Source organism: Falco peregrinus, chromosome Z (assembly GCF_023634155.1).
Source record: "Falco peregrinus isolate bFalPer1 chromosome Z, bFalPer1.pri, whole genome shotgun sequence".
Taxonomy (NCBI): Eukaryota; Metazoa; Chordata; class Aves; order Falconiformes; family Falconidae; genus Falco; species Falco peregrinus.
In genome coordinates, this window is record NC_073739.1 from 12,313,071 (window position 1) to 12,385,159 (window position 72,089).

A 72,089-nucleotide genomic window follows, 5' to 3' on the forward strand; every position below is an offset into this window, starting at 1 on the left:
AAATGCCAGTTTACACCTACCATACAAACAATCATTGAAAATTTCTCTTTTTACTTCCAGAGACAAACAAAGGCAAGGCAACTCTTTTCTATCCCAGCCCTGCTAATGAGAAAACACTCGGACAGCCACTGGTGACTGCCAATGGGAACACTAAATACATCTCTCATCCTCGTTCAGGAAAGGTGTTTGGTGACTTTGTTCACAAGTAGGTATTTGGACACCAGTCTGCTAGATATTTTGATACTGGACCATCTTAGCAGCAATATTTCTCCCAGTTCACTTGGTTTTTAATGTAGAACATCTGTGTCTTCTTTCCTGAAATAGTTTGTCTTTTTTTTTCCCTTAAATTGATTAATGAAATGTCTGCTTTGTTCTTGAGTTTGCTTTGCTGCTGTCCAAAAGCTTTGCAGACACCTTAGCACACATACAGCAAATAATCCCAGATTCTCACACACATAAACACACACGCAGGCCCATGCACACGCACACAATATCATTACAATTTATTTCATCTGAACAGAGTGTCTCATCTTGGACTTCGGTTTCAACCAAATGACCCGATGAACTGTAGATTACCTGAGTCAGACAGCTTGTCTAACCGACTGCAAATAATTTTCCTGTTACTGAGAATGCCCTTGGGCCTCTGCATCTCTCATAGAATAAAACTGTTTCCATCTGCATGAAAATGTTGATTTTTGACAGATTTCTCCTACGGACATTGTTTAAAGAAGACTGGTGAATATTTAGAGCATCCTACATTCCTCATCTAGCAGTAGTACACTTCCAAAAGATTCAAGCTGAAGAGTTTTTGGTAAAAATCTTTAACTACAAAAAAAAAAAAAAAAAAGCATCTTGTATAGTTTCCTCTGCTAAACTGAACCCTGAGGCCGACAGCAAAGTTCAATGGAAAATAGTCCTCTGCTAATTTGTTAAGGCTTTGGGGCATGCTTTGAGATGTTCTCTTTGCTGGTATTACAGGGGATATGAGATTGCCCGTGAAAACAGCAGGGAAAATCAGAGGCAGCTCAGTTGTATGCTGCTTTTATTATTCTGGCTGACCCATTTAAACTGGGAAACCCTTCTGGTATACTCAAGAAATGCGGAGTTAAAAACCAAATGAACTAGTGTTTTCTGCTCAACTAAAAGAACAATGCTTCTTGCTTCTTCTCAACCCTACCCAATCCTTCAGAATGAAGTCCTGATCATTCAGTCAAGGCTTTTTATTCTCTTGGTTAGTCTTCTTTTTTTTGCCTTAGCAGGTAAATGTTACAAGTAAAATCACTCCACAGAATGAAATATCACACATCCTAGAAACACAAATAACTTTCATATTTGTAGGCCCTGGTAAGTACTGTAAATGAAATTTTAACAAGATAACCAGTGTTTTGCTTTCCATTAATCCTTGAAGCACCTCCCTCTGGGACAGCTTTGGAATTGAAAATGCAGTACTGCACATCTCATTAATACCACGTGCTTTCCCTCAGTAAAAAGAGCTTCTGTCCTACAAACCTTTTGGCACAGGGATCCAAGCTGGGCGGCTGTAGGAAAAGCAGCCCACGGTTTCCTTCTGTCTGCCTCAATAGCAACCCTGAGAGCACTGAGAGAGGGATATTGCAGTATCGGGTTGGACACATCAGGAGATACTTTTATGTCATGGGTTCACACATAACCAGATATTGTTCATCTGAGAAGATAATTGCAAATAATTAGAATTGATTTAATAGTAGAACCACTTGCTACAAGAGGCAGTTCAGAAATACATAGATTTTGAAGGCTGAACAGAATTACATGATCGTCTTTATTGCCTTTCAACATAGCATCAGCCAGAGAGCTTGATGAACACTAACAGTAGATTAATGACTTGGGTTTTGGTAACATCATATTTTCCAGGATTAAACCCATCTTGATGACATACTAAGGGTATCGCACCAGTCTTCATTATTCTTGCCTTCATTACACCCTGCCAACCAAGTGCTTTATTTCTAGTTTTATTACATTGTAGCTTGCCATACTAGCTAGTCCCCATCTATCATTCACCAGTGCCTATGCAGACTCTGAAAACAGCAGAGGAAATGCAATAGGTTCCATAGGCACTGAAATTAGCAGGGGCATTCAAACTGCTGCACAGAGGAGACACATGGCCCATTTCATAACTTCCTGCACTAGTTTGGAATGGGTCCTGCAGGCACACAGCTGGGCTGTATTTCAATAATTAAAGGAGCGGGGCATGATTAACCTTTACTGGCTCAGAAACTGATTCCCAGAGGCATCAGTTGCTTGTCTCTGAAAGCAATAGCTTTGCACACCAGAGCACCATGAGCATGAGGGTATGTTTGTGTCGACTTGTTTTTTGTCCTGGAGGCCAGATGTTCAGCAGGTTTCTGTTAGAAAAGTTCTCCTGAAGTCAATGCTACATTTGTCCCTGCATTGTCACATCAATTTTAAAACAAAAAGAAGATCCGGGGCACAACAACCAACCTTTTTTTCTAAGCTATCTGGAGTTTTCCACGCTGGCTTATTGCTATTTGACTAATTTACTTACAGGGAGCATCATATACTGCACAACAAAATGCTTGCTCCAACATTATGTCAGGTTTTGAGCAACAATCTCCCTGACTGGCAAGTATTTCCTGGCAGAGTCAAATAACCAGAAAGGTGGGCATTTGTAAAGCACAACTTAGGTAAGGCATCCCATAGTCAGAGTACATTTACAACATACAAGCTGGACAATGGTCTAGTTCCTGCCAGACGTGTTTATTGAATATACTGCCTGCTGAATTCAGCAGAGTTTTCTAAGGCCTTACATCAAGTTCAAGCACTCTGAAGAGCAGGAAAGCATCCTTCAGAATTTGCACTCTCAAGTGTTCTTGTCAGATGTTCCTATTTCTGACATTGCTTATGCAGTTTGTACACCACAAGAAATAAACACTCAAGGAAGCATCAATGATTTGGCTAGAAGTGGCAAAGCTTAGCCCACACATTTGTAAGTATTTTTCAAATTTTTCGTATTTTTCAACAGAGAAAAGTGTAAAATTTGTATATCCAAACTTATATAGAGGTAGGCAATTTAGTAGTATAACGCTACCAACTTAATGAAGAAAAGCTATTAAATAAAACTACACTAAGTTAGAGATTTATACTTGGAAAGCAGAGCAGGTTTCTTGCAACTTGATGTACATCCACTCTTTCCATTTGTTCTCAGCAGAGACTGACTGAGCGTGGAAGTTGGTTATAAATCAAACCTGCAGCTGCTGCACATGATGCCTGCACTAACTGGAACAAAGTGGTACTAATCATGTTTCTGCTTTTGTGAAGAGCATCAACAGAGATAATTTTGTCATCTAAAACATCTTGGTTTCTATAACAAAGAGTTGAAAAATCTGGATTTGGGGTTTGAGCGTTCAAGAGCAGGTTTCAAGAGAATAATGTCAGGCTCAGTTCAATGGGTTAGAAAGGTTGTGAAGGAAATATATCTATCTCAGACTCCTAGAAACAAACAAACCAACCTACAACACCTTTTTTCAGAGAATTCACATTTGCATAAATATAGCCTGTAGATGTTTCTATGGCTGAAAAAAGTATTCACATATAAGACCTGAAGTGACAAATACATGTATATATGGCTTATTGTAAATTTATCAAGACTTGACCACTGTTGATGAAAGGTTTGCTTATGCATGCAAATATCAAAAAACCAAAACAAAACAGAAAAAAACCTACCACTTTGCCACAGCAAAAATGTGTTAAGATGGTAATTGCTGTCCCGTGTTGTGCAGATCTCTTGTAACGTTACTGATGATGTGTGTATCTAAATACCTTGCAAGGGTCACACTTCTTTGATTTGTTTTTCTGACAGCAGAGTCCAATAAAACACTCACATGGAAGATGAATAAGAAAATGATGTTTTTGGAAAGTCATACCTGCAAATTTGAAAAGAAATATGCCTGTCAATACAGAAGAAAAATTTCCAAAGCAGGATCTTATTCACTGTTTTGTATAGTATAATTCTTATCATTGCTTAGGATGTTAGTTAGATAACTTTGAGTAGATGTATAAAATTCAGCTATTGGAAGCTTTGGTTTTTTTTTTACTTTTCTCACCGATAATTTGCAAACTTTAAAGTAAACTACATAGCTATGCATGCCTTGCACCAGAAAATACAAAAAAACCCAAACAGATGGAAACCCCTAGCCTGATGTATGGTCCACAGTTAATTTGTAAAGATCAAGAGCTACAAAAGTTTGTTCCCTTACTGAGCAGAAGGGCCTCTCTGAGAGTGGGCAACGCCTGATGTGGCTTAGACAGGGGAAGTGTGTGCATGCCAAGGACCCTGAAGTCACTGCTTACTTCAAAGCCGTAATTTGAGCTTCCCCAGTGACTTTGCAATAAATTAAATAAACCAGGCTGAGGGAGCACAGGAGGCAGGGCGGGCAAGTGAAAGAGATGGGGAAAAAGAAAGTGCAGTGACAATGAAATGTCCAGCGGACAAAGCGGACTGCTATGGGTGTGCAGTCAACAAATGCAAAATTATAGCTGTTGGCTTGAACAGTGTTTATTTTTGTCATTCAAAGAACTGAACCATAGCATCTCCAAATACAGGTAACATTCACAGAGCTCAGGAGTAATGTGAGCTATGCTGTGTAAACTTCCACATGCATGATTCCATCCCAGTCACACAGTCCTGAGAGCTGGGTTTTTTTCAGTCATGCAGGCAGGTGTCACACAGAGGCTAGCAAGTAACTGTTTTTCAGTGGCATTCATCTCAGTCCAGGTCTGCAGAAGTCCAGCAACAGAAATGCACAGTGGAGGAGGACACACGAAAGGCTGACTGAGCTATGTGAGTTTTGAAGACCATGGACTTTTAAAAACAGATCTTGGAGCCTTGCTCACCTAAAAGTGGAGCATTGGACTCGGATTTACAGGTGACTGTTGCAAGGTAAGACAGTGTACAAACTTACATTGTGTCTGTAGCTTCATGTTAGCCATCTATGAGGATGCTGTAACCCTTCAAATAAGCATGAGAAGGAAAGTATCCTACTTTTGACTGAGGAAAGTCTAAGCTTACGTAAACTGCAGAATAAGAGCACTTGCTCAATGACAACTATGGCCAATACATCTATTCAACATAGTTTGAGGGTTTTTTGTTCAAACTTGCTTGGAGGTAATCAAATGCTCCAGGAAGATTCCTTATTTTGTGGTACTGAGTAGAGTTTGTTCAATCATCTAAGATAGATACTTACATGGCATATAGAAGCACATATAAATTGTTTAAAGTATTTTTCCTCCCAAACTTCCTGTGAGGTTGACAACTGGGATTATCACTATTTTATTCATCAAGGATGACACTGATGTAGAAGACACAGAAGAATCCTGGATCCACTGAAATTAAAATACATTTTTCACCCAAGGAGAAGTTAGCAAGTTCCTTGAAGCAACACAGGAAGCTAGGGGGGGAACAGTGACTACAATAGCTTTGCTCACAAAGCAAAGCTGTTGCCTTAATCACTGAATACCTTTTAGTCTTTACAATTGTATTCAAAAATACATTTGCAAAATCCATCTCACGATACCATGCAGCCATTTTTCATTTTTCTTTACATATACAGAAATATTGTGATTTCTGCTTATTGGAGTGTCCAGGACTGACACCAGTGAGCAAACAAGTTAGCATTGTTGGCTATTTCTTATTCCCATATATATGAAGTTTGACCATCAGTCAGGAAATGGACTCGGCTCCCTCTCATTTCGGTAGGCAATAGTGCACATAAAGATGCTTTGCAGTAGTTCATACCATGTCTGATAAGATTTGCAAAATGTGACATTCAGTGAAGTCATGTGATGGACAATTCTTGATAATGAATGGATTTAAAATAGTAGGTTTCCTGTATATTTTTGGTAAACAAAGGGTGATGAGTCTGCTCAGCAATTATTAAATGTCAGCTGCACAACACACAAGAAAATGTGGCTTTACCAGAATTTTGATACCATTTTCCTTTTCATAGTTTCTGTAGGAGCACTGGCAAAATACATTTTCCTGAAACAAAATACTTTAGTGAAACAAAAATATTTGGGGCTCAATTCAGCTGAAATGAACTTCTGCCATCTCTTCAGGGTTCACAGTCAGTGTCTCCTTGCTCAGAAGACAGCCTAAATGCTCTAAAGCATTCATGACAAGAGGACTGATGCATCATGAATTCATCTTTCCCCTAGTGAATTGTAGTCTGTATCTCCACACTACTGTGACACCCCAAACATAAGGCTAAGACTGACAAAGATGACCTGTGTAAATTGACTTTGTTTCCACAAAACTGAACCTTGCAGATCATGCAAGGGAATAACTATTTCAAGGGGAGGTAGTTTTGCAAAGAGACCAGCCCTACAGGCTTGGCTGTTCTTTCCAAATGGAAGACGTGATGAGAAAGATTTAGTAACTTTAACTTATGTAAAAATTAATAAGGATGTTGGGGGAAGGAGAGTCTGGAGATCATAAATACTTCACTACTGAGTGTAAGGAAAAAGAAAAAGAGTAATGAGTGGGTAGGCAGTAAATTATTAAGCTATCGTTCAGCAAATCTAGACAGGGGAATTAAGAAGGGAAGGAGTAAAATTCTTAAAGATTTATTTTATTGACTAGATTCCAACTTAGAAGAAGGTTAGAGGTTTCCCCTTGATTTTGGGGCAAAGGTTATAGCTGGTTCTCTTCTTTTTATAGCTCATTCTCTTCTTTATAAGGGATTGTTGATGTCTGTTATTAATCATCTTCTTCTTCAATGCTGTTATAAGCCTTCACAGACCTGCATAGCACAGTGGTGGTTGAAAAAGACCAGTAGAACCTGGTGACTGGCCAAAAACTCAGCATTACCTGCAGCTGTGCAAGGTGATTACTGCTGTTCTAGACATGAACAGTGCAGGCATCAAGAGATGCAGGATCCAGAGCACCCCCAGGCACCATCCTGTGTGAAAGAAGGGAAGCAATACCGTCAAGAGAGAGTGAGCCCTGCCACCCCATGTGCTCATAATCTCAGCCGCTGGCTGAAATGCCTGCCCAAGAGAAATGGGGATGACTGGCTGCAGCCCGTGAGATGCTGACCTACGCCATCTGAGAAGTCCTTTGTGCTTACAGCAGATGTGTTTCCTTTTAAAGATCAAAAGGAGTTTTTTTGGTATGGGAAGAGACCTTTTTCACTTCCTGTTAGCAAATGATAGTGGAAATTCCCTCCCTGGACATGCACAGCACGATGTGGAAGCTGTCTGGAGGGTTGTAATGAATGGCCTTTAGGCCTTCCCAGCTTCCTTGACTCCAAGGTGGATGAAACATTATTCAGCGACAAGGAGGCCTGGAGATTCAGTTTTCATAACAGTGACCCTTCTACATTTCTGCTGATATACGTTCATTGCCAGAAGACAGTGCCATGTTCGCAAGTGCTTTTGTATGCATCTCCATGAACCCTAACACTGATCTTCCTGGAGCTGCACCATTGCTGATCTTTTTTAAATTCGGCAACCAGGGTACAGTTCTGGGAAGGTACTTGTCCAACTGATGGCTCAAATCCTACAACAAGATTAATGAATCCTGCCAGACAGAAAAAGAAAAGAAAAGAAAAGAAAAGAAAAGAAAAGAAAAGAAAAGAAAAGAAAAGAAAAGAAAAGAAAAGAAAAGAAAAGAAAAAAGAAAAGAAAAGAAAAGGAAAGAAAAGGAAAGAAAAGGAAAGAAAAGGAAAGAAAAGGAAAGAAAAGGAAAGAAAAGGAAAGAAAAGGAAAGAAAAGAAAAGAAAAAAGGAAAGAAAAGGAAAGAAAAGGAAAGAAAAGGAAAGAAAAGGAAAGAAAAGGAAAGAAAAGAAAAGAAAAGAAAAGAAAAGAAAAGAAAAGAAAAGAAAAGAAAAGAAAAGAAAAGAAAAGAAAAGAAAAGAAAAGAAAAGAAAAGAAAAGAAAAGAAAAGAAAAGAAAAGAAAAGAAAAGAAAAGAAAAGAAAAGAAAAGAAAAGAAAAGAAAAAAGAAAAGAAAAAAAAGTGCTGAGACCCCTACACCTTTAGCAAAATACTGCTGAGAATGTCACAACATGGCTTGAGACAAACCCTGGCACACCATGGCAAACCATGCTTGAGTTTTTAAGAGGTGACTGCTTCAGTCAATGTCCCTTGCCTCTTCAGTACAGCTCACAGTCCTCTCGCCTCCTTCGCCACCCCACCATGTTAGCAGAAGGAAATTCAAGTCACACCCTGACCCTCTTTAGAAAAAAAAAATTATCATAGTAGTGGAAATCCATTTCTATGAGCTTTTTAAAATAAGACACCAGATTTTGTGTTGAATTGGCTGAGACATGCATTCTTTTTTGCTGAGTGGATGCTAAACGTAGCAACTCCCAGTGGAGGAAGGGAGATGACAGTTCAGGGCAGTAACTTTTCAAACTTATGCCCCAGTAATCCTCTGATCTTATTTTTAGTGCCTTTAGTTCTCACACTTGCCTGTCCTCCCTCCGCCAGCCTTTTTTCTTAGGTGGGTGGCATATTGCTTTCTTTTTACATGTTCAAATATTTAAAAATGCCAAAATGATTGAGAAGCTCTTGGAAATGTTTCTCTGAGTGTGCATGGAATATTAGCTGCTAAACAGCCATGCTCATTTTCAAATTCGTTCTAAAGTTTTTACATAAGTGGTACCCATTTGGAGATGATTCCATAAAATCATATATGAAAGTAAAATAATCTGCAGCTTCTTAATGGATTTGTGAAGAAAGAAATAATAAGCAGCACATGTAATAACAAGGTAGGAACTAATGTTGAAATCAGCAGAAAGGAAAGAATATTTGGTCCAATTCCACCATTCATTTCAGGAAATGATTTTGAAATCTAGGTCAATTTTTTGATAACAATAGTAACAGGGAAGCCTGAAATCAGTTGTTCTTAGATGCCTGGTATTTTGATGGGAGCTTTTACATGGTACAGTTAATTCCATGATTCACAGTACTGAAATAAATCACAGAGAAAAAGATTAATTTACTAGTGATTCTCCAGTTCTAAGTATTTTTTCATAGTATTGTGTCACTGACTCAAGTGTTATCTTATTCTGCTGAAAGCAGCATTTTCTTTGACAGATCTACTTGCTGCTCATGGATCAATGTTAAGCTGAAGTCTACTACTAGATAATCATCATTGTAATAATAATAACAGCAACAACAACCACTGTCTCATGCTGTAGATAGAGTATACAAATATTCTCAAAAACATCTTTTCCTGAAAGAAAAGGTAAAGTTTGAGATTCTTTCTGACATACAGAAGAAGGTAAATCGTTGAAAAAAACCCCTTTCTGAATCTTCCTTTTTATTTTAAAGCCAGTTCTTAGTCAGCTGAGTTTTATATATTACAATTGAATCCATGATCTGTAAAAGCACAGTGGGAACTCAGGAACCTGTAGAGGACTGAAGGCAGTGGGCTGATTAGCATTGATAACATGCAGCTGTGGCCTTGCCTCAGCGGCAGTGGGTTGATTGACATGGATGAAGTGCAGCTGTAGCTAGTTCTTGCTAAGTGGTAAAATAGCCCTGAGGATTATGGGAAAGGGAGTCAGATGGAGGAGGAGCAGTGTGGTCTGACCTCTGGAGGAAGGAGATACAACACAGACAGTAGAACCTGACCAATAGTAAAGCCTTGTTGCAGTCTACTAGTTCGATTGTGCTGCAACGGGAACCTAAGCCCTATTTTCAAAAACCGCTGTAAATCTCCACCCAAGTGATTCTCAGCCTAACTTAGGTACCTGTAAAGATTTCGCATGGAGCCCCACACACTTAAATTTCACTGGTTCTTACTGTGGTGGAAGCTTCCAATTTCTGAAAAAACAAGACTCTAAAAGGTGAAGTGGCTCAAAGACCTTTAATGACTTCCATCTTCAGGGTCTGCCTACTGTGCAAGGATGGCTAGAATAGCTCCCATCACTCTCTCAAAGACATCCAACCACCCCAGAGAAAACACAGCTGCTTATGGAGCAGTCAATGCCCTGCTATGGTTTATAGGCCAGTATGTGAAGCTAAAAGAGCACTGGTTTCCACCCTAAAGCTTTGTTCTGCCATGGGTAGTGCAGCTGCTTGCACAGGCAGCTGAGCTGCCTCAGCAGCAGGGTGGTGTATGTGGATGGACAGCTGGGGCAGGAACTGCTGCAGCCATCTCAGTGCAAATCAATGCTGTTTGCAGATTTGAGGTTTCAGGCACATAGAAAAATTCTCTCCACCTTTTTTGGTTTGTATTATATAAAAAAATAAAACATTTCTACTTAACTGCTGTATTTGTACCCAATTCTGAATATCTACAGGTCAGGCTTTGTCATAAGAAGCTCTTGGTGTTTAGGGTGGCAACAGACTTAATATCAAGCATTCAGAAAGATGGACAACAGCTACTAGTTTAGTTCTGTTTTTCTGCCCACTTTGTTGACTTATTGCAAAAACGAATCAAAGCACCATGGTTACCAAAATGAAAAATGCCCTGGTCAAAACCATTTCTATGGAGAAGCAGGCCTCCTCAAAAGTTTTTCAATGGGCAGTATACACACACTAGTTCTTATGCTGGTCAATGGCTTTGCTTTTAATCTTTGATCCTATTATTCTCAGTTAATAAGAAGCAAAATTCTGTTTGAAAAGAGTGGCAAAGGTTTATGTCATTGTCTTGTCTTGCAAAACCCCATAAAGTTTGAAATACTTAACAGGCTAGAGAGTGGTGACACGTATTCAAGCAAGTTCTGTGCTGCTTTCTGTTTTAGTGACTGAGGTTTCCCTTTCCATTCTTGTGTACAGCTTGCTTTCAAAAGAAGAGATCTAGAGAGTTTTCTTTACACACACACACAAAATACTTTTAAGTAAATATGCATGCACACAAGTGGACACATACCAGTAGACACAGTCATCACCATCATATTTGGATCGATATGTGAAACTGGCCAAGAACTCCCATGGGTGATTAGTGTTCTCAAGAAGGTCCTAGGACCCTGAAGCACTGCCCTGAAGTGAATTGCTGCCCCTCTTTCCCCTGTTCTGCCCTAGGCATGCAAGTCTTCCTCCGCTTCACAGAACTTGTAAGCACTGCTTGAGTTTCCTGACCCAGTACTGAGAAACAGCCACTGAATCCTACCTGAGCTGGGATTGAATCCTTCTGAAATAATGACCTTGACAAAGAAGGGTCTTGCATGTTGGATGTTCTCCTTGCCCAAGTGATGCACAATTGTCCTTGTATGAGATTCGGGGGGGGCGAAAAGAAAAGAAAAAAGAAAAGAAAAGAAAAGAAAAGAAAAGAAAAGAAAAGAAAAGAAAAGAAAAGAAAAGAAAAGAAAAGAAAAGAAAAGAAAAGAAAAGAAAAGAAAAGAAAAGAAAAGAAAAGAAAAGAAAAGAAAAGAAAAGAAAAGAAAAAAGAAAAGAAAGAAAAAAAGAAAAGAAAAGAAAAGAAAAGAAAAGAAAAGAAAAGAAAAGAAAAGAAAAGAAAAGAAAAGAAAAGAAAAGAAAAGAAAAGAGAAGAAAAGAAAAGAAAAGAAAGAGAGAAAGAAAGGAAGAGAGAAAGAGAGAGAAAGAGAGAAAGAGAGAGAGAAAGAGAAAGAGAGAAAGAGAGAGAAAGAAAGAAAGAGAGAGAGAAAGAGAGAAAGAAAGAGAGAAAGAAAGAAAGAGAGAAAGAAAGAAAGAAAGAAAAGAAAGAAAGAAAGAGAGAAAGAAAGAGAAAGAGAGAGAGAAAGAAAGAGAGAAAGAGAGAAAGAAAGAAAAGAAAAGAAAGAAAGAAAGAAAGAAAAAGAAAGAGAGAAAGAAAGAAAAAGAAAAAAGTGGCTCCTTGATATTCTGTTTTCCCTGGAATTCTTTGATTTGTAAAATGCAGACTGAAAAGGCTGCTTGCAGACAGTTTTGGCCTGAGTTTTGACCACTCAGTTACACATAAAAAACCCCAGAGTCCACCAGATTTAAGCAAATAATTATTTCTGGTGTTGTTGAGCAAAGAGGAAGTTTGATATCTGGAGACAAATCTAAACACAAAACACGGCACAAAACACCTGTGCCAGCTTTGTTTGGAGGCTAATAGAAAAGCTTTGATGTCTAAAAAGGAGGATGAAGCAACACAGATCAGAAAAATCTTGACAAGAAGCACTAAACTTGGCACAGGACTGCTTGTTACTATACTGTCCTGACAAAGTAAGGACTCTGATGCCATAAAAGGGAATTCATGCCATCAAGAGAATTTAAGAAAACCTAATCTTTCATATCATGAATCAAGTTACTTGTCTCATAACCCTAAGAAAGAGTACAGTTAACTCACTGTTAGTTTTCAGTAGGCTGTAAGCGTTTAGATGCTCATGGCCATCTAAATATCATCACTACAGAAAAGTTAGGAGTCCCAGCGGGCTGCACCAGCTGGTGGTGATGGAGAAGAGCTTCACCACAATGACCTGCCTGAGTTCTGTGGTCAGTTACAAAAGGCCTAAATAGGTGATTTTTCTCTTCTGTATCTTTTCATTCTTTTCTCACACTGTTAACTTGCTCCATGCTACTCAGCTTTCTCTTTTCTATTGCGGTGCTTGTCTTTCCACTTATTTCTTTACCTTTTTCTCCAGCAGTGACAAGATTTCCACACTTTTAATACCAAGGTGCTCTCCCTCTGCTTTAAAATGTTCTGAAACAAACAAAAAAAACCCTAAACAGAATCAAATTCCAAAACCTCCAAATCCGAATAAGAGCTCCAATGTGATTTCATTTTTCTTTTGCTTCTCTTTTACCAGATTTTTCCTTATTCAAGTCTCTTTCCTGTTTTCAACCCATTTTTTAAGCATAAAGGGTTGCATAAGCTCTAGGAAAGACACAACAGGTCATAGCCAATTCCTTTGACTCTATGCCTGTATGACCAACAGAAGAGAAAGAAATCAACCGAAGTTTGTGCCTAGAAAAAATTTGGAGAACTTGAATTTAGGAAGGAAGAGGTTTCCTAGTGATAAATAAAGCAGACATCGTATGGAACTGGAGGCATACAATAAATTTGGTATTTAAAGCCAGCATGTCCATGGTGTTCCATTTTGGCTTTGAAGTGTGGCTTTACAAAGTGCTCCAGAACTCTCAACAAATGCTGTGAATACCTAGCACATATAAAATAATTAATGAGATCTTTTCCCCTGTTTTTTCCTTATCCTAGGTGTTAAAACAGACTTTTTGTAAGATGACATCTAGCAGTTTCTAACATCTTTATACCATCTTTCCTCTACAAATAAATTCCCTAACAACCTGCTCCAGCTATGACATACTTAAACTTCTGCTTCTTCTTTCCAGACACCTTCTAAATAATGGCTCAGAAATTTACTTGGGATGGGCTCCTTTCTCACATACTTGATGTAGATCGCCCATATTGCACCTTCCAGGAAGACCCAGAGCTTCATTCAGGTGGGTCAGTCTCACCAATGTCCTTATCACTTTTGCGACATTCTTGCTTAGGTTTCCTACCCCTCTGTCCCTGATAAAACAGTCAGTGTTGCTCTGGCACACCTGGGTGGCAAATGGCACTTGCAGAGGTGCTACCTGGTCTGTTGTCTCTGCTGAAGCTCTCCTCATCTTTGAGATGAATGCAGTGTGCACAGGATAGCTCAGGGACAGAGACAGCCTTTTAACATGTAAGCAGAAAGCCTAGCCCAATATACTCATCAGCTCTACTCCTTGCTGTGGCTTTATTTTCTGTCACTCCCAGAAATGTCCAAAACACAAAAATGTGTGTGTGTATGTGTATACATGTATAAATGCACATATATCCATATGTGGTACAGGTGTATAAATGTAAATCTGTATACCTAATACTAAAAATAAACTCAAACCCAGGAGTGTTTTAAAAAAATAAATAATTTCAAGTTAATGAGACCTTAGGGAAAATGTATAGGACTGTGCTATGCCATTAGACAGTTGAATTCTTGAGAAAGACTGAGTTGTAGTTGGACAATAGCTGAGTAAAACCTACTTCTGTGATGAGTTTGATATTTAAAAACCATGGGTAGGATGTTCCTGTGCAAAGTTGTCTTGCAAACACTTTACAGGAGGATAGATTTCTGTATGCAGGTGTTAACTTCAAACCTATGCACCCTTTAAATCGGGCTGTAAACCCTGACAATGCCCTGGCTGTGACCCCAGGGCTAAGATGAGACTCTCATGCTTTGGTAGAAGTGTTTCCTTGGCATGACTCTGTATTCTGCATATTATACATCTGCTAATACACCGTAACAGACCTACCACCACATTGCATTTTCAAAGGAGGGAAGCAGCAGTAAGGTGATGAATCCTGTGTGCTGAAGAGGCTCAGGCATTCTAGGCTGTATTTGTTTCCTCGCATTACAACAGAGGTATTCAGCAAAGCTAGCTGTCTGTCTCTCTCTGGTCTGTGGGGAGAAACAGTCCTTCCAGAGGAGCAGTCAGAGCCTGGGCTAAAAATAAGTCACCCAGAATCATTCTTTGTAGGGAGATACATCCTCATTCAGCAGAGGAAACCCAGGGATGTGATATCTACTGAGCTAAAAATTGCCTTTAGAAGTACTCCAAAGATGACAAACCTCTCATCGCTGGAGGTTATTGCATCTTTGAAATTATAGTCCTTCCAAGCTGGAGGCCTACGGAAAACAGCAAGTGTTATTTTCATGAATGTGTAACTATCTGACTTATGACACTGTGTATTTAAGAGTGTTCCCCTACCCAGATGTGGGTAGGCATACTTCCTAAATAGACAAACTGCAAAATATCCTCATTAAACAAGTTGCCTTCACTAGGGACTCAGAAACATGGTCCTGCTATTGTGGCCAAACAATCTCCATACAAGCAAACTTGTTTTGTGTCACCTCTCTGACAGGCTAAAAAGATTTGCCCCATCCCACTGTAGATGAGACAAGTAGATGCTCACTCAGTGTAGATGCTTGCCTAAGTGAGAACCTGAGTCTTGCCTGGCTCCCTCGATGGTCAGTAGGAGGAGCCAGGAATCTCCAGAGGGTCAATCAGTCCACTGGGGGCTTGAATTGCCTTTGGAGCTGCCAGTCTCAGAAGAGCTACAGAAAAGAATTAGCTTTTAACCACTTGCAAATGTGCATTTTGATGTATTGGTTATTTAAACAGTAAACTCTTGCACAACATTAAAGCATTGAAAGTAGACAGTGTTAAGCGGCTTAACAGGCATCAAGAAAGCAAGAACTCAGTGCCTGTAGGTTAGTGACATCAGGATTTAGGGAAAAAAATAGATTCCTGAGATACCCGTGGGACAAGCTCACTGTGGTCATGGAAGTCTCTACAAAAAGGGTCTTAAACTGTTAAGACTTGGAACATATATTAGACACACCCTTGAGCCAAATAAAACTCAAAGCAAAAAACAGAAGTGAAAAATAAAAGACTGGTCTACAAGAATTCTGTTTGCTTGCAGGTATCTCAGGAAGTGCCTCAAATTTCTTTTCCTGAGCTGTGATGTCCTGGGATAAAGTAGATCAGGACAGAAACACTCTCAAACTTTGTGCATAATTATAGTGTATAGAAGTCTCAGGAGTTTGCACTAAACACTGAGATAAATGGTTGTACAGGAGATATGTGCTTTCAGAAGTCATTTTGATGCTTATTGTAAAGGGAGGCCAGGTGTGCTATGTGAAAAGAGCCCATAAACACAGGTGGATTACCACGTACCTTTATGCAGCTTGGGAGAAGGCAAATAGTCATACAACCCTTTGAAGTTGCTAGGTTGCTCTTCCTCTCTGCTTAGTTTGAGGTGAGCTGGGGTTATTGATCCTCCCTTTAAATCCCTGGTGTTGTAATGAAGAAGGTTAAAGACACCCCTGCCACATGTATCTTCCTTTTGTTCAGCTCCTGCAGTTTAGATAGCAATGCTGGCTTGATCTCTGTAGACATCCTGCTTTCATCTTGACAGATGGGGAGATGAATCCCATCAGAGGCAACGTGTTGGGCTGGGAAATGCAAGGGGAGGTACGACACTGTCCATTTGTGCAGAGATGTGCACAGGAACACACCGAGAAATCTTTAAGTGAACTGGCCTGCTGGCTTAAAGTGCTGCCAGGCTGGGTGCTGCCCCAGGCTCTGGCTCTTTTCTGGGTACTTCCCTCCTGGACACCATCCTCTGCTGATTCTTGAGCATTTATTTCCCAAGGTCAGCAGGGAAAACAGCACCTCCTCTCTCCAGTTTGTAGGGAGGATTGCTCAGTGCCTCTGCTGATGTAGTGCACAGATGAGATCAGGACATGGGTAAGGAAAGGTGGGTACTCACTGTTCATATCCAGAAGCCTAAATCAAAGATGGGAAAAGACTGCAGAGTGCTAAGCCCTTGGCCTTGGACAGGCAGCCGGGGGAGATAGGGTGTGCATTTGGGAGAGGTGGAAGGATTGTCCCGTTCTCTATAGTGGGAAAGACAGCTGAGGAAATGGTTCACTGTTCCCTTAATGAAGAAGGAGCTGGAAGACCTGGAGGACTGAGAATGTCTTCAGAGAGCATCCATCTGTGGGATGGAATAAATGATGAAGCAGCACAGAGAATTTTTTTTTTTCAAATCTTGCAAATCTGCCTGCCTTATCTACGCAGAAGAAACAGAGAAGAATCAATAATCAGGCAAGTGGTTGAAGGTGGCAAGGAGTGAGATCTGCATTTCCCAGTGTCCTGTAAGGTGTTTAATGGTCACAGAAATGGGAACTCAGCAAAAAGTATGAGAGTCAAGGGATAAAGACTGCTGTCACTGCAGGAGCATTGGATGTATACAGGACTCTCTGATATAGCCCTGAACTGGAAGAATTTGTGCTCTGACACAAGTGCCCATCTTCAGTCAGAGGCAAAGCACCAGCAGCAACAAAGACACCAGCAAAATCAATGAATGGTATGCCACCCACGGGTTTACAACCATCGTGGAAAACTCACTGCTGACAGTCCAGAAGTGCTGGAGGTCGGCGTTGCTGGAGGAGCAGGGATGTAAACATTATGAGTGTTACTTTTGACTGAGGGAGCGCAGTGCACCTGGGAGGAGAGTATGTTCAGGGAAGAGTTTTGTTACGCTGGAGAGTTTTCATTTCTAGAGCTGATCTTCCTGAAAGTTTATGAGGCTGGTTTTAATGAGGCGATAACTGACAAAAACCTATGAAAATGAGAAGCGAATATTAATAGTTTTGGTTGTAGACCATGATGTTTAGGAGCTGGAGCCAGGAAAGTTTCCAGAAGTGCTGTACTTCATAATTAACTGAGGAACTTTAAAACATTGTGTGCTCTTTATAATACTTAAAGATATTACAGCCATAATTTTCCAGCACTAAAGTTTTATTATTTGATAATATACTGTTATTTCAGCTCAACATGATCAATGCAAAGTGTGACCGTTAGAACAAGAAAATCCCATAAAGATTGATGGACAAATGACACAACCAATGGAAATGTGATTATTTATGCAATGTGCTATTAATATACATAAGATGCATGAATAACCCTTCAATAAATGATTATATTGTAGTGAATGAAGAAATTTTGTAAAGATATTGTTCACTAAACTTTAGTTTACACTTTGTAAAGATATTGTTCACTAAACTTACTAGCTTACAAAGTACCTACTCCTTCCCCACCCCTCTGCTACACCCCTAGATAGTATTAAATGTCAAATGGGATACCTACTGGTGCCCAGAGAAGGAAAAAAAATGAGAATGAAAATGTACGAAAGGAAATTTTGGTGGAAGAACAGGACACCCTTTCTTCAAGCCCTAGACAAAGAGTCTTAGACCAACACTAAAGAGTATGTTAATACATCAACTCGTATGATCAAATGGGTAATCAAACTGGTGGAACATACAACTTTCATATATATCCAGTAGCTTAAGAGAACCATAATGCAAATAACAATCTGTGGTCTCATAGACAGTGAAGGAGAACCTGACATTTTTTCCTAATGCTATATATTTTTTAATAGTGGTTTTCTTTAAAATGATGGAAATCACATCCATTTCACCAGTTTCCTTATAAAACTCAGAAATTAATTTCACACTTGGTATTTGCAGCTGAGCCAACTGTAGTGTGTAGTGATTCTTTCAGTAATATTTTTTATCAGAACAGTAAAATATGACAGAAAAGATGGTCATGCTTTCCTTAAGATAGGATAACACTTTCAGAAGATATTACGCCACATTGACATTGGAATGACACTGAGACAATTTCACAAATGGCTCTAAATCCATTAGTATCCATTCATTAGTATAAATAATGTCAAAATCTTGCTAATTATTTTCAGTCACAAGCATATGTCTAGTTTTTACTTGCAGTCACCATTAGACAGCTATATTCAGATACGAATAATAATCCGCTTTCACTCCCTAATGCGAGACTTCTCATAAGACAAAACTGGTCATGCTGTTGGTGACTTCTCTCTCCTCTTACTGTCATTAGAGCTACAATGGCTGTTGGAGACACTAAGACTCTGCTACTTTTGCATAAAACCGGATAATTCCAGAGTGCAGACTTTGGACTATTTAGGAGACTGATGGTCAGAATCCCTTGGGAAGCAGCCCTGAAGGGCCAAGGGGTCCAGGAAAGCTGGACATTCTTCAAGAAGGAAATCTTAAAAGTGCAGGAAGAGGCCATCTCCATGTGCCAAAAGAAGAGCTGGCAGCTGGCAGGGAAGAAGACCCGTCTAGATGAACAGAGAGCTTTGGCGAGAACTCAGGGAAAAAAGAGAAATTGTCAGCTTTGGAAGAAGGGGTAGGCAATTCTTAAGGACTATAAGGGTGTCGTTAGGCTATGCAGGGAGATGGTTAGAATGGCAAAAGACCAGCTAGAACTTAACTCGGTCACTGCTGTAAAAGACAACAAAAAATGTTTTTAAAAATACATTAGAAACAAAAGGAGGGCCAAGGACAATCTGCATCCTTTATTGGATGCCGGGGGGAACACTGCCACGAAAGATGAAAAGAAGGCTGAGGTACTTCATGCCTTCTTGGTCTCAGTGCTTAATAGTCAGACTAGCTTACCTCTGGGCATTTAGCTCCCTGAGCTGGAAGGATGAGTAGGAGCAGAATGAAGTCCCCACAGCCCCGGAGGAAACAGTAACCTTTTGCTCCACTCAGACAAGTACAAGTCTATGGGGCTGGGTGGGATCCATCTGATGGTACTAAGTGAGCCAGTGGAGGAGATTGCCAAGCCACTCTCCATCATTTATCAGCAGCCCTGGCTAACCAGGGAGGTCCCAGCAGGCTGGAGGTTAGCCAGTGTGGTGCCCATCCACAAGGGCAGGAAGGAGGATCTGGGGAACCACAGGCCTGTCAGCCTGACCTGGGTGCTGGGGAGGGTTATGGAACAGAACATCCTGAGTGCCATCAGCCCTGCCTGAAGGTGACCTATAGGCACCCTGACCAGGTCTGGAGATCCACCGTGTGCTTCACACCTGTGGTCATACTTGCTGCATAACTCAGGAGAGAGAATTTTATCCAGTCACAGTTACACTGTCGGAGCTTGTTCACCTTCCAAAAAAGCCTTCAGCTTTGACTGAAGGCTTTGAGAAACAAGTTACCTGTCATTTCCCTAAAGCAACTTATGTGAGCAGATAACCTTGCTCACTGGCAAAACCATTTGCCTGTGCCCTGATGGAAGCTGTTTGGTGTCAGCTTGAGACTATTCACATTACACAGGAGATAAGGACAGTGCTCAGTTGGGTTTTCACTCTCTGTGGAGATTACTGCATTGAAAATGCTGCTGAAGTACTTTTAGTGGCTGGCAGAGCATGAGGAAGAAGCTGAAAGAAATAGTTCATGCATCTGGGCAGATCAACTGACAAAGCATGTCAAGTAATGTTATGAAATTAATGTCACACACTCAGAATTTATTGACAGAGGTGTCTTGTCCTTAGCATTTGTAGGATTACATGCAATGATGTTTTTCTTTTACCAGCATTTGATTTTGATTGCTGTGTGATGCCTTCACATCCTACGTGCAGCATCTCCCACACTCAGAGCAGTGTGGGGGACAGGTACAAAGTCAGTTAGAAAAGTCAGAGATGGTCAGAGCAATAGACCTTGCATAGTTAGTGCCTTTGCCCCAGGTGCCACGGAGGCACCCTGTAGCTTCTGCAGTTGCAGTGGGAAGGTGAAGAGGGATAAAGTCCTCCTGCAAAAAGAGTGTCTTCCTGGCTGCGGGTCTTCAAAGCATAGGGAACATGCCCAGCCTGCTGTCCTCCAGTGCCAGCTACCAAAAGGCAGCAGTCTGGGAGTGGAAACCCAGATGACAGCCTGGAGCATGAAACCCACCAGTGTCCCAGCACTGGTGTCAACATAGCTAACCTCCTCAGGCATCAGCCAGTGAGCAGCCGAGCAAGAGCAAGGGGGAACCCCAGTTCCCGATCTAGTTGCAAAATGCCCTTTCAGAGGCTGGGAGAGCAATCCCACGGGGGCACATGTTAACTGTATCATGGCGAGTATGGGGTTTTCAGTCCCTGTTCCCTGCTGTCTGCCATTGCTTTAGCAGGAAAACTCTGTAAGTAAATGGGTATTTGAGGTTCAGTCCAATGGTGCTGACAAGCCTACACATTGGGAAGGTCCCTAGGATCCTAGGAGTGACCACATCATTGGTGGTCAGTGTATGTCAGGATGCTCAGCTATACACACAGGCTAAGCATGATGTGTCTGGCCTATGGATGTCAGAAAGCTGTTCTGAAATCCTAGTAAGCTGAAACTTCTTCACTGAACCACCCTTTGAACCCTGCTCTAACTTCATTCTTATTTTTAAAGAACCTCCATCACCAAAGAAAAGAAGTAGTGGGAGTGAAATATTGAACTAACATTTTATGGTTTTCATTTTCTGCACAAAAGTAGCACATTTTAAAACTTGTGTGGTGTAATTACAGCTGATGGTTAATATAGCTTTAAAAAAAAAGTTTTCTCTTTTGAACTTATAGGAGGCAACTATTGTTTGGTTTTCTTTTCCTAATCTGTCTTGGCCTGGCTTAGTGAGGAGGCTGGCATGCTTTCAAAGACTCCTAACAGGTATTTGATACAAGTTGCTGTCATTTTTGCTTTGAAGTTGTCTCAGTCTACAGAAAAAATGAATGTTACCTGGTCATCCTTTTGTGCTCATGACAGTTTAATAATATTGTAATATGGTGTTTCATTTGGACCTGTGAGGTTTTTCTCGTGTTACCTGCTGGTGCAGGTGGGGCGTGCAGACACAGCAGTAGTACCAGCTCATTAAAAAAAAACACAGGAAATGCCAGTTCTTGACACCTAATCAGTGGAAAGACAGTGGCTGTAATGAGCTCATAATCCACTGTGTTAAGCATGGGGATGCAGTAAGGTTTCTGCTGGGAAGAGAACAGATTTTGGAGGGTTTCAGTGAGTGATGGAGGGTGAGTTCATCGGGGAAGCGTGTGTGCTTCCCTCTGCTCAGCCCTTACACCAGGGAAGGAAGCTATTGATGGGGCATTTGGAGCTTGCATCTGGAAACAACATGTTTCAAAGGGTTTATAAATCTTGTGCTCAGCAACAAAAAAAAAAAAAAAAAGAAAAAAAGAAAAAAAGAGTGAGGGGGGTGGAGGGATGGAGGGGAGTGGGGAGTGGGAGGGAGTAACCGCAGGGGGCTATGGAGGGGAAGGGTAGCACCAAAAAAAGCAAGAGGTACTTTGTGGGATGCTTTGCACACCCTTGATTGTGCTGAAGAAGAAAGCTGTTCCATGTAGGACATCATCTCCCTTCATGCAGCCGGTTTTGAAGCTCATGTATAGCTGCACTGTCAGCAAGGATCCTCCACTCAGTAGATAACCCTGCCAGCTGCCAGCCACATACTTCCCCTTTAGCTGAGCATTTGTTCGTCTGTTCGAAGCTCCCAATGTAGAGGTTTCTGCCTCCTCTGCAGGAGACCTTACATTCATACACAGTTCACTGCCTGTGACCAGAATTTTTTACAGAAACAAAGGGATGACAGTGTAGCACCAAATATTTTTTTGTGCTGCAGAACTTAGTGAAGTCACCTAGGGCCTTGTAATGTTGAATTTGTACATCCAAATGGGAAGTCATCACTGAATGTATATTATTGCCAGGAAGAATTTTGATTAACATATACAATTTGTGTAAGTGATTTTCCTCTTGTAAGAACGGTGGGGACAGGCTTTTTAGTAGGGCCTGTTGTGATAGGACAAGGAATAATTGTTTTGAACTAAAAGAGGGCAGATTTAGTCTAGATATAAGGAAGGATTTTTTTTAGAATGAGAGTGGTGAAATCTTGGAACAGGTTGCTCAGGGAGGTGGTGGATGGTCCATCCCTGGAAACATTCAAGGCCAGGTTGGATGAGGCTCTGAGCAGCCTGACCTAGTTGAAGATGTCCCAGCTCATTGCAAGCCACGGGTTGAACTACACGACCCTTAAACATCCTTTCCCACCCAAACTTTCTGTACTTGCTGTACTCACTAGCAATATTAATTACAGAATTACAGAATCATAGAATCATTTAGTTTGGAAAAAGACCTTTGAGATCACCAAGTCCAACCATTAATACAGGACTGCCAAGTCCACCACTAAACCATGTCCTTAAGCACCGCATCTACGTATTTTCGAAACAGCTCCGGGGATGATGATTCCAGCACCTCCCTGGGCAGCCTGTTTCAATGCTTCAACACCGTTTCAGTGAAGAAATTTTTCCTAATGTCCAATCTCAACCCCCTCTGGTGCAACTTGAGGCCATTTCCTCTTGTCCTGTCACTTGTTATCTGGGAGAACAGATGGACACCCACCTGCCTACAGCCTCCTGTCAGGCAGCTGTAGAGAGCAAGAAGGTCCCCCCTGAGCCTCCTTTTCTCCAGATTAAACATCCTCAGTTCTATCACCAGACCTGTGCCCCAGCCCCTTCCCCAGCCCCGCTGCCCGTCTCTGGACACGCTGCAGCCCCTCTACGTCCCTCTTGCAGAGAGGGGCCCAGACCTGAACACAGGGTTCGAGGGGCGGCCTCAGCAGTGCCCAGTGCAGGGGGACGGTCACTGCCCTGGTCCTGCTGGCCACACTGCTGGGGACACCAGCCAGGGTGCTGCTGGCCGCCTGGGCCCCCTGGGCACACTGCTGGCTCCTGCCCAGCCGGCCGTCACCCAGCACCCCCAGGCCCTTTCCCACCAGGCCCTTTCCAGCCGCTCTGCCCCAGCCTGTAGCGCTGCGTGGGGCTGGTGTGACCCAAGGGCAGGACCCGGCACTGAGCCCTGCTGAACCTCACACGACTGGCCTGGGCCCATCGCTCCAGCCTGACCAGGTCCCTCTGCAGAGCCTCCTGCCCTCAGGCAGGTCAGCACTCCCCCCAGCTTGGTGCCATCTGCAAACTGACTGAGGGTGCACTCGATCCCCTCATCCAGATCATCGATAAAGATATTAAACAGCACTGGCCCCATTACCGAGCCCTGGGGAACACCACCTGTGACCAGCCACCAGCAGGATGGAACTCCATTCATCACCACCCTTTGAGTTCAGCCACCCAGCCTGCTGTTTACCCAGAGCAGAGCACACCTGTCCAAGCCCTGAGCAGCCAGTGTCTCCAGGAGAATTCCATGGGAGACAGTGTCAAAGGCTTTACTAAAGTCCACGTAGACAACATCCACAGCCTTTCCCTCATCCAATAGGTGGGTCACCTTGTTATAGAAGGAGATCAGGTTCGTCAAGCAGGACCTGCTTTTCATAACCGCATTCTGGTTGGGCCTGATCCCTCGATTACTCTGCACATTCTGTGTGATGGCACTCAGGATGATGATGATCTGCTCCGTAACCTTCCCCAGCACCGAGGTCAGGCTGACAGGACTGTGGTTCCCCAGATCCTCCTTCCTGCCCTTCTTGTGGATGGGCACCACACTGGCTAACCTCCAGCCTGCTGGGACCTCCCTGGTTAGCCAGGACTGTTGATAAATGATGGAGAGTGGCTTGGTGAGCTCCTCCACCAGCTCCCTCAGTACTCTCTGGTGGATCCCACCCGGCCACACAGACTTGTGCATGTCTGAGTGGAGCAGCAAGTTGTTGACTGTTTCCTCTGGGGCTGTGGGGATGCTGCTCCTCCTCATCCCTGTCTTCCAGCTCAGGGGGCTGAGTGTCCAGGGGGAAGCTTGTCTGAACTATTAAACTCCGAGGCAAAGAAAGCATCAGGTACCTCAGCCTTTTCCTTGTCCTTTGTGGCAATGTTCCCTGCTGCATCCTATAAAGAATGCAGATTATCCTTGGCCATCCTTTTATTTCTAATGTACCTATAAAAACATTTTTTGTTATCTTTTATGGCAGTGGCCAGGTTAAGTCCTAACTGAGCCTTCACCTCTCTAATCTTCACCCAGATGTGTTGATCCTAGCTAGATGCACACATCCCCTTTCCAGTTATTAAGTAAAAAGCTTCTCATGTAATGAGATGCCTAATTATGTGAGTGTGCATTCTTGTGGGCACAGAACGGAAAGTGTCATGTTTGGGAACACAGCTCAGTTACACTCAGTGAGGGTCCCCTGCAGATCCTTGCTAACTTTACATTAATAACTTTTACATATCTGGGAATATCATCTGGATACCGAATTGTAAGACAAAAAGAAAGAAGTTCCAGGACAATTCCAAAAAAGTAAATTAAAGACTGGTCAACCTACACAACACAGTTAAAATGATGGTCTGCTGTCCATGCAGAGGTCTGTTTCATGGTCCTGCTATGCCACTGACTAATGTTATGTTTTTTAGACAGAGGCTAACAGTGAATACTTTGACAAGCTGGAGCCAAAATAAGTGACCTTACAAAGAGGGCTCTGTTCAAAAACAGAGTTCCTTGTTTTCAAGAGAAACAATAGCAGTTATAGTAAATAACTAGTTGCTAAATTATGAAGGCTTTCAAAGCCTTATGATTACCTGCATGAGTGACAGGTACCATTGTTCAAGCTGCAAAGCGTCCTGAGCCTACTCCAGCAAAGTTATTAAGCATGTGCTTCATATTAAGCATGCGAGGAAACAAAGTAAGATCAACATATCTGAGTTAAGCATGCGTTTAAGTGCTTCACTGGACTAGGGTCAGAGTGCGTAATAGCTTGCAGGATGGACTTTTACGGGTATTTAAATGCCTGTGTCAGAAAACAACAGTCCATGATGGAGACCTATCTGAAACTGCTTCCCAGACATCTTAAGCTACCTTTCTATGTTCCATTTTGCAAAGAAATTATTCTAAATTAGCAGAACTACAGCTATGTCTCTGCAGATCAAAACTGATGAATGATGGTCTCCTATTCACCTAAACTACCTATCTCTTATCTAGAGTATCAAATAAAGAAATTAAATCCAACACACAGCAGGATCATCTTTCTCATTTTAGAAAGCCTTGGCATTATCCCTGTGTCACACCTAGATTTCATCTGGCCCAATTGTTGTCTTGCCAGTCAGGAATCTACATCCAGCTTCAGGAAGATGAGGAAAAAATATATAATAAGAAAAGTAATAGAAAAATTATACTGTCGTAGCCTGCTTGTGATGCAAAGGAAGGAGATTGCAGCTGTTCCCCTCTCGCTTCTACCTTCCAGCAATCATGCTGACGGATTTGTCCAGTCTGGGTTGGTGGTTTTTGGGTTTGTTTTGTTTTGTTTTTGTTTTGTTTTGTTTTGTTTTGGGGGGTGTGTGTGTGTTTCTATTTCTCTTTTAATCATTTTAACATGACATCAGCAAATTTCTTACATTTCTGCAGGATTTTCATGACCTGTGGCAACTCACTCCCACTGAGGTTGGTAGAACATGTGTCCGCAAGCACAAGACCTGAATCAAGCTGTCTTCTCTGTTAAAACCATAAGCTCCTCTGAAGCCAACAATGTTGTGCACATGCTAAGCAAGTGGAGAACTGAGCCCACAATATACATGCCAAAGAATGAGTGACTGAAGGGGGCAAGATAAAACTGCAGCTGGAAAAGAAAAGCAAACATACTGTAGGTGGAAAAACAGTGATGAGTGCAAGGTCCTAGCCAGCTGCCCCCTTCTTCCTGACTCAGGAAAGAAAATAGTGTTGAAGTCCTAAGGTCACAGACAGAGAAGAGAGGGCAAGAGCCAGATCTGGAGCTGAAGCACTTCCACACTTCAAGGGGTGTTGTGGCACAAAAATAATTGACAGATGATTGGGAGGGGAAATGAAGCGCCTTAAAGGGAAATTAATGAATGAAAGTGGGCAAATCTCTCACTAATGGTATAATATTTCACAAGCTTTAGTCCACACAACGTGGGGTGCAAACTTTGGTTTATTCTTTGTTCTGGACACCTGCAGCAACATTCCCCTTATTTAGTATAATACTTTCTGTGAAGTTCATCTGCATTTTCTGTTCTTCTACACATTGAAATACCTTTTTCATCATGAAGTCTTCTGTGTCTGGACATCTGGCTGCAATCTCATGCTCTATGAATGCAAGGAGTACAATGAGATAGTGTTACTTGATCATTCTTATAATTTGTGGGGCAAACCTCTTATGAGGATAAATCAGTGTAACTCCTCTGAAATGAATGAAGCAAGGCAGAATATCTGTCTACAAGGAATAAAGAATCTGGCTTATTATGTTCTATAGTGGAAAAATGTACCATATTTATTTTTAAGTAATGAGATAGAAGCTCTCACTAAACATTGCCTTCCCCTGTTTGCCTCTTACTTCACCAGCTGTCCCTAGTGTATGTGACACTGAAAATGTCCCTGCTATTAGCCTTTGATTTCTCCCAGGCCCCTGACCCCTTGGTGAAAGAAGATGTGGAACCTGAGATGAAACCACCTCTTCAGTTCTATGGAACTTGAGGAGTTAAACAAAAAAGTTGTCACACAGCCACAGAAATGAGGAAATAAGGAGTACTGACTAGAAGGACAATCTTTTTCCTCTGCTTCTCCCTCCTGGAGCGTCAGGAGCCTGACTGCATCAAATGGGGTGGTCAGGAACCAAAGGCCATAATAGAGGCAGACCAGTTGTTATGAATGGGCACCAATACAGCCAACTGAAACAGCAGGCCTGAACTCCTGGCTGGCTTTTGTTGCCACTTGGAGCCAAACACAGAGGCAGAAATGAAGCAGAAGTTACACAATGCCTTTGCAGGGGAGAAAAATGTAGCAGTGGCGAGAGGAAGACAGGAGGAAACACTGGCTGACATCATACACATGAAGGAAAGAATTACCCAATGGGGAAAATACATTGGTATCAAGCACCAGAGTTTCATAGACTGCAAAGAATTTCTAGGGTGCTGCAAGAAAGTCCCAGGTCTGCTGGCTGTGCCCTGCTGACATTCAACTCACTGCATCATGAAATAGGGATGTGTGTCAGATGTCTGCATTAGCTGACATGAGGTAACCCTGACCTGTGTGCCTAAGAATAACGCTGCACTCCCACCTTCCTTATTCCCCTCTAAATACTGTGAGGTATGACACCAAGTGACTTCCACAGATATGCAACAGGGGAACATGATGAGATCAGCTCCTTGGTTGTCAAACCATCACCAGAAGAGCTCACCTACCCATATTCTAGTCATAGGTATACATAATATTACACATGCACAGATACACAGTAATAATCACTACCAAGCTGTTACTCTAGAGCATATTCTATCTAGGAATCTCAAAGGGGTTTAAAATGCAATGGACAAAACTGTTCTTACTAAAGTTTTCAGTATATAGATGATGAGATGGAAGGGACCTTAAGGAGTCATCTAATATATACAGCTGCCTCAGGAAAGAACAATGACTCACATCATTCCTGACAGCCTAAGGATTTTTTAAATATTACCAGTGGGTAAAGACAGTGTAACTCCCGGTCCAGTCAGTCCCTAGATCCACACTTCATCCTTACCACTAGAGTGTCCTTTCTCATGCTGAACTGAGTCTTCATTCCTCCTACTTCTTCTCAGCATCTGTAGTAGAAGGGACTGCAAATAATCCACCTCCTCTTTGCAGCAAGCTTTCACACATTAGAATATTGCTGTATTCCCCCTTTACCACCCATCTTGTAGACTAAATAACTCCTGTTTGTGTAGCTTACTGTCATCAGCTGCATTTTCCAGATTGTTCTCATTGGCATCCTCCAAACTGTTTCCAAATGATCAACATCCTTTTCTAAACTCTTCCAACAATGTGAAAAAAAAAAAAAAGTTGAAAATATGGGGTTTGATCTTGGAGCAGTGTAGCCAGTGTTATCTTTCATGTAAGGCCGTTAGGAGACCCAGTATTCTCCCCTGAGCTTTACTTCTTATCTATTTTATTCTTAAGTAAATTGCTTCTCCAATGGGCATCTACAGCTGATTGTACGTCCTGTTTATCTAGATTTCTAACTTTCCTGGAGAGGAGCTTTGTGTCTGTACAGTGCCTTTCAGATCTTGCCTTAAATGTCTCAAAAATAATTTATAAAAAGAGTTGGACATGATACTGGTTGGCCTCTTTATTTTTCCAGCTTTCCCAGAAATTAGTATCTAGGCCAGAATCTTCAACGCTGTGTCTCTCACATCAATGTAAATCATTCTTATCCATAAATAATGTTATTTTCAGGCTCTAGTAAAATCTCTTAAATTTTGTTTTCTCAACTGAGATCTCTATCTTCAAATTAAAAAAAAGAAAATATGCATGGAAGCAGTCCTAGGCTGTTCCATTAGCCATTTGGTTTGTAATAGTGTAACTATATAGGCTGGATTTTTTTTTTTCTTTGAGAATTTGAGTTGCGTTTGCACTCATCTCCTAGACTCAACTGTACGGATAGGCTTCTGCACAAACACATTGTCCACAGACATGATGCTCCTCTGAGGGGGGATAAATGATGGTGGTGTTCTCCCTGCAACCTTTTTTTCTTCTTTCTTTCACCTGACTCCTTCAGGAAGGCCAGTGGCACAATACTCCTCTTTGCATTGACAAACCCGCTGCTCCTGTCTCCCTTGGAGCTCCCCCAGGCTGTTAAGAACAGCTACTTTCATTTAGACCTGCTCTTCTCTTATCCCCGAGACCTGATATGGCCAGCATTGCATCCAGGCTCTACCGAACTTCGTGCCTCACATGTCATCACTTAAGACTCCAGGATGTGAAGGAGCTGGCTGAAAGAGTCACAAATACTTTAAAAAATAGTCTCAGCACTGAATCCCTGCAGTATAGCTGTCTCATTGTTCAATGCTTTGTCTGCAGGTAAAACATTTTAAATTATTTGTGGGGAGTCTTAAGTCCATGAAGCTGAGTGTCTCTTTCACTCTCTTGAATCCAGCAGATGAGATGTAAAGAAACAAATTATAAATGGTAAGGTCTCTGATCAACTACGGAAACTCATGCGGTAGCCCAAAAAGTAAAAGACATGTTTCAAAATGAAATCAAGCTGTATTTCAAGACATTACTTCACTTTTGTCTCATTGAAGAGACATGAAACAGATACTCTCAAGCGTTTCAAGCCATACCTACAACTGGGCTGCAGTTTATGTCTGCAGAGAAGACTGAGATCTATGTATCTGGTAAGGCTTGACCAAACTCAGACTCTGCAAACCTTTCCTACACTCTGCAATTGAATTCCATTCCTCTAAGAGAGAAAATGACATCATTAAAGAACAGCTTTTTTAAAAGCGACTCAGTCCTTTCCTCATTTTCTTCCAGACTAACATTGTTGGGCATCATATGCAAACACCTAGTGGTCTTAATGCAAGCACAAAAACAGGGGAATAACAAAATATTAAGAAGTAACTATTTGTACATAAGACATATGTTTTCTTGCATGGTTTCACATCCTTTCGCCACATCTCTTCCTAGCAATGTGCATTGACTATCACACAAGGTGGGTTAATAGATGTGTAATCAGCTGGAGAAATATACTACCCTATAGTCTTTTTCAGTGTCTCTACAGAAACAAATCCAGACTGTGAGAAGGACCTGAATGGGTCCAAGTCTGCCACAGCAACAAAGCAGGGACAAGCCCTCACATCTGATCAGTCTGCACATGGAGTTGCTCTCCCAACCCTCCCACTTTTGCATTTAGAGTCCTAATTACTTCACCAGGAAAGAATCCTGGAAAATTCTGTCTTTTTTTTCTAGTGGTTTTTGGTTGGGTTTTTTTTTTTTTTTTCTTTTTCCCCAGGATTGAGCAGGGACAGCAAGGGGAATGTTCTGGAGAATTAGCAACAGTATGTGAGCCAATGGTCAGCTTTGCACAAACCATGTGTAATTCTTTCCCTCTACTATCCACATACAGTAATTCCCTAGTCACAGGGTTATATTCTCCCACATCATCATAAGGGGAATGACTGCAACAGATTTCAACAGTCTGGTAGCCAACGGAACGACCAGCAGTACTGGGGAAAATGTAAGCTGAGAAGACAGACTTGCCAAGTAATGAAAAAAAGCAAGCTGTGAGATATATTACTGGAATCCAGACAAGAAAAATGTCTGTTCTGGCACCACTACAACCAAACAACAATAACAGGTTATGACCCATGCTGTACTTGGGGAATTAGGCGCACAGCCTTTGCATTCAGCCTTCTCACAGGGGTATGAGGTAAGGCCACGCTGTGCTAGTTCACAACCTTCTGTAACTCATCATGTTATGAAATACAAATTGGCAGACAGAGAGGGAGAGCAGGGGAGAGGAATGGAAACTTTGGCAAGGGTGTTCCCATCCATCCCTCTCATGCCCTGACAAAGCTCTTCAGCCACACACTTGGACACTCCCCATCTAGTTTATTTCTGTAGAGTTTACTGTATTGTTTACATGTCATGTTTCATTGAAGCTGGTGAGGGAAGGACTGGAACATCTGGAACTTTGGGCAGCTGTTTTGCAACACTTGTTTGAAGAGGGGAAAACACCATTTTCAGTTACCTCTCTAATGTCATGTCAGATCCTGGCCTGTTTTAAAGCCTTTTTCTTCCCTGTTAACTGAAAAGATGTATGCTTTTCTTTCTTTCCAATGTTAAAAAGTACATTTATGCACACATATACAGAAAAAACTTGAGGAGTTCTTAAGGATCATCTCTGAAAGCTTTACCATTGTCTGTTTTTTACCAAAGATGTCTATTATAAAATTAGTACACCTGGCATTTTTTTTTATTATATTTATTTTTTCTCTCCACAGCAGGAAAATCAGTTGCTGGACCATTTAATTTTCATTAATCCTAAACCTACATTGGTAATTTGCTGTATAGGCACTTGATCACAAAGCCCAGCTTTTAAAGTGGGCTCCATTTTTTGTATGTAGTCTAAAACATAGCTCTGCACATACAGTCAACACAGAGAAGGTTTACATTTAGCTCAAACCCAGAAAACAGGTAATGTTTAGGTAGAATACAGACATTATTCAAGCCTTTTGCAAAGGATTTTTGAACTCATCTGCAAATTGGAATTTAACCTCAGAGGAAATCCAAAGTACCTCAGTACCTCACTAAGATACCTTTAAACCATAATATGGACAAGATGACACACAGGAAAATATATGGAAACAATTTCACTACAAAGTGAAGGTTTTTCAATGTGTCTTCCTAATAAATTCTAGTCTGATCTCTGGACTCCCCTTTCCTCACACACACACAAGCATTTTTTCAAAGTGTTACTTATTTAGCAAGGATGACATTTCTTTTTCTCTCTGTTTTAAGTTTTTCCTAAAAAAACATAGGTTGTGGAAGCTCCTGTAATGCTACACGTTTTTCAGAGCTGGAGAGTGTAAGGATGTGTAATCTTCCATGAAACAGGCATCTTAAGGAAAAAAAAAATGTCCCCTAGAGCTCAGAAAATTATTTCCTTAATGTGCAAGCACTGGAAATCTTTGATCCATACTCACATGGCTACTTCTGCTCCACAGAAAAAAAAATCCAACCACTTCTTAATGGGAACTTTCTCTTTTAACGGGTCTGAAAGACCAGCACCGAATACTTCCCATGTGATTGCCTGCAGGTAAGCACTGCTACTGGCTACCAAAGTAGCTCTGCCGACCTTACTCCTGTGCTGGGGAAATCAAACCCTTGTCGCAGTCTGGATTTCAGACACAGGACAGACTGCAATACTTGCCTTGGTACTGGCCTGTTTCCTACTTCACACTTTATTTCACTGAAACTGTGAGACCTCATCACAGAAGACCAATCCATTTCTAGGGATTAGCCATGTAAATAGCTCCTTATCCACTTACAGTCTCATGCACAGCAGATTGGCTTTGACCCAATAAATGTGGAAAGTCATAAATGTTTTAATTCATTCATGAGAATTGAACAGAGGGCTGGGTGAAAGGGTGTGTGTGTATAAGGATGGTTACAGCAACATTCACTCCAGTGTAAACAGTTCTTAGTGTTTACCTGTGTTTCATGTTTCTTGGTGCATGTTACACCAATGTGGACTCACTGTCCACATTTAAATGAAAGAGAAGGTTAGCTGTAGTGCCCTCTGCTTTATTGCTAAAAGGATCTGGCACTTCAGTTGTCTCCTGCCTGTGAAATCTTCAAATTGTAAAATACGTAAGTGAAACCCAAGCATGTCTTTTACTGATGAGTAGCCACAAATATTAAAGCTGAGGTAACCCCAGCTGACATGATAACTTGGTCTGGGTGGTCCTAAAAGCATGTAAGTAAGGAAGGTCTTGGTCTTCCTCTTTCTTCTCCATCTCTCCTCTGTTGTGATTTGGTAGATATCTTATGCAAAACTGACCTTGGGTTGCTGAAGGACACTTGAGCATATCTAGGAATCAGCCTAAAACTTCAGCTGTGAATATGCATTATATGAACAGTTCAACTCTTACTACTATGCATATCTAATTAGTGGTATGTTTGGGCTTTTTCTTCTGCAAAAGCTAACTAGAAAGGATCCCTAAGATAAATGAAAATGTAGATCGTCTGAGTTGCCACCTATCTTTGTGTTGGGAGTCCTCCCACTCCTTTGTAAAATAGGGCAGCTTCTGTGCGTTCTGTCATTTAGCTGAGTATCTCTATTCCACACAGATAATAAGGAAGACTTCAGCTTAGTTTAAAAGCTAGCCTGCATTTTCAGTATGTATCTGAAGTCATGAAAATATTCCCATCTATTTTTGAATCAACATTGAAGCTAACTAAGCCTTTTGGATTGGTAAGATGATACCAAGAACAGCAGTGAGGTTGAAGTTTTGTAACAGATAAATTTATCTTTACTTGCAAAAGACTCTGAAAAACATTCTCTACTCCCTTCTGAACTAACCATTTTGATTTTGAGATTACTTTTAAACCAACCAGCCAGTATTATTCACAATGTTCAGACATCACAGCAATGATGCCAAAGAAAAATAACCTGTGGTCTTTCTTCAAAAGGAAAAAAGGGAGTAGGTTGCAATGGAAAATGAATGGTTTTTCATGAAAGAGCAGAATAGCTTTTCCCATTTATAGCAGTGGGCTCTACATGACCTTGTACTCTTAGATCACAGGGAAAATGGGAGCAGGACAGCATTATCTGAGGACTCTTGGCTTGATTCTTTAGAAGAGAAAAAAAAAATCCTAAAGCTGGAGTTGGAACTTCATTGCAGATACATAATGACAGAGACATTAAAAACCTGGGACTAGTATTTTATGTAAATACATTACCATTTTCTGCTTTATGCATCACTCTCCAAAATATGAGTATGACTGGACTTGGTTAGTTTTCAAATACATTGATAAATCGTATTGCAACTCTCCAAAATCTGTATTTTTTTTTCTAAACTAATAGATAAATATCTGAGAAAAACAGTACTTCAGCTGTTAGTCATTGTGCAAATAGGTGGGGGTTTTTTGTTTTTCATTACACCATATATATATAAAAAACATATAAAATATGTTTATTACACCATCTTACACAGCTAATGAAATATAAAATATTAGAAAAATTTACATATGAAAGTAAATAAACCACTATATTTGCACCTGAAGTCACTCCGATTTAGATGTTCATAAATCTGCCTTGCAAGATGAACAAACTTCCTCCTGTGCTTCCCACTTACTTGCTGCTTTTTTCTCCCTTCATTTTAACACATATAACATTACTGGCTCTTTTCTTTTCAACATCTTCCAGTCAGTTTTACTGTTCTCCTGGTTTTAGTCTCTCACTTCAGGCTTCTTGTGTTTTCTCAGTCACAACATGCCTGTGCACTTGTAACCTTTCCCCAGTGCAGTGTTGAATGCTCCTTTTTTAAGCATCAGAGTAATGCTAACAATTTTCATGTTGCTAATATTATGCATGATAAGTAGCTAATATTTTAGTGTTTGGAAACTGAAGACAACAGAGGTGAAGTGACTTGCTGAAAGCCACATACAGAGCTAGGAGTCCAGAGTCCCCTCATTTCTTAGCCCTAATTGTGCAAAGAGTTACTCACTGCAATTTTGCAAAAGCCTCAAGCTCAGTGGGACTACTTGTGTGTGAAAACTGAAGTATTTATCTAAGTAGGATCACTGCCATATTCTGTCTTAAAATCGTGTTTTCTTTGGACATACATACTTGGCTTGGTTGAAACTGATTTAGGAGTGACTGGAGTGGAGTGCAAATAGAGAATGATATAATGGCTTGAAAACATTCAAGAAATTATAGCATTCAAAACAGATCAGTGTAAACTAACAAAAGCTGGGAAGGCTCAGAAGCCATCCAGGCATGGATTTCATCTTGATCTGGAAGACAGTCAAAGGTTTCCTCTTCTTCCATTTTTTTTTCCATTTGTTTTATGGTGGTCCGAACTAAAAAAGCCGTGGCTTGTAGGTTAAACAATAGAAGATTAAACATATTTGAATCATTATTGTTTAGATTGGTCCTGCCTTGGTTTTCAAAAGAAACTATGAGGGTATGGCATTCATGTGGGACAGGAGTAAACCCTACTCACTACTTACCAGAAAAGCTTAAATCTTCTCAAAAAAAACCCCAAAACCCACCCAACCAACCAACCAAAAAAACCCCACAAAAAAAAAAAAAAAAAAAAAAAGACCAACCCCCCCCCCCAAACCCCCAAAAACCCCAGAAAAATAAAAAGGTGCAAAGTGTTCCACTGGCAGCATGAAACAAAAAATCCTGATTTCCCCATTTTTACATTCCTCTGAAGTCTCCTTACCCCTGGCACCCCATATGACATCCCTTGTAGCACTGAGGACAGCCTGGGCTTCAGTTGAATTGGAGCCCTTTGCATCCTGCATGGTTCTTGGGCATCCCTTTGGTCAGCTGCCAGTTTCTCTAAGGCTGCATGCCTCTACCTCTTCTCATAAGTCTGACTGAGATCAGCCTCCAAGTTCAGACACTATTTATCTGCCTTGCCCCTTTCATCTTTCCAAAACAGACAGAAAATGCAATTGCCTAAGTCTTATTTCCTTTGGAAGCAAAACTAAACAAGAAGCTCTGTGCAGAGTGGCTTATAGATACATGACCATAATGGCAAATAAGCAACCCAGCATTTGGGTCAAACCTATTAGCATTTGACAGTGATGGAATTCTATATAATTTAGACACTTCCAAATCTTTTCACGTCATATTCTTACATGGTGTAAATCCAGACATCTCTGTTAATTTTAACGAAGCTGTGCTATTTGCATTAACTTCTGGTCTAAATATTAGAATTTAGTAACAATCCTTTTCCATTATTTTTAAAATTTGCTGTGTAAAAGACTGATGAAGGCAAGTTTTCTAATAAATTTTTAAAGTTTTTTAAAAAGGGTTAACTTTTCCAGTCAAATTCGAAAGCTTTTCTATATGGAGGGCAAGCTGTTAAAGATCAAATCACAAAACAGTGTCAACTTAGTTTTCAGAATTTTCTCCTGTCTAAGCATAAGTATAAAGGCAAGTTGCAGCCCAATAGATTTTACTTTGTTTAGGCTGTGGGTTTTTTCCTATGCCATATACCCTGGTCAGTGAAATGTGCCCTAGAAAATGCTAAGTACTCACTTTCTTTAACTTCATGTTGCAGCAGAACCAGGTGATGTCAATAGAAATTTTGAAGCAAATCATAATTTCTGACAATGGAATCGACTAAACTGTGGTAACGGTAGCCAGTGGTGAAATCAGCTAAGTCCTTCATAATACATACAAACAAGAAAGGGATTGGACAACACTGCTCTTTTCAACTTGACTTGGCTTCTCTAGTTCTTCCAAACAACACTTACCAGTGCACTGTTGGGCATGGAGGTTTTAGCATGGGGTTAGGTTGAACAAGCTGGAAATGGGATCTATATAGTGGAGCCATTGCCTTGTTCCATCAGCTTGTGGGCAGGTCAGGTGACGTGGTCCGCTGAACAGCTGTTAGAATGAATGTCATTAGTTGTCATGTTTGGATGCTAAGCAGTAATCTGGGTTGTCATTCTCACAAATTGCATGTAAAGATCCTATAGCAATTATGCAAGACCCTTTATAAAACCAGGGCTAGTACATGGCACTCCAGCAAAAAAGCAGAGCCCACTCCAAAGAAAACATTTCAGCTACTTCTGATATCAATATTTACAACACATCCTTTCTCAGTTTTTCTATTTGTTATGTTCTATTTCTTAAACTTTACCATATGTCCTTTATATACACTGTATTTTACTGAAGAGGGTTTAGCACTATTTAAGGACAAACACATTTTGTTCCTGAAAACTGGGGGTTTTTTAGTTAGCATTTAAAAAATAATTAGGTAAATGTTATGGAAGTATTGCCAAAAAAAAATGTATCTTAAATTTCTGCTTTTGAAAAATGCCATTGTTGAAATATCAGAAAAATTGTTTTCTCACCTCAAAAAAAAAGTAAAGAAAAGAAAGGGTCTCAAAATGAGACTAGGTGGACATATTTGACATTACTTGGCACAAGTAGCTGTTAGGCTGGCATATGAACTTCTACTGTGTCCTTAGGACATGCAATATTTTAAATAGATTTCTCAGTTCATCGTTTAGGAGGGAAAAAGAAAGGTAAAACCTTGGGAAACCAAAGAAGGAATAAATTTTTATGCTGATGATGTTTGAATCACTTTTCTTTGCCCTAGCAACTATAAATGTATACTCCCATAAAAGTAAACAAACTGCTAGTCAAGTATACAATACCAAGCATAAACAAAGGCATCAGTGATAAACTACTCCAGGATGCTATTTATATCTGCAGAAGCATACGCAGGCACAAACCCCAGTCTTCGGCTAGGTTTATTATGGAGGCTTAGTATATTTCTTCATAGCCTGAGCAAGTGGACTAAAGCAATAACAAAGGATCTTCCATCTTCCCCCTTCGGCCATGAAAACAATGTCTGTGTATTTGTGTGCCTTGCACCTCACAAGCTCAAGCTAGAAAACACAACACACCTTCAGTCTGGTGGTTCAGAAAGCAAGTAACTGCACTCAGGACATAATTACTACTACTACTATTACAATTATTAATATTGTTGTTGTTATTATTATTACTATAAGCTTTGTGATTTAAGACAGTTTTAGATTTGTGCAGGGCCTGAAATCTGCTGGGGCTGGCCAAACTACAAAAAAGGCAATAGTGTATGTAACCAAGGATAAATGAGGCAAACAACATGTACAAACTTCTAATTTAAGTAAAAAGGCCTTCGTCCACTGTGTCCTTCCTACTTGAGATGCCCATCAAATGGGTTTACAGTCATTTATTAGGTAGATACAACTCCCCACATTTTTTTTTAATTTACCACTACACTGAGACATGAGTTATTAAATTTTTAATGCTTCTAAAGTTTTCTCCCACCCTACCATGCACATGAATATAGCTTTTCAGAGGATAAAATTCATACATTTCCCAGCTCTTCTCCACATACTCTCTAATGAGAACAGGATCCACTACTCACTGTGAAAAACACCAATCACAAAGCAAACCTTTCCTAATTATTTAATTTTTCTTTTGCTAGCACCAGTTAGCCTAATTGTGCACTAATATAAATTCCCACAACAAAATCCCTTTCAGCTCACAGACCATGAAGTTCACTCCATTCAGAAAAGCCTGTGAAAGACCCAGGAATCATTAATTCCTTAGAGCGATGGTTGAAGCAACACACCAACCCCAGCCAACAGGTACTGTTTGCCACTTCCCATGCCCATTGTACAGAGGTATGAGCTGGACAGTGAGAAATGCAGATACAGCTGTAAGCAGCTCATGTCTGTCTTCCCAAAGATCTCCATTACCCAAAAGTCCACTAATACCATCAGACGCAGGTCTGCTCTGGCAGCTCTGCATAGAAGTTAATCCCTGAACAACTCGTGATCAGTAGGATGTTTTTTCAGCTTTCTGTTTTCTCCTCCTATATTTTCTGTGACAAGAGAGAACTCCTTGTCCTCTTCTCCCCCAGCTTTCAGAGGTCTCCACTAACTACTGAATGTTCCTTTATCTCTGCACCCTTGAAGATGTGTTGTATGTTTGTGGGATGTGTTTTTTGCCTACCTCCCTCTACAGCAACCAACTTTTTGGAGTTGATGCAGCTCTCCACTTCCTCCTAGGTACTCTCAGCATTTGATTGATATTATTAAGAAAAGTGGACATGGGGTTGTGCTTTTGGGGCATCTCCAGGATTAATTGTTAAAATGCCAATGGTGGCACTAGTGGGAACACTGAAGACAGAAGGCAATGTCCATCATGCTCCATTTTGGTGCTGGTACATGCATGATTAAGTGGACTCTTCGGAGCGCCAGCACATGAGCCAAGTGAAAATCATGTGTTTTATTGAACAAACACGCTACATTTCCTGTCACCTGCTGAAAGATGCCCACAGCTGCCAACTTTCAAAAGAAATAAAAAAAAAAACCAACCGTAAAGCAAACAAAAATCCTCTAATAACCTACCATCTGTGGGTGTCTGGCTGTCACATGCTGACTTTTTAATGAGGCGGATTTGTCTGACAGTTACTTTCCCTCCCTGATTGTGGGCTGTGGTTTGGGGGGCCATGAGCACGATTAGAAAGTGATATCATTTTCTAGGGCCTGCCATTCTCCCCCATGCTCTGATATGAAACAAGCAAAGCCCTTCTGCTTTACATCTGACCTTGACAAGGGTGTTTCTCATTTCCTCTCTACTTTTTCCCTCCTAATCCTTCCTGAAAACATGTGCCTGCTGCATAAATTTGATCCAGTGCTTTTAATTGGCATCTTCCTGGTGTTTTCGCCTGTGGTTGAATTTTACATGCGTAAGGTCCTTTTAAAGGGATGGGGGAGATGATTTCTCCTTTGGCAATTAACAGCAGTGATCTTTCCTTCAGTTACCATTCCCCATCTCTCTGTTCGTCTGGAGTGTAGCTGGTCTGTCTGCCAGGATGGTGTGCTCTGATGAATGCCATTCTTCAAAAACACGTCAGCAAATCAGCTTTCCTCACTGAGGTGCCTAAAAGCAAAAGCAAGAACATTAGCCTGTTTACACAGCTATTTAACAAAGCCTGTATTTTTTCTCCTTAGGTGGGTCATCTTGACTTGAAGGTGAGATATGAACGATCATTTATTCATAGAAGTCTTTCATTTGTATCTCAGAAAAAAAAAAGCACAGCTACAAGGAGAACTCGGGTCATTTCAAAGAATTGAGATCTTTTCAGCAATCACTTAAATCAGACTTAGGACTGGGATAATGTCTTTGCAGTCTCCAGTAGTGCTGTATTAGGTTCCATCCTGAAAATATAAATACTTTTAAAGTCTAGCAGATTACTGCTTAAAAGTTAGAAATAACATAATTGCCTGACCACTTCCCCGCTTATTAATCAAACTAATTTTACACAATGACTGAAAGTAGAAGATAAAATCTTTGTCTTGCCAGATTAAACTAGTCCTAAATTTCAGAATTGCAGTGGTATTCAATAAAAGCTGGAGGATTTTTGCTTCCTCTTCCCTTTACCTATATGACGGCCACAAATTAACTAGTACTGAAGGATCTGCAGAAATGACTTACTGACAAAAACTACCACAAAATGGGAGTGTACTCATTTTTAAAATTATAACTGTATGTTCACTTTCTGATTCTTGTTAAAGTCTTCTTCATGAGACCTCCACCAACAAATGTCACTTCTTAGTAATGCGCACTATTAAATGTCACATTAGCATCCTTTGACCTTGCATTTTCAGGATGTGTCTGAGTGCCTGCTGTTACAGGCAGCCTGCACAGGGCACAAATACAAGACCACTTGAGCAATGAAGACATTAAATGGTTCAGACAGGTTCACTTATGGTTTGAGAAGAAAAGGGAGACCAGGATGATTGTAATCCAGATGCAGTAGAGAGCTTCCTTCCATAGAGACACACTCCAGCACTGAGACCCCAGTTGCCAACCAGGAAAGCCAAATTCTTGCAAGACTAACACAGAGGAAGAAAACATAATTTTGTCTAAAAGATCAAGGAGGCATTCGTAGTCATCACTCTCACTTAAAATACTTCCTTCAAAATGTTTTGATCAGACTTGTTTTCCTTTGTAAAAGGTTTGTTCCAGAAAGTTTTTAACCATGGCAGAAGGTAATACTTGGGTTCTTTTATCAATAAAGATACACTTTTCCTGTGAATGACAACAGGGAAAGCAAGCATCACAATGCTTTAGGTTTTATTCACTTGAGCTGTAGGCAACAACTGGGGGGAAAAAACCCTGCAAAAACAGGTCCACCCCTCTACCAAGTAAACCTATGACATTATAAAAGGATAAAAAACCTGACAGCATCCAACAGGCTAATTTAATAAAAGGTTATTAGAGGGATTTTTTAGACTGGCTTAATAGTTGGTTTCCTAAGAACATTGAAATTCCATTCTGTTGCAGTAATTTCCATACATAGAAGAAATCTGTATTCCTGTGCAGTCTTATCAATTTCACTGTTTTCTCATTCTACATTAAAAGAACACTAAATGAAAACAACACAGCAAAACTGCTCAGGGAAAACAGCCGTTTCTAATCATTTCTGCTCCTTGTACCTTACCATATCACACAGAGAGGAAAGTAGCTTTCAGACAAATATGCCACATTAAAGAACCAGCATGCGGTTTTAAGATTCAGAGGCTGGGTTTCTGGGGATACGGGCTTGCTGGGGTGTGGGCTAAGGAAGGGAGAGAAAGGGTGTTTTCCATTACATTTGGGATAACCACATAGAAAAGGTGGCACTGGACCAAAATTTCAGAGAATCCAAAATTTTCCTGCTGACTCCCCAGATCCTGATAATGCACTGAATTCTTCATTGGCATATATATTCATATAAATGAACAGAAGTTTTGGCATGCAATCTGTATATCTCAGCCCTTTAAATGTCAAATACTCATGTTCAGTATAGGCTGCTCAGGGCGGGGACTTACTGCAACAAACCTCCCATCTCACTTAGCACCTCAGAAAGGTACTTCTATCTGCTGTTAGAAACTAGGCTTCCAGAAAAAGTGAACATCCGTATGCCCACTTCATCCACTTGATGAAATCAGACCTGTATTTCAGCATGGGTCCCAGAGGATCTGCTTTCAGGATGATGTGGATTCTGAACAGTACCAGCTGGCTCTCTAGTGCCACCACACAAAGGCTCAAGGTTTTGTGCAGTGAACTGACATAATCACCCCAAACGCTGCATGTCTGGGAACACCTGGTCAGAGTCGTCCACTCACTAAGAGGAAAAAAACCAAAAACAAAATCCCCAAAATTAAGAACCTGAATTAGATGTCTGGAAGGAGTGACTCAGTGATTGGGTCTTCTTCACAGTCTTATGCTTGCTTCTCATGCCTACATCATTTTTATTCCACTGCTGTGAGCCAACAACAATAAAACATTTCAAGGCTGTCACAACTAGATTTAGGCATATCTCTGTCCATTGACAAGTTCAGAGAGCAAAGTTGCAATGAAACAGCTGCAGCACTTTTCAGACTAGAAAGCTCTGTTTCTAAGAGTATATTCTATTTTAGAAATACATTATCTCAACCACATCTTAGAAACAAATCTGTAGATTTTGTTCTCAGAAAAGCCAGTACTCAGCTTCCATGTTCCAAGAGTTTGGGGACAGAAGTGATCACCATGCATGTTGTGAAACACAGCCTATAGACTCGTATTTTAGCATAGGGAAGAACAGTCTTTAAAAGGCAATATTCAAAACACAACAGTGGTAAGATTCATCTCTGGGAAGACAATTGGCATAAAATTAATCAATTTGCCACAGACGATTGACATCCACAACACTAACCCTAATTCTGACCCTAGATATTTTAGTGCTCCTGAGTTTGGATTCTAATTCCGCTCACAAAAGGAAGCCAAAGTAGCCTGTTTGCTGGCTATCATGGAAAAATCCCCTCAACCCACACAACAATACTTTGAGGTATGACCAGTACCTTCAAATATGAGGAGGAAGCCACTGGTCTGTCAATGATGAGAACAAGGGAAGTAACTGTGGTATCCTTTGCATGAATCTATGAAAAAAATGAACGGACTTCTCCACTTTGTACTCAGATGTAGAAGGAAAAAGTAATTCCAAAGAGGCAAAGCAGCATGCACAAACTTTCTTCTGCCTGCACAGTATCTTGCATATAACTCAGCAAAACAAGCACTGGAGGGAGGAGTCAGCTTTTATGCCTGAACATAAGACATGGTATCTCATGTCCACTACAAAGCTAACTTTCTGCAAAGATATGGATGACTTATTGAATATCATATTGCATGTGGTCAGGTTCTATTTCAACTTCACACATTTATTTTTCATGATTAAAGTAACTTTTTTTGTGTCAAGAATTTACCTGACAGAGTAAACCTTTAGTCAGAAAAAAAAAAAAAAGGCAGAAAAGAAAGTTAGATTTTTAGGCTTTGCAGGAATATAAACTTTAGGCACCAAAGCTCCAAATGAGATCACCACTTCTGGTCCTCTGGTCCTGGACAGGAGGCGAGTGGGTGAGGTGAGCCAGAGGGCGGACAGATGTGAGTCTGCAGTAGGGAAGGAAAAGAGGAGGGAAACATGGAATATACAAACATGGAAAAGGCAGAGCACTGAAGCACTGGAAATTATGCTCTTCAGCACTTTTTCTTTCCCTTCAACGTCCCAGCACCTTCAGATTGGATGGGCCAAGACTCATTACAATGCTGGCAAATGCACTTTTTTTTAAAGAAAGTTGAGCAGCTGGAAGTCTTGAAACATCAAGGGAGAGGGGAAAAAAGAAAATAGCAAATCTAAAGTCTCTGGATTTCAACACAGGCTTGAATATGATATTCACAAGAAATAAATGCCATGCTGTCACAACCAGTGAGTCAAACCTGCCATGGCTGACTTAACTGACAAACACGGTTTGAACCTAAAGCTTCAGGACAGAATGGAGGCCTGTGTTCAGGTGAGATTTGGTTCTTTGAAAGCAGAGATATGACTGCAGAAATTAGACCTTGAGATCCCTGAAGAGCTCATAAAGCATGGCTGACCACAGAACAAATCACTTCTCCAGCTCATACACAAAATATTGACAGTTTGCAAGACGGTGCCAGCATTAAAATCAGGCCTTTTGGGGAATGACAAAAATAGTCTTATGAAGTGTAGGACTATTGGAGTCCTTATCAGACCAGTTTTCCTTTGGTCTGGGGCCTTGCACTGACTCTACCAAACATTCCCAAGGGACACAATTCTTGTAACACTGTGAGATACCTTGTCCCCACAGTCTGTTTTCTTAATGCATGGCACACCTAGGAATTTGCACTCTCAGGCATGAAGAATGCTATCATTTTTTTTTTATCACATTTTGTGTGATGATGGATGCTTCCCTTCTTCATGGTAATACCAGACCCTTCTCAAATCTGCAATGCTTGTATACAGAGTGATGCTTATTGCAGTGAGATTCAAAGGCTAACTTCATGATACTGTTTTAAGCTTTCACTTTGTGTCATTTTGATGTTTTTTCTACCCTTCAATTTAACCGACCCCAACATTATGAAATCATTTAAATAGGACACCAGAATGACCTACTTTGCCATGTCCATTTTTTCTTCATCTTATACAACACCTCCTTTTCTCTGCCTCTGACCTGGGAACTTCATTCTTTTTCATCTTTTCATAAGGAACAGATTGTTATCTTCAAAAATAAACCATTGACTGTCAATAGGAGGAGATGGAGGAGCATGGCAAGAACATTCTGCAGGGTTGAATGATATAATTACAGTTACTTTCAACTACATTTTCTGCCCTGTCCTCTATGTTCCTACTCTAATATTTTAGTAAGATGCACTGAACAGACATTTTCATCACAGCTCTGTCTTTCTGACAACGTGGAAAAGGTTGTGGTTGAGTTTGCTCAACTGCAGTATAGAGACTGCATGGCTTTTAAGTGTAAAACTCTTGTCTTGAAATACCAGAAGGTAGATAAAGCTACACTGTAGGACGAGACTTGTTTGCTGGTGTGTTAGAGTGACCATCTGTACAAATCCTCTATTTCCTACACACCCCTAGAGCTGTGCCTTACAGAGGCGAAAGCAGAACAGTCACCTTCTGCCAGGAAACTTCCTTGGCAAGAGATTTCAGCCTCCGGCATAGTAACATTTCATCAACCAATTAGCCCGCATATCCAGAGGCTCACAAATCTGGATGACCTTGAAGGCCACCCAAGTTGAAAATATTTCCTAGAGGAGATGGCTGAGGTGTTGCCTAATATGCTGGTAAAGCCTTCAAACTCAATGTCAGAGACAATGTCAGTCTGGACAAGCCCTCTCAACACAGTCACCCAAAGCCTTTTCTCATTTTCCATCTTTGCTCACTTACAATAATCTCTGCATATTTGTGTTGCTCTGAGTCAGTAGCAAAGGACTCCCCAGGACTTAGGGAAGTGGCCCCAGAAGACCAGGGTCATGACCAAAGCTCAAAGTTTCCCTGGAGAAAGCTGCCTCTCCCAGAGCTGGTCACGCACACAGCCTCCTGAGGCACAGGCATGGCTGACCCACCAGTGGTCTGACATTGACACCCTGCCTGCTATCACTCCTTATAACCCTGGTGACACAAGAGAAGAAAAAAGTCTCAAGCCTTGGACACCACAAACAAAGATGGGCACAGACTTTGTCACAAACCTCAGTGATGCCAGAGGAACTGTGTGGGTTGCTTGAAATTTAATGTGCTTGCTAGTACATTGATGACTACAAAGCATTTATTTTAATGAAAATGTCACAGCAGCTCCATTGACAATAAATGATCATTCTGGAATTGTACTGAGGAGCCAAGGACAGAATTTGTGGATTTTCTGGGTTAAAACCCTGGTTGCAGAACAAGGTTACAAAATGTTGCTTGCTGAGCTGTAAAATACCCTAGCAAAAAGTTGTCTTTTTTTTTCTGCCAGCACTTGGCATTTTTATTTGTAGTTTGTTTTTTTTTTAAAAAAAAAAATGACTTTTTTTTTTTTTCCTGCAAACACCTGATGTAACACAGCCTGCAACACAGGGAATAAGCATATCCATTACTGCCATGGCTAGCTAAACACTGCTCACTGCTTGTGCCATAAAGAAAACACAGTTATATTCATTCACTGAGAATGACCGCATTCATGGCATTTGGTATGCTGCTATTTTTACTTCAATGCTATAGTTAGATTCTGTATTTTCAACAGTAGAAAAAGGAGAAACTTTCTCAACGGAATATGTTCCCTATTTCTTGGGACCACATAAAATTAAGGACACTGTCCAGGATTTGAGAGAAATAGAAAATTAAAGGATTAGAAATACAGCTTGTGTTTTACAGAAATCTATTTGGTGCACTACAGTTGGACTATTTATACAGCTAATTCTTTTATAATTTGCTGGTTTCCTACAAAACAGACAACTCCATGTACTAAGTTAATGCATTCTCACATGTTAATTAACACTCACTGCATGAATAAATCAGCAGACTGCTACACTGGGCTACTTACCTTTTGAAATCAGATGAACCGTGATGTACCAGGGCTGCCCTGTCCTGTTTCAGAGATTTCATTTTCAATAAAGAAAGACCTGAATTAGAAGTGCAAGCCTCATAAAGCTAAAGGAAACAGTCTATATGGTCCCATTTCACTGGTTTTTTTTTTCTGCAGTGGGTCCAGAAGGAATTAGGCTCATAACCTCAGGGTGAGGTTCATAACCTCAGGGTTCCCTTATGATTTCATTATGTTATTTATTTGTTTACTTATACCAAGCAGTTACTGTGCAATGAATGAATGAGGAAACATCAACATCACCAGAATTGCTCTCAAATTGTACTGGTATAAATCCCTTTGTATAGAGTTTCCTCAATCTCAAGGCAATTATAGCAAAACCATGTTCTGTTCTTTTCCAGGATGACATAATATCATGCCTTCATCCTTTGGATGGGACTCTATGAAAGCTGTGGTATGGTTCATGATTTTTCAGTATGACAGCCAGATTAGGTAACCACCCTGTAGCTCCAGTGGCACAAGTGTTTCCATAGAAATACACAGGGCTTCTAGAAAATACCTATTAATATTTTAACATGAGGTGCAGAAATAAAGGAATCCCAGATCTTAGTCACCAAGTCATCTGTGGTATCAGCTCTGAACAAAACAGAGTGATAATTCCTTCTCTGAAGAACCTGAAGCTGGTTTAATCCATTTGACAAGGAAAAAACTGATTAAAAATAGTGCTGATTTGATATATATTACATAAAGTATAGTTTAGTGATGTAATTCTTTCAACATATCAGAGAAAGATAAACTGTTACTTACATGAACTAATTACAGATGACAAAAATAATGTTTTGGTAGCCTGAAAAAATCGATTAATACTATATATATATATATATATAGTAATACAAATACAAAATTAATAAAAATACAAAAAATCTATTAATACAACTATATATAACATATACTTGCCCTGGTTTTTTTTTTTCTAATAGCACTAGTTATTCTAAATATGCTGTATCTTTACATGCATTGTAGGAAATTGGGTAGGACATGTGTTTGCTATGATACTGCAAAGAGAATATTTACTTCATTTTGTAAAGTATCTGAGAAGAGAAGCAGTAAGTATGCAGCGTGGAAATTGAGATGAACTTTTAGAAAGGAAATGGAAATCCATTGTGACATGAAAAATATCTCAGGTGCATGCCATTTCCTAGCTATGGTTGTAGATCACTGCAGGCTGATGTGAGCTAGCTGGCCTAGGGGTAAGAGAAAAAGTTCTGCTGTTGTACTCTTACAAATTTAGGAAGTATGCTAAGTCAAGCAACAAAGGCTCTTTTAATAGTCACAAACCCAGAACTATTTCCTAGGTTTTACTCACCCCTAACAAATGAAAACTCTGATTCTGTTGGAATTAGAGAGGAGCTAAGATTTCACCCAGTATCCCCACCGATCTGCAAGTTCAAAAGACCAGGAAGTTTGGGATCCCCTGGGTTTTTGGTCTTTGAACACAGAAACATAAAAAAGTGAGCACCAGACTTGCTGCTTGTTTCCCAGACAGTCTGTGACCCCAGCAGTCTTCTGGCAACCTCACCCACCCACCCTGACCCCAGCTGCTTTCATGTCTGCCATAAGGAGCAGGGGAGACACTTTTTCTACCAGGAAAAAGGTTGCATAGCAGTGCTGAATTGTTAAGGTCTGCCCAGTGAAAGATGTTCCAAGGGACAAATCAAGAGGCGCAAACCCACTTGCTGTGGCTGGTCTGCATCCCCCCTCCCTCCCCCTTCCTCTGCAAGCAAGAGGTCCCAGAAGTTATGAAAATATTGAATCCGTTTATTTTTTAAACAGAGGAGAGGAGTTGGGGGGGGGGCGGGGGAAGGGGAGTTTTTGCAGCCAGCAAAGCACCGCACCGTGCTCTAACAGGACGGACTCATCCAGCAAGCAAGGACAATAGCTCGCTTGTGCTGAGCCCTACCACATCATTGTCACACAGGAAGCGTATCCAAAGGTCACAAAGAGCAGACTACTGGCCAACTGTATTTCACAGGAGGAGATGTAAACCTGATGGATTGAAGGAACATTACATACTGGACCTTGCTGGGAGGCTGGTCATATACAATAACAAATTTGCGGTTAAAGAGCACAGGGGTTTAATGAGCTTCCCTTATTTCTAAGAAACTCCTTCCCCTCACCCAAATTTGGGGTTTTTCTTTCTGATTCAGTGCTAGAATACTACAGCACCTCAGTTATAATCCTAATTGAGCTTCACAACTAGCATGACAAATAATTATTCTGTTGGACAATTATGAAACCCAATTAATTGGATTTCAAAGAGAGGGAAAAAAAAATCACCCCAACACTTGCTGTTCCAGCCTACAGAATAATCTGAATTAGTGGTCACTGAGTATTTTATAGGTGTCTGGAACAGAACTGACACCTTTGTGAAGTTGTTTCTCTCCCCCGCAAGACTCCAGTTGCAGGACATGCCATTTGCAATGACACAACCTGGTGGGTAGCACCTCCTTCTCAAAGTCTTGTTTTCATCAGAATGACCTGCAGAAATCATGAGGAGAGAAATAAACTATTCTCTATGTTTCACAAGAATTTCAGAACATATGTTAGAAGGAGCTTTCTATTGATAGGTTCTGTCAGCAATATAGAAATACAGTTGTAAAAGGACTTGCCTGTTGGGACAAGTTTCATTAAATGCAACCAACAAAGAATTGTGTGCTGATGTTCCTTCTGGAACAGGTCACAAGAGAATTTCCCCACACTTCTTTCATACTAACAAGTCACATTCTACCAAAATAGACAGAGGACAGTAATACAGAATAAATAGCCTCAAATCATACAGTGATATCGTAATAGGATTGGAGCAAGACCAAAACTTTGGAACCCCGAACACAGAATTGATAAGGTGAACATGCCTAGAAACTGATCTACAAGCCACACTGCAGAGGAAGGCTATTATACCTCCCCCTTTACCTCTGAAACAACTGTCCCTACTGTTTTGACCTAGAAGAATATATTTTTCTGACTAATCCAGACAAATGGAGTAAGTCCAAGCAGAAGCGGACCATCCAGGTGCCTGAGAAACTTAGTATTGGCAGCAGCAGTACCTAACCTCACACAGCACCAGTGCCCCATCAGTCATACCTGCATATTTTGACAATAACTCTGTCAGGCTTTGGATCCAGCATGCACGGTACGTAACTGCAGTGCAAACCAGTGAAATGATCTAAAGATTACAAACAGTTGTAGCCCTTTCTTGACTGGTTCATATATCTCCCTCCCAGAACACAAACTGGGTGTCTTTCATAGTGGCTACCAAGCACCACAAGGACTGGCAACTTCTGCCTTCAACCATTCACATAACAAAGGAAACCACTTCAGCGTAACCTGTACTTTTCAGTCTTGAAAAGGCAAAAGGTGACACAAATTAAGTGACAGGCCACGGACAAATTATTCCTTTCCAACATGACTGACATGGTACATGTGCAAAATAGAGCAGATTATAAACTCCTTTACAGTTTTTTGGAGAATATGAGTGTGAAAACTCATGCTAGCCCTCAAGAGCAGAAATAAACCCAGAATTTTGTCAGATAGCTCTTGTTCAGTGTCTTCCAGTGAAGCTCTAGAGCAGAGATGCCCTTTATGTCTTGAAGGACAGACCATTTCTAAGCTTCTGTTGTGCATGCAGAATCAAGGGCCTGGCTATGTCTGGCTGGTGACAGACATTATGTCTTGGTTTGCTTCCCAATATGAGATCAGCTTTCCTAGTGATAAGCCCAGGCCCAAGAGGGATTTTGGAAAACTTCTTTCTCTTGTAGCTTGGTTGAATAATCTCAGACACAGCATTTTTTGCCTTTCTTTTCCTTCCTAATTTATTTCCACATAATCCCAGAGATGAGGGGAAGGAAGCCCATCTTTTCACGCAACATTGTTCTCCTCCTGGAATTTGACTAAAGCCAAGAGGGCTTTCAATAGGATTGGCCAAGGAGGTACAGAAGGGTGGCCTAGCGCTTTTCTAGTCTCACTTTCTTGGGATAGGTCAGTAATATACACCATAGCCTATTTACTTCACCTAGACCCCAGCACTGGTTGCAGGGAGAGGTTGTCTGTTGGTCCCAGGTCCCCACAGGATTCTCTTTGCCCTGCAATAGCCATCCCACAGCTCTCCTATTGGATTTAAGGCCCACTGCACTATCTGTATGGCAACACCAATGGAAGAGAGACTCTGCCTCTCATCAGCAACAGGCTGGTAAACAGTGTGATTTCATCATTAAACGAAACCCTGAGCATTCCTACCATCCTTCAGGCTTCTCATTATGTCCTTTCCCACTTTTCTTTGTAGAGGAATGAATTTTGTTTACCAGTGTTTAATTTGTGGTGCTCTCACTTGTGAGCTAAATATGATGCACAATATTTCAAGTGACTATCATGTCAAGCTTCTAAATCTATATACAGGTATGTCAAGTTACTTAATATTTGTAGGTGTTTCAGACAGCTAGAACTCATTCTGGCTCCCTTTCCATTCTTTTTTGTTCCCTCCCCACAGATTTATCATTAAAATCAGTACAAAAGATTTTTGGTAACAAACATTTAAAAAATAGAGAAAGGCAAATGATGGGCAAACCAAATAATTTGGCTTAGAACAGTCCTCTAAACATCTACAGAAAAATATCCAGATCTCTGCTTTTTTGTGTTACACAGTCTTTAGTATTCACTCACTGGAATGAAGCTTGACCTCTAGTTTTGAATTTATATCAAAACTTGGCGGTATGCATGAGTTATTTAGAGTAAAGACCAATTTAACAAATAAATTTTAATTATCTCAGCAAAAACATCTATATCAAGGACTGGAGGATTGGGGAGGAAAGGATGGGTCATAGTACAAATGGAAAACTTTAGGTTTAATTTTGAAAGCAAGTGCCCTGCTTAAGCTCAGCTGCCATGAAAAATAATTTCACTATTAATTGCTGTTGTCTTAAACTAGACATGAGGCAGTTTCAGGAAACATGAAGGCCTTAACAATAACACCTGATAGAATATGAAGGTTTTAAAATATTTCCAAGTCCCTACAACTACATTATTTTTTCTTTTTTCTTTTTATTTTTCTTTTCTTTTATTTTTATTTTTCTTTTCTTTTCTTTTCTTTTCTTTTCTTTTCTTTTCTTTTTCTTTTTTTTTTTTTTGGCTATGCTTGTGATATCATTTGTTTGCATATTTCAACCCATGGTACTTGTTTTATAGCTATCAAAAAAATCTTTCTTTCCAGGTGTATTCCAACGAAAAGAAATAAAAGCCTGCTACAGCAACAGACACCATAATTTACTTATTTAGTGAAGAAAGTATACTGGGAAGAAAAAGCAAGAGCCAATACCTCAGAAGAGGCACTGTACAAGAACTTCTTCAAAATCCTTCACTTACACTTGTTTAACTTCATTTGAAAAAAATAAAGGGAAGACCTATATCTACTAAGTTCTCAAGGAATTGTTTTTCCATGCATTTATTGTGTAGGAATTCAGAGAGGTAGAAAGTTTCATGGAAGCTTTTCCAGATATAAAAATGGCAGATGAGGAAATAATAGTACTAGTTCAATATAATGTACTTTCTAGAAGGTTTTAAATTACAGAGGGGAAAACTGGTCTCATTTGATCAGCTTTTGGAGCTTTGGCAGTGTATTTATAAATTTTTAAATACAAATCAAAGAAAACTTGAACACAGAAATCGAGTCCTCAGTAAAAGAATGCAAGATTTGGAATAATTAAATTATTTTATATAAAATTATTAATTAATAATGTTACTGTATCCCACTACAGTCATAATCCTCAACTATTCTGTAACTATACTCTATAGCTTTCTTAAACTTCCCCTAAAGCAGCTGCCACAGGATATGAGATGGGATGGCCCACTGGTCTGAATCATTCCTGTGAACCGATGCCAACATTGTGGTTTAATCCCAGCTGGCAAATAAGCACCACACCGCCACTCGCTCACTCCCCCCACACCAGTGGGATGGGGGAGAGAATTGGAAGGGTAAAAATAAGAAAACTCATGGAATGAGATAAGAACAGTTTAATAATTGCAATAAAACCATCATCATCATTATCCTCGTCAAATGTAATGAAAAGGAAAACACAGAGAGAGAAATAAACCCCCCCAAAAAAACAAGTGAGGCAAATTAAAAACTGTTGCACACCAGCAACCAACTAACTGATGTGCAGCCTGTTCTGGAGCAGTGGCCCCCGGCCAACTTTTCCCCTCAGTTTATATGCTGAGCATGATGTCATAAGGTATGGAATATCCCTTCGGTCAGTTGGAGTCAGCTGTTCCAGCTGAGTCCCCTCTCAGAGGTTCACGTACACCCTAGCCTACTTGCTGGTGGGGTGGCGTGAGGAGCTGAAAAGCCCTTTGCTTAGTGTAAGCGCTACTCAGCAACAATTAAATGTCAGTGTGTTATCAATGTTAATCTCATCCTAAGTCAAAAACCCAGCATGGCACCAGCTACTAGGAAGGAATTAACTCTATCCTAGCTAAAACTAAGACAGACAACATTACAACAAAAAATGCTAACCATTGTAATTATAAAGTTTTTCATTTACAACATGTTTTGGTATCCTCATGTAACTTTCTAGACTTAACTGTGGGAGCAACAAACTGCTGTCATGGACAAACGCCCTCTGAAATTGGTATTTAGACCAAGAATAAAATTGGTCCATATTATTTAGAAGCTATACTTCACTTTCAGCTAATTGGAATATTCCTTTGAAGTTTACCATGAAAGTTTCAAGGAGCAGACGAAAAATAATCAGAATTTAATTGCAGTGAGATTACTGCATAATTTGTTTGGGTGGCAATGTAAAACACAAGGCCAGCACGGCTGAATTTCATCTACGAAGTTTAGAAGTGGGCAAATTTTCACAGTTATGGAAAACCAAAGAAAAGAGGAATAGCATAATGCCTACCAAGGCTTATCTGCAGGACATAATATCAGCAAAAGAATCCCTAAATATCCAGCATTCCACTGCACGATAGTGTCCACAGGCTTTGTAGCTATGCACTGCTTGATATAGAAGGAAATGGAGTATTTTATTGCTTTGGGGTTAAACACTCTGTAATGCCTGGAGGTCATGGTTAACATTTAAAGTCTAAACCAAACCACTGAAGAAAAAACCCAGCTCACTCCAGGGCTGACAATCTGCTCATCAGACTGCAGAATTACAAGTCAAATGACTTGGATGTGCTTAACTTCGAACACTGACACTTCAGGCAAAAGTACACTGTCTGGGCAAAAGGATGGACTTAGAATTCTGTTGACAGATTATTATCCCTTTAGATGAGACATTATTTTCACTGGAGAGAGAGTTTAGTGCAGGGGTATCTAAACGTGAGCAATAGCAACTGCAAGCTTGTGGGGAATAGCCTGGCTCAGAAGTACAGTACTGGTGAAGCATGATGACAGCATTTTTGAAATAAAAGATTATTGCCTGGGGACAACTCTGTTCCAGAGAGAGAAAAAGAAGGTTTCCCCATATGACAGTGACAACTTCCACTTTATCAAAGCTATGATTCTCTATCAAGACACGTTTTGCAAGGGAAGTTTCAAGCACCATAATCACTTACAACTAGGTACATATGTAAGCATTTCTCTGGTCCAGAGACTAAATGAGACTTTTATTCAATTGTCTTCTTGTGTAGCATTACATATCAATTCTAATGTCTGGTATGAAACAAAGAATTATTTGGTTTTCTGAAGGACCTTCTATTCAAAAAGAAAATCCCATCACACACTGTTTATATTGCTTAGCTTTAAAACTCATCCATAAGGACGGTCTGGTTCAATAACTATTGGAATTAGTTCAAAATGGAAAACATGTTCACAAGTACTCAGGTAGATTCTCTTCTCCTACTCAGGTTAATTAATTTTTTTTAGAAAACATTCAAAAAGTGTTCAAAACACAGCCCAGTGTATAGGAGTGTACATTTTTAGAGAGAAGACACAGCTGCTGCTGGTATCCCAAGACCAACAGGAGCCAGACACCATGCAAACCTCTGTGAATCTGGGTGTTCAGGTACAGCTTGCTCAGGATCAGTCTCTTGAGGAGGAAAGAGATCTAAAACCAGAGCACCTCACCTGCCTGCCCCAGCATTTCCATGAAAGCAAGGAAGATGTTAATTCCTCGGCCCATAACTGTAATCAGTAGTGTCTCATCCCTTGACTAGACTTGTGAAAACAAGTAATATTGAGGTGTATTTTGCTGTCTCTTCCTAGAATGACACTGTTTTGCATATCACAAAATTTGTGTTCTATCTACTTAGTGATAAATCTGACTTAAATTATAGCTTCTCAGCTGTATTTCATTACCTTTGGCATTGAACCTGGGAATCTGTGAATAAGGCACCTTTCTTTCTGAGCAGGTGATTGGGGACACAATTACTTACTGGTTCCTGGGAAGCTGAGTTAGTGCAGGGCATGTTTCTGCATAGGTCATTAGTAAATGAATTCTCAGAGAGGAAGAAGAGTGATGAAGTGCCTTTTTACAAGGGCATGCAGTGATAGGATAAGATGTAGTGGTGTAAACTGAAAAAGGGCAGATTTAGATTAGAAATTAGGAAGAAATCTTTACTGTGAGGGTGGTAAGACACTGGAACAGGTTCCCAGAGAAGTTGTGTATGCCCTACCCCTGGAATTGTTCAAAGCTTTGAGCAACCTGGTCTAGTGAAAGGTGTCCCTGCCCATGGCAGGGGATTTGCAACTAGATGATTTTTAAGGTCCCTTCCAACCCAAATCATCCCATGATTCTATGATTCTAAGTGGTCCTTCTTGGAATGGTGTTGCTCCCTCTCTGTTCAAAGGCTCCAGATCCTCACAGCCCTTGTGGAGTGTAACCCTTACCAAAACAAAAACAAACAAACAAACAAAAAAAAAAAACCACAAAAAAAGGAGAAAGACAGGGAGGAAGATATTAACAAGGTTCCATATTGATTATATCTACAGCGAAAATTCCCACCCTCATCATGATACGGGTAAACTGAGCAGGCAACTCCTAATATCCAGTCTTTCTCCTCCATGCCTTCCAGATTTCCTAAAATATCTCACCTGAAACACAGCAGTGCCAAGTTCATGGCCATGGAGCGCTGCAAGTATTAGTACGGGGTCACCAAGAAAGATGCAGGCGAACAGCAGGACATTGAAAGATAGTTTCCATTGCTCCTGGAAAAATACACTGGCTGCATTGTGTCTTCCCTGGTGGAGCCCAGCCAACCTTGCCCGGATTGCTCTGCTTTCCAAGAAGTTGCATTTAGAAACTAAGTTGTTTATACACCATCCCCAACTGACTCTACTAAGTACATTGGCATGCAGAGGCTGAAGTGTCTCTCCTGACTGTTGCCAAGTCAAATGGACAGGACTTTATACTGTTATTTCACATACTAACCCTACTTTGCTCTTTTGCTGATTTCTCATCTACTTGTACAATTGTGGGTTCAGGTGGAGTCCACATTCAGATTAAGGGCACAATGACATCCTTCAAAATGATGGGAAATGGAATACTTGAAGCACCTTTGAATGCTTTAGGGGGACACCTGGATCAATGATGGAAAGCAGAGCTCCATTAAAAGTGATGCTACAGGGACTTAGTGTCTCTGGCATGGCAATGCTGCCAGTTTAAGGGGAGATAGGGCCAGGCCAGGACATAGACTGCATGTGTATCTCTACCTTTCACTTCAGCAATAGGTAATGAATGCTACAGACACTTTCATCTTTTTCCAGGACTTGTCCAGCACTTGAAAGTAACTTCTATGGATTTTGCATTATGCCTTCACTGTAAGGCTTATCAGTAATACAGCTTAAAATACAAATAGGAAGTTAAAAATGAGAGCACCCACCTTCTGCTGTCATTTTTAAGTGTTTAGTTTCCCAACCTGTATCTGTCAGCACTGTCATAATAGTTTTCAGTTGTAAGAGACTTTTTTTCCTCTTTTGGTTGGTTGGATCAACCTGTTAATAGCCGTAGATGTCTATGAAGAGAGAGCTGGAGCAAACTGGGGACAGTCAGTTCAGGTAGATTAGGAAGCAGAGGGTGCCAATGGTAAAAAGAACCAGCACAGATCATTACCCACCCAACTTGTGTGCAGAACCAGCACTGGATTAAACTTTTTCCAGTCATGTTCATACTCGGCTGCCTGATTGGAATAGGCATTAGTTAAAAAATAAATCAAAAAAAAAAAAAAAAGTCACAAAAGATGCAAGGCAGCAAGAAGACCTGCCCCAAATGGGACTATTTTAAAAAAGGCCGGTTATCAACATGTGTACACAGATGGGGCCTGCAATCTGGCAGCTTATCCCTGTTGTGAGTGACCACCATTGCATGCCTGTATTTGCATGCACATTGTTTGTGGCCTTTCTGCAGGGACATCCAGCAGACCACCCTTTTTTAAGCAGATGTCAGCGCTTAACTTCTGTCAACAGCTGAAGCTCTTGGAGGAAGAGGTTTCATGTGCAACTGTTTCAGTGTGTGCATCTGTGTGTCTTGGATAGGGTGTAAATCACCTATTTTGCCCTGGGGCATGTTTGCATCTCTTTGTCTAGCAGCACTGGAAAGTCCTACATGGAGCTTGTTGCTTGTGGTCTGAAGCCTGGCTCACGCAGTAATCTCCTCATGGGTGGTCTAGTTCACTGCAGAGGGTCTGCTGAATATTCTGTGGCTCCACCCACGCAGCAGTCATTGCTGTGTTCAGCCTTAGGCTGGAGGGCAGATCAGGTTTTCTGGTGTCAAAGAAAAGGGGCTTAAAATTTGGAATCTATTTAGTCTCTGAAAAGAGTTTAGAGAACGTTTATATGCAACCAGAAATGGAGGCTGGACGAAAGAAAAAATCATCTCATTGCAGGTATCTGGAACTTCTTTTAGCACAAAAGGAAAATAACCAAGTTACTTCCAGGAAAACAAACCACTTCTTATTATGTGATTTTGGGAATGTCTATAAAACCACAGTTTTGCTGAAGAGTAGCTCACCTCTTTCAGAAATCTGGTTTTCCTCAGGAGGCCTCTGACACCAGGTCCCAGTGTGTAAAGGGAGGGTTTATGTGTACACAGAAAGCTTTATAGTATTTCTCTATATTAAAATTCTCACTTGCCTATGCAGCTAAGAGCTAGAGTTTGCATTATTTTTTATGCCTTGCTCAAATTCACAAGACACCCATCCATCTGCCATGTGATCACTAATAAGTCTATCAGCTCGATTACATTACAGAGACGAATCACATCTAAAATATTGAAGCCACTTACTTCTGACAGGTTAATTAGAGAGGGGATTTCTATACCCAGTTACTAAAATGTTTTCTCAAATACTGGAATCTTATTTCCTGCCCCTCAAGAGCAGATCATGTAAAGCCTATAAGTGGGGAATTTAAGAATAGATTTACTTAATTGTAGTTGTAGAGACTAAAGGTCTTCCAATTTCATGCTTGCTTTGATGGCAAAAAGTCAGGAGTGGTTGAATGGAGATGGTCTGTGCCCTGATACAAGAAGGTAAGGGAGTAATGAAAACAGAGAAAAGCGACATAGACAGCTTGCTCTTCAGCTCACTCCCCGAGTGGTTTGCCTTCCAAGCAGTTCCTGTAACCTGAGGGAAGACTAGAAGAGGGCAGCCTTGCCTGAAATTGTTTTATATGCTAAACAGCAGTGGTCACTGTACTCCCATGAAGATGAATAGATGAAGGGAACCAGAAAGGAAGAGAAAATCTCAGAAGAGAACTTTCATTTCTTAATGATTAAAACTGCAATGGTAAAAGACTTGAAGTTCAGATGGATACACAGTTGTTTGCAGAGTGCTTCAGTTCGGTTTCACATGAAAAGTCTTTGGCATTCCTATCAGCTGTCTAAAAGCCACTAATGGCTGCAAATTAAGCAAAGTGAGAGGTTAATTATTAAAAGCAAAGGAACTTTTAATAAATCTCAGAAGCTGAAAGACTATCTCAGCAAGCCTGTCATCCTGGCAGAACATTTCCAGAGCTGTGTCCAATTCAGTTTTAAATGATGAGACAATGGGATTGTCTATTCTGCAAGTCATGCCAGAATACGCAGATGTAACAGCAACCGCCACATAGATGCTGTGGTAGCACAACACCAAGCATGCAGAGAAACTTGAAGAAAATTATCATTACATGAGTGCCAGCATCAGAGAGAGGTTGGGGCCTTTTTGGGACTTCAGGACTTTGGTGAGCTGTAGGAAAGAGCCATTGTTCTGGCCTCTGTACAGTCTGCTAGACCTGGGAAGAAACATTCTCGCCCAATTTCTACCCCCTTAATACAGATAAGCAATGAGACGCTGATTAGAAATCAAGAGGACTCACATGCAGCAGAGTATCTTTCATCCCACCAGAATTTTTTTATCATCTGTCAGTGTACAGCTGTGCCAGCCAGCAGTACAAGGGCTGTGGCTGAACATAAGACGTAAACCCAAAGCTGAATAAAGAACCAAAGGTGGAGCTTGATAGGAGGTCACCTTGTGTGGTGTGTAATAGTGCTGGCTGGGTCAAGATGCAGCTAATACTTCTGTATCTCAGAGACTTAAGAACCTATTGGTCAAAAGTTTCAGGGAATGCTTTTGTCCAGACTCTGTCCAGGGGGTTTGGACACAGCAGAATTTACCTCAGTTTGTCTTTCAGTCTTACCTAAGGAAAAGACGATGACAACATTGGTTTCGTCAGTGGAAATAAGTTCTGCAACTTCAACACAACCACAGTCCAGATGTCTCACATGGGCCAGAAACCATTCAACAGTTTCAAGATGTTCCCACTGTTGTTGCATTTACCTGTGTGTATTCTAGTTGTTTCTGGGAGCGTATACTGTGAATCCTCACTTGCAAAAAGTATCCTGCATTGCTATTCCTTCCCAGGACCAACATGGCTGTCATCTTACTACTAAAAGGAAATTGTGGGAAGGCACTAAGGAAGTCAGAATTTAGATGATTTTATCTACACCTAGATGGGTAAGTTGCCATCAGAGACATTTTGGCTTCACCCTAAATCCCCAAGAAGCTGGCTAACTCAGTCTGAAGTTAGCGCCTAGAGAAAAGGCAGCTTTCCATGCAGATGGGAGCAGTCTCAAGGAGACTGTCCAGAGCCTGCACTATCTTCAAAATGAAGACAAAGTAAGAGGATTGCTTCCTGCCTTTGCAGTCTCCTCCTGGGGCACCCACAGGATTGTATACACTCTAGAATAACCCAGTCTACAGCATTTATCTGGACAGCTGAAGATCCTTTCATTTCACACTTACCAACATTTCCTTTTCTCATCTTTCTAGTGCACTCTCCCCACTTTTTGCCTCTTTTCCCCTCTGCAGTAAAGTTGATTGCTGTTTGACCTGTTACATAGCATCAGCTAAAGCTATATGGTTTCTGTATCTAGCCGCTCTGGAGCATGCTGCTTGGAAGGGGTTCTTGTCCCCATTTCATGCTAAGTCTTTATTCATATTAATACTTTGAACTTGGGGGAGCTGGAGGGGAAGGGAAGAAAGGGGAGTGTTTTCGTCAATTCAATTAGAGGTGCTCATTGCAACCAGGACCCAGCATAGTGCTGCTCTGCGTTACTACCACATGGATTTCATTTGAAATTAAACACAGAATCAGAGCTTCTCATGTTATTTCCAAATGAAAACCAGGTGTTTCCAACCCAGAAGTGCCATGCAAACACTGTGTCATATTTTGTCTGAAAAGGTTAAAAAGCTACAAACACCACAAGAAAACTGACTTGCTGACCAGTCATTAAAATGAAGAAAATCGAGAAATAATGACCCTGGGGTTTTTTTGTTCTTTGTAAATCACCATCTGGGAGGAGTCTCTGCCTGCTTAAGAAACTGACTTGCTCTCTCCTCAGTATCGTCATTCTCTGGGAAGTTTGTCTCAAAGCTGTTTTCAAGAAATATATGGTTATAAAGCTCTGCAGAACTAACAGCTTTGCAAGATGTTGCCCGTATGTGCACTAGATGTACTGGACACCTATGCAACTGAGAGTAGCATAAGCAGAATGCTCACACACAGTAGAAAGGACATGAGCACAGAGCCAAGAAAATCTAGGCTGTTGTGCCTATTCCTGGAAATGAGGGAACAGAAAAGGACTTGAAACACTGTGGCTTCTGAATAACATGGAAAAGTTATTTTCTTTTACATTGCTTGATATCAGGCCTCTCTAACCATGTCCAGGGAAACAGCTAAATAGCCAGAAGACCATGGATGAAACGGAGAATGTGGGTATGGAACAGGAAAATGGAGCTCTGACAGAAACAGCATTCTTAAGAGTACACAGTGTCTCCCAAAAACTGCAGCATGAAAACACAACAAAATTGCTGTTTCCTCAGTATTGAAGTGATATTTCTAGAGGCAAATATCCTCCTGAATGGCATTAAACACTGATTAATCAAGAGCACATTATTAAAGCAGTAAGATTAAATAACAAAGCAAAACAGAGTTTGATGTGTTTAATACACATTTGTTTGTGATCAAGTTACTTGGAGGATCAGACTTCCAGTGTTTCTGTGTCCCAGATGACATACTTTATCTGATATGCTAGAAAGTGTAATCTTGGATCCTCATAATTCATCCAGGAAACTTAACAGTAATAGAATATTCACCTAAAGTGGCATGTGTGTAAGTCCTTGAACATGAAATGGAAGAACAGGAACAATTGCTGAGTAAGTTTCACCTGAGTACTTTCAATCCTACAGGTTACTGGTTGCGCTGTCCTCTGAATGTCAGTATTTTGGGGGTGGCAGCAGTCTTCTGTTTTTGCAGCTTGAAGCCACCATTATGTAAGTCACAGTGTATTACCCTCCCCTGCTTTCTGGATTATACTTTCCTTTATGGCACTCTTATACAGAACTAAAATATTTTAAAGTAAGTGGAAACTAAGCTGATTAGCAAAAGAACATGATCTTCAGCAGTAAATAACTTATCCTTACTTTTCATCAAAATTGATTTATTCTGTCCTCTTTTCCATCAGAGGACTGCAGACATAGCTGTACAAGTACCAAAGACTACTATTGACATCCCAATCAGCTTTATTTAAAGATGCATGAGCAATCAGCTAAATGGGTAAGGGATATTTACTCTCACATCATTCATCAAATACCCATCCCAAATTAAGACAAAAGGAGCTGAAAAGCAGAAAATAATGGTTTTCAGAACAAAACAAAGGGGTGCTTCAGTGTGCAGTGAGACCTGCTAATCAGTACACTTCTACGCAATGCCACCACAAATACATTTCTCTTTGAATCTTCCAAATAACTCTAATTCACTGAGGAAGTTGCCACATGACTTTCTAGAAATATTTTACTGTACAGAGACCTGGAAGATAAGGCCACAATCCCATTTTTCTGAGTAAGCAGGACACATTTTCAGAAAAAAAAGTCAGTATTCCCCCCCCAATTAAAGTTATATTTTAATACCAAGGAACAAAGACATTATACAAGCATTGCCCTATTTTAGCGAAAATGCTTGCCTTTGCTTACACTAAATCCAGCATTTTTAAGGTCAGATCAATACTTTCCACACTGAAGGAAAGCAAGCACTCTTCATAATGAATAACATTTGCTACCTCAGCACTATGAAGAGTATTAAAACAATTTGCACTGATAAAATAATCTTAAAGGCGAAAAAAACCCAAACCCATATGCATTTTCCTTTTTCTCTTACAAAAGACTGCTGCTGAATGCTATTCAACATCCAGAAAAGGACCTAGGTGTACACAGCCATTAATACAAACATTAAGAACTGCTCTAGAGTTTTCTAGCATTAATTTCCTTCTTTAATGACATAGCCTTTTCTCAGTGGCATGGTGAAAAGACAGAAAAGGACAGGAAAGCACAGAAGCATTGGGACTGATTTCCCTCTCAAACAAAGAGGTAAAGACACTTCACATTTGTCCCTACATTTTTTCTCTTCCCCCGCTTTCATTTCTCTTCTCTGTTCTTTGAATAGTCCCAGACTCCTCCCTGTCAAACAAGCTTATATCCAATCCTTTCCAAAAATTCTGCTTTGCTTTAAAATCAGCTAATTTATGAGGAAACATGTTGGACAATTTTCTGTAGCCACCTGCGAAACTTCCCTAGCCACATCCATGAAGAAATACACAAAGAACACAATTTCTGAAAAACCCAAATTCATAACAAAATATTTTAATAATGTGGCCTCAGGCTGGTTTCTGGATGAGTTAGCAGAAAACAGATTATGAGATAAAGTGAAAGTCTTTTAGATCTGTGTTAGTACTGGCAACAGGTTGAACAAGTTAAGTACCTTGAGTAAATGCATGCAATATTACCCCCAATCTAGATCATAACTGCTTTATCACTTAAGCCATGGGGTGCCTTATAAGCCACTCTTGAAATAGTTTTATTTCAGTGGCTGGAAGCTTTGCTTAAAGCGTGTTGGCTGTTTGTTGTGGTGGGTGGTTCAGACATATTTCTGTAAGAGGCCAGACATGCCTGCTTCTTGTAACAGTTGTGGCTCATTTGGAAAATTCTGCTTTTTCTGTGTGTCTCCATGAAGGTCTGTCCTAAACACCTGATGGTATCAACAGGAAAACACCACTAACTTTAACAGTAAGGCTGAATCATGCCAGCCAGCCATGTTTCCTTTTTGCAACCATAGTACTGCTTTAAGTCTTTCTGTTGTTGCCAAAAGTTATTTTTATTTCTACACTAAGGGTCAAGCATCAGTCTATAACCATGTTACTGCAGATACCAGCAAACAATTACTCTTCATGCCACAGGATAAATACCTAGCTTTTACAAGCACTCTTATGACTGGAAATTCTGCAGTGAAGCCAAACGACAGGTTTTTATTTGGATTTTAATGGAGCCAGCTCTACCGGAGGAGAGTCAGAGCTGTCATCTATTTAGGTAATATTAAATTTCAAGGATAACATTTTATGTCATGTTATAACATAGTATCTATTAGGCCCAAACCCATACACATGAGCCAGATATTCATCTGGAGTAAGCCATGGTAGCAGTACTGACTTCAAAAGAGTGTTTTGCTTTCATCATCTGCTGAACTGATCCAAACAATGGTTCAGGTTAAGATTGCTGGCAAATTCAAAGAGGCCATGGCTCTACTGTCTGATTTGCTGATGTCAGAAACCTGAGCTAAGGGATGAGTTTTGCTTTTGGGCATCTGTTGCAGCCTCTAAAACCTAAAATAGTGGCAAGCCTTACCCTCCCTGTTTATGTCCTGACTTTTCTCATCCTCCTGTTTTCTCCCTGAGGCAAAAAAATAGTTCTGCTTCTCATCTTTGGCTAGCAAAGCTTTGTTCCCAAGGCGGAAAGGTCTTCAGCTGGCTCTGATTAAGAATGACTCCATCAGGTGGGAGGACAGGCTTTCTCACTTGAACAATTTCTCAGAATAACCTTACTGAAAAGAAAACCCTGATCATACCAAGCCAGTAAGAGTTTCATCAGTTTTATCAGGGCCAAGGTTCAGTAATATGTGTCTGTTCTCCATGGTTAACCCTTAACTGAAAATTATTTTTCTGTAAGCAGCAAAATTGATGTTTCCTTCCACAGAAGGGAAAAAACACATCCTATTTAAAATTGCATAAGATCTCATTGTTTAGATGACAAAGACAGCAGTGTTTGCTGGTATTTTCAAGTATTTGTGCTCAAAGAGGATCTTTGTTTGAGGGGTAGGGAAAAGTTCAATACAGAAATCACTGTATTCTATTAGCCAGAGTAGATTTGGAAAACTCACATATTAATTGGGTTACACTTCCACAATAGCAAAACAATGTTAAGCTAGCAGCCACAGAGAAGGATCAATTGGAAGCTTTGCAAGGCTACTTTTCAAAAAGTATTAAAATATTTACACTAGGGAGAATATTCAGAATTCTAGGAGTTAATATGTAAAAAATAAGTAAAACACAGAGAACTTTGGAAATGCCAACTTCTAGAAATAGGATAATCACTAACTACAATGGTCAGGAAGAACTTATTGTGAAGAAAGTAATTCCATCAAAAAAAAAAAAAAAAAAAAAGGTCCTCTCAGATATTCCTATCAATTTTTAGATTTGTTTACTGCAGTGCATTAACCACAGTACAAGTGTTACTATTCCACAGTGAATCAACAGTAAATTTGCCATAAGCCTCAAAGGATGAGAAACATTGAAATTCACAGCCTTATCTAAAAGCAAGTATTAGATGTCAAATAAAGCAATTATGTTATTTTTAACAATAAAATAGAATAGAACAGAATGGAATAGTTCTAGTTGCAGGGGACATAGCAACAGTCATCTAATCCAACTGCCTGACCAGTTCAGGGCTGACCAAAAGTTAAAGCATGTTATTCAGGGCATTGTCCAAATGCCTCATAAACACTAGTAAGCCTGTTCCACTGTTTGACCACCGTCTCGGTAAAGAAATGCTTCTTAATATCAAGTCTGAACCTCCCCTGGGCACAGCTCTGAGCTGTTTCCATGCATCCTGTCACTGGAAACCAGGGAGAAGAGACCAGCACCTCCCTCTCCACGTCACCTCCTCAGGAAGCTCTAGAGAGCAATGAGGTGGCTCTTCAGCCTCTTTTTCTCCAAACTAGAAAAACCCAGTGTCCTTAGCTGCTCCTCACAGGACATGCAATATTGATTTGTTATTAGGTAAAATTAGCTTAAAATCAAATCCTTTTCCTAGAAAATCATATACATGTTTTATAGACTAAAGCTCATTCTAAATTCAGATTGGTCATTTGCTACAAATTCCTCACTACTGCCCCTAAACCACAGAATAAGCAGTTTCAGTTAAATACAGTTTCCATTGAAGTATTTTATGAAGAAGAATTTTTTCAACTAATTTTTCAGCCTTGTGCGCTGGTCCGTCGCTAGTGTGTCACATTTTCAAATTCCAGAATAAGTATCTTGCTGAGGAATCAAGAATCAAGTGACAGATCTGGGAGCTTTTAACTTCAGGATGGTGGTGATACAAATTACAAAGACTTTTCTTTCCTGTAGACTTCCTTTCCTCAATACTGCAAACCTTGCTCAATCATACCAATACCTACAGCATGGAAGACACCACATCTTTAAGGATTTCATTTCTGATAGGTGAATCCTCTCCTGGACAGACAGCATGCAAACATACACATGCTGTGCTGCTGGCTCCAGCAGCCCTGCTTACTGGTACTTTGTTGATACAATATCAACAGAGAGGTTGTCAAGCACACAGGAGAAAAGTTGGGACATTGTGTCCTCCAAAATTCACCAGCAAGTGCTCTAAACTCTCCCATACACTTGAAATACACCTTCTCCTGCTTCATCCTCTTTTAAAAACACTAAGACAAGAGAGATGAAAACAGAGGTTTCTGCAGCCTAACAGAACCCTGCTGTGTAATGGCTGTGCCTGCTAGAAATCAAGATCCTGAAGGTTAAAGTTTTACTTCATGACTTTTCAGCAGCACAGGATGATTCCAACCACCATTATCTAAATCAGGGGTCCCCAAACTGTTTAACCAGGGGCCGGCGCGGATGCAGCGGCAGGCAGCCATCTGCGGCTGCTTGGTTTCCCCCCCAGCCCCCGGCGGGGGGGCAAGGGGGTCTGTAAATACCGGGGGCCAGACTGAGGACCCTGGGGGGCTGTATCCGGCCCACAGGCTGTTGTTTGAGGACCCCTGCTCTAAAGAAATCTTTTCAAGAGTTTTTAGGTCACTTGTGACTGGAGACTGCAACAGTGCATATGGTAGCCATTAGTACATTTGATAAAGAGTTTGAAAAGGCAGTGATTTCAGCCCTTCACTGATAGCACCCACAGGACATAGTACAAAGCCTTCCTCTCCACTTCCTCCTCCTCCTCTCCATCTTTAAAGGCAGGACGGCACTGACCCATCTGCCTTACACAAAGAAACTGCTAAGACACTACATACCCTCAAGGGGACATGGACAGACCAGGGCTGTACTACACTGTTTCACAGAGAGTTGCTTAAAGAATGTCAAATTATGACAGTTTTTTCAACTGAAGAATTGTATTAATTTACAGATCCCTTCCCTGGTAATACCGAGCCCAGTCCCAGCACTCATTCACCTCCTTCACGTGCAATTCTTCATCCCAGATCCCAAACATGGAACAATGGGGGAAGGAAAGAGAAAGCAGTTTTTCAGTTGACAGTCAGAAATTTGCACCTGTAGGAAAATAAGGAATATCATACCTAGTTTTTCTAGTAAACTTCCAGCTTAAGATGCCCTAAGGGAGGAAAAATTAATTTTAAGCATAATAATCTGAGAAACTCTTCAGAAACTTAAAATTAAGCAACTCCTTAAATAGTTGGCTGAACCATGACCATGTGGATTGGGGAACAGACTGAAAATTACTAGTTCAATGCAGGTCACTGTGTGTTTCTTGTTACCTCTGATCCTTAAACTCAAAATTGCATCACTGATTACTGTCTGTTTATAAATCTGCCTGCATTTGTCACACTTAGAATATCTCTTTGTCTCACAAAGTATTTCCTCCCAACCTCACTGCACATCAGTGTGAGACAGAAAAACTAAGCAGACAATGGAACATGGAAAAATGCCTTTGCCATCTGGTACTCCATCACTCCCCAGCTGAGACAGGAGAAACACTGCATTGTCATATGCACATGAGTTAAATGATGTGTCTTTGCCTCTCATGTTCAGAAAGCAGGAAGGCTAAAGGCAGGTGAGAAAATCACAAAGGTCAAGAAATGAAATCCAAAACCAACTTATGATGGGGAGAGCCACCTACAGGGGACCCCATCATACATTAAGCCATGGACAGAATGTACAGCATAACAGAAAATCAGGTGACAAGCACTGTGACAGCAGAATAAGTATCCAGACAGTATGTTTTAATCAAATCAAACAGGATAATTCTCTCAACCTCACCTCACAAACTTTTACTGTATATTCTTTCAAAATTATCTTGCATGGTGTTCATTGCAAGTATTCTCTCAGTAATCATCAACATAAGTAACAAGCACCACTGCATGGTATTCGACTCCCATTCAACACAAAACTTATTATGCAGAATGATTTCTGCTTAGTAAGTGTATGTTTGGGTCTATGGTGTCTGCAACACAAATCACTCTAGCCCATCAGCTGTAAGAAAATTATTTACTCCTTGTTTTCTGGACTCTATTTGCGCTAAAGAGAGACCAGGTTTTCATATGATTGCCCAAGATATAAAGTGCTAGCAGTTCACACAAAATAGGATGCACATGTCCCATACTATAAGAGGTGGGAAGGTCTTCATGACTCCAAGATAAAATGATGACAGATCTGAGGGCTGCAAACGTAATGTACTATTTCATCCATCCAAGCCTTTTCCCACATGTTTATGAGTCCTTTTCATGCATTAAGCAAAGAGGAGCACAGAGAAGTAATTTCTCATCTAATAAAAGATACCCTAGTGGTGTTCTCTACCCAAACCTGGGTCATCACAAGGAACCTTGTGAGGACAGCATAGATGGAGAGGCAGGAGGGAGAAAGCAGGACTGGGACTCCTTACTTCTGGCAAGGTCCTGTCCTACAGGTGGCTAGGAAATGAGAAAGTGTTAGATGCCTTATTGCGCATACCCCTCTCACTAATTCAGTGCAGTACCAGGGCAAGGTATCAGTAGTTTGCCCAACATACTGCACTGTCTCTACTGAGTCCTCACTTCCACTCTTACCTATCTAGATTTACCTTTTTTCTTTGGGTCTGTTCCAGTTTCTTCTCCTGCCAAGACAAAGTCCTCCACCCTTCAAATTCCCTTATTCCTTGTCAACTTGCAAAGACATCTTGTAAGCAAAGACCAATCTCTGGCCCTGGTATCTCTACTCCAAAACTTAGAATATTTATTTTGCCTCTCTCCTACTATTACTTTCCAACAGTCTGTCAGTTTGGGTATCCTAAGTAGTCCTAAGTAGTCTCCATACACACAGATGTTTAGCTGCTATAGCCTTGGTATTCAAAGCATTTTCCTTTCCTCTCTTAACAACCTGTTCTCAATAGCAGGATCAGTGGGAGCCAAGAGCAACTCCCTCAACATACCTTCCACAGCTCGAGTTGCAGCTGCAGTTGTTAGAGTCTGTTGAGGACAGAAAAATTAGATTTGGTTAAAGCAATAGTATTAGGACAATCTAATACTAGTATCTGGACAAATCCACCATATTTTCAGTGAGAAAGCTTACCTTAACACTAAGGCCTCCAATTCCATACAAGTTAACTTCGTTCTCAAGATCACAGCAGTTATTCCAAGGAAAAAGATGTGGCAGGTGGATTTCTGATTTTTAACATGCATAGGACTTAGTATTTATTCCTTTTTATACTGTTCTCAAACTATTGTTGTGCTATGGCTGAGGGCAAACATAATTCCCTCTTAGAACAGGTCCAGCTCTCCTGTCTTCTCCAATATCCTGAACCGGGCTTCCTAACACTTCCTTGCTACCCTCAAAAAGTTTAAGATTGGAGTTTATCTCAGAGCATTGAGCCAAGCTGTCCATTAGAGCAGTCTTCCAGATCTGTGATCTACCAAGGAAGAGCACAGAGGTAACTTCACCAATGCTCAAGCTACATGAATTGTGCAATGGGTATAAGGATGGAGTAATTTCCTTCCCAATATATTTGCCCTAATATGCTGTAAGCTATGAATACTTTTTGGTGTCTTGATTCACTGCAAATGCAGGGATTACTGAGAAAGAGGTAATGAGGTAAGCCAAGAGTTTTCCCATATGGTCTTCCAATGAAGTCCTGTTGCTCTTTGGCCTTTAGGTGTCAGAAAGCAAATTAACTGCAAGTTTCTCTCCAAGTCTGAATTTCTTACTTTTTTATCATTTGAAGGCAAACTTCAAGGATATATTTTAGAAATACTAGGAAAACAGGAAATTATGAACCATAAATTGCAGAGACAAAAAGAAATGAAAGTTCTGGTAACTCTGAGACATTCCCAGAGCCTGTGTATTAAAAAACCCATACTGGCTATATCAACTGTGTCGGTGGGAGCAGACATTTTCCAAAACTAAAGCAGCCTAAAGCACAAATAGGTTTTAGCTATGACAACTTTGATTCTACAGTCATAACAGTTTGTGAGTTTTATGAGACAAAAAGAAAATCCTTTCAAGACACTCTTTTCACATCTGAAAGAGCAAGCAGCTGTTTGGGATTAATAGGTTATCCAGAAAGTTCAGTGTAAAATACTTGCAGTGTTGAATAGTCGGAGGCCCAAAGAACCAAAACTGATGTTTAACACAGATTCCAGCAGACACAGAGAGGAGTAGGTACATAAATACATACCTACAACATATGGCATGTGTCTCACAGTAGTACCTCCATATCTGATGAGAAGAATTAGAGTCACATAAAGCAGGATTTAACCCTTGAAAAATAATTCTTTTTCTAAGGGGAAAGCAGAAACCAGTGTTGGGTTCCTTCTGAAGACCAACCTATAAGATTGGTCTAAGGGTCAAACCACAGAGGGCAAGGCAGAAGTCCAGCACAGCATACACTGCTGTTCAGATCCAGTAGATGAATTTTTAATCCTTGTCATCATGTACCTAGAATCACAGAATCATAGAATATCTCAAGTTGGAAGAGACCCACAAGGATCATCGAGTCCAGCTCCCTGCTTCTCACAGGACCACGTAAAACTAAACCATATGACTCAAAGCATCATCCTGATGCTCCGTGAACTCTGACAGGCTTGGTGCTGTGACCAAGTACCTTCCCTGGGGACCCTGTTTCAGTGACCAACCACCATCTCAGTGAAGAACCTTTTCCTAATGTCCAATCTGAACTCCCCCTGATGTAGCTTTGTTCCCTTTCCTCATGCCCTATCACTGGTCACCAGAGAGAGCAGATCAGCACCTCCCCTCCGCTGCCCCCCTTGCAGAAGTTGTAGACTGCGATGAGGTCACCCCTCAGCCTTCTCTCCAAGCTGAACAAACCAAACGGCCTCAGCTATTCCTTGTACCTCCTGACCTTGAGATTTTTCACCATCTTGGCCACTCCTCTGGACACACTCTAATAGTTTGATGTCTTTCTTATACTGGGTGGGCAGAACAACTCACAGTGCATGAGTCTATGCAGCACAGGGGCCACAATACCTTCACCCACTACCAGCATTTTTCAGTGGAACTAGTCCAGAAGCTGCTCTCCAATAAGCTCCTTTCCTGATCAACACAGGCTCAAAGGCAAGTCCTGCTGCTTCAGCAGCCAAACTCTTTCATGACACTTTGATACAGTATCACCCATCCCAGAGCAGTAAGCTACCCAGTAAGCAGTAAGAGTAAAACCAAAAGACCATCACAGCTCCAAGTGCTATGTATAAGCATATATTCAATGTTCTGCATTGATCTGCTGCCATGGTAGGTGTAGATATAGCTACGGAAGTGCTTCTGCTCTCAGAAAGATCAGTAAGCCTGTGCAAGTTCAGTATCATAGCACAATTCATATTTACAACAAATATCAGGGACAGAGATAAAATAAGTGGAAAGAGAGATTATCCATTAAGTGCTTTATCCAGCAGAGAAAGCTAGCATAAATGTTGAGCACATCTGTCATCTGACAGAATATAAAGAATAGTTCTTTTCCTTCCTTCAGCTGACACACTTCTGTAAAGCAAATTAACAAATGAACTGCTACTAAAAACTGAATTGCACGGCCTTTGCACTAATCAGAATGAATGTGTCTTCCAGGGGAAAGAAGCAGTTTAGGTCATCAGTAACAACAACAAAGAGTCATCGTTTGCATCAGTGATAGTTTTTCACATTCTTTACCTAATTTGTTCCCATTACCAACTTTACTAGATTGGAAACAGAACACTGAATTTCTGTAGGAATTGGAATGGATTTCCTTCCTCTGTTTGCTGCTCATGTTGCTGCTGTCTTCTCACCTGATGGTTATAGGATTGCTGTTTCAGACCTCAGGATATTATTTGGTCAGAATGCAAAGAGTAACATTTGCATAGTCCCCAAAGGAATTTTAGTATGACTAAAACTTGTGCAAATACACTTTTGGGCTGCTATTCTTCCATTTATGCAGGAGGGGGGAAAAAAGTCTCAGTCTTTGTTTCCTGTCTCACTTGCCCTGTTTCACAACTACTTATGCTTTTGCACTTGGACAACAACCACTGCGGCTAAATCTAAAGATTCCCATCAGCTCCTGTGGAGAGGAGACCACCTCCAAAAGTGGTCTTGAGCCAGTGTTATTCTCTTGCTCTCAATGTCACCCATAAATTCAGTTATAAATGTTCTCTGGATACACTTCAGCATGAGCCCATGACTGGGGAATTAGGGATCACTGTTCTCTAACAGTCTGACACTGCTGCATCTTTCCTGGCAGCCCTGTGATGTGAGCTGAAAATGAACCCAGAGACTCTCCTCTTCATCCCAGCCACTGCAGGGCAGCAGCAGCTGGGTGAGTTATCTGTCACGCCTCTGACATAACACACTAGCCCATGCCACGGCTGCAGCGTGCCAGAGCAGGAAGCAGGTGCCACATTTCTACAGGAAGCACCAGTTCCTTGGCAGGAGCGTCGCAGCCAGCAAGTCTGATCATCTCAGGCATGCGGCTGCATTTCCAGCCCCCCCTGCCATCATTTAAAGAAGCTGTGCTATTCCTGCAGGTGCTCCTGGGCAACAGCTTGGAAAGCAAGTGTTCTGCCACATGGGGCCCTGGGCAGGGAGCCACTGCTGAAGATACATTTGGCACATAGGCCTGCTGTTAGGGAAGAGATTAAAGCATGCTCTTATGAGTGTCAAGGGAAGAGGAGACTCCCATGTGACATACCACCAGCAGCAGATAGCAGGCAAGCAGTGAGATGGCTTCAAATAAATCTGACTTGCAAGATGAGGGCAGCAAGGCTGCTGCCAACACTAGAAACTGAATTATCATGGATGTGAGTCTGACAGTACATTACACCAGAGAGATGGCTAAGGGAGAGGGAAACGATTCAGTACAAACACTCAAAGGTCTGTGGTTCATTTTCCCTGCAGGAATCCCATGAGCACACTTTCTGTCCTTTCAGATGTGTACAGGAGGCTACCAGCATGGACTAGAGGGAAATTGTCTCTTAACACAGCAGTAACAGCAGGCGCATTTGAAAAAGGATTTCAGCAGGGGGTGGAGTGGGAGTGGGGTGGATCACACAATATAGTAATTAGTAAACAGACTGGCCACAAAATTCCACAAATAATAAAAAAAATGCAATAGGCTTCTTAATGAACTCCTTTACAGTAACAGTGCACACTATTACTCAGTTGCATCCTTAAGTGTTACACTATGCATTTGTCTCTCTGCTCACTGTACACTTATTTCCTTCTAAATATAGAAACTTTCTTCTGTAATGGCATGACTTAATTCACCATGGGAATTGTCTTAAGTTTTATCCCAAAATAAGATCATAACTGTATACCAAATAGCAAACAGTTACAATGGAAAG